The 71,079-nt window shown below is 49.1% G+C and overlaps 1 protein-coding gene across 2 annotated transcripts; it reads right to left on the bottom strand.

The window, feature by feature from the left end:
- Positions 1–17,727: 17,727 nt before the first annotated feature.
- ARFGAP3 (ADP ribosylation factor GTPase activating protein 3) lies at positions 17,728–67,166 on the bottom strand. Of its 2 annotated transcripts, none has more exons than XM_027592969.2 (16): positions 66,970–67,166; positions 61,235–61,353; positions 54,583–54,655; positions 53,190–53,321; positions 51,736–51,819; positions 49,326–49,413; positions 42,985–43,044; positions 41,612–41,658; positions 40,865–41,007; positions 38,577–38,705; positions 37,607–37,729; positions 32,374–32,505; positions 27,223–27,346; positions 26,485–26,575; positions 20,094–20,215; positions 17,728–18,764 (listed from the first exon to the last, which is right to left on the bottom strand). In XM_027592969.2, the coding sequence occupies exons 1-16, from the start codon at positions 67,036–67,038 to the stop codon at positions 18,696–18,698; spliced, it is 1,605 nt and encodes a 534-aa protein (XP_027448770.1). In that variant the 5' UTR covers positions 67,039–67,166; the 3' UTR covers positions 17,728–18,695. The 2 variants fall into 2 exon arrangements, with proteins under 2 accessions (XP_027448770.1, XP_027448769.1); XM_027592968.2 differs by having other exon boundaries at positions 17,728–18,791; positions 66,970–67,164.
- Between the last annotated feature and the right edge of the window lie 3,913 nt (positions 67,167–71,079).

The following is a 71,079-nucleotide window of genomic DNA, read 5'->3' as shown; positions in this document are numbered from 1 at the left end:
AGAACATAAAACAACCAAGTTCCGAATATTTAAAAATATAAAAGATGAGGGGCGCCTGGGTGGCTCAGTCGTTAAGCGTCTGCCTTCGGCTCAGGTCATGATCCCAGGGTCCTGGGATCGAGCCCCACATCGGGCTCCCTGCTCAGCAGGAAGCCTGCTTCTCCCTCTCCCACTCCCCCTGCTTGTGTTCCCTCTCTCGCTGTCTCTGTCTCTGTCAAAGGAGTAAATAAAATCTTTAAAATATATATATATAAAAGATGAAATTAAATAGTGATCGGGGGACAAGAGACTATCTGCAGTGGTCAGGGAGATTTAAAATTAAACCAAATGGAACATGAAGATATTAAAAACAATCTTAAAAATTAAATCCTCAGCAGAAAGGGGCTTCGTCAACCACTGGGACAAGACGAAGAAATGGCTGGGAGACAGGGATGAAGAAACACTGCTCGTTGGGCAGCTCAGAGAGGCAAGGAGATCAAACGTGTGAAGGAGGCTAAGGAACACCACATAGAATAAGAAGGAGTCCCAGAAGGCAGGCTTGGAGGACAGGTGGCAAATGAAGAGATCATGGCTGGGAATTTTCCAGAAATGGTGCAAGTCATGAATCTACAAATAGAGGATTCACAACATATACTGAGCAGAGTAACTAAAAATAATCTAAACCTAGATATGTTTTCACAAAGCTGTGAAGGTCGGACCCCTGCTCTGGGCTCCCATGGCCCATGCACCCCCATGAAGCTCCCTTGGTCACAGCCAGCTCCCCTGGCTTCAGAGACTGGCAGCGTGCAGGGGCAGGGACTTGCAGGGGCAGGGACTTGCAGGGGCCGCTCTGGGGCTATCCTGAGAGCTGCCCAGACACCCTCGCCAGCCTCATGGGCCCAGTGGCTGGCTCTTACTGTGCCCTGGACCAGGGAGGGAGACCCCTGCATCACTGCCCAGTCCCTGGCCTGGCTGGGCCCACTCTGTCCTCAACCTCAGGAGGCTTGGGTCCAAGTCCTGCCGCTGACGCTGTGTGGTTCTGGCCAAGCCCATTGCCCTCTCTGGACCAGAGTTTTCTCCTCTTGAAGATGGAATTTGGTTCCTTGCCCTGCCTGTTGGAAAGGCTGTGGGGAGAACAAGCCAGGGCAGCTGTGGGGTGCCAACTGCCCCAGACAATTGAATTCTTTGGTGGGGGGGAGGAGGGAGGGGTGGGGAGCGCTGACTCTGACCCTGAGCCTTCCCATGGAGTTTAAAGTGGCTCCTTCCACGGGCGCCTGGGTGGCTTAGTCATTAAGCGTCTGCCTTCGGCTCAGGCCCTGGGATCGAGCCCCACATCGAGGGAGCCCCACATCGGGCTCCCTGCTCAGCGGGAAGCCTGCTTCTCCCTCTCCCACTCCCCCTGCTTGTGTTCCCTCTCTCGCTGTGTCTCTCTCTCTCTCTCTCTCTGTCAAATAAATAAGTAAAGTATTTTTTAAAAAATAAATAAATAAAGTGGCTCTTTCCAGCCAACAGGTCTCAGGTCAGCTGGGGCGGGGCGCAGCGAGAAGAATGTTCGCTGGTTCTTCCCGAGCTCCTCTGCGGGACCTCGGCTATCACTTCACATCTCAAAGCAGAAATCAGCTCGGGGGCTGCCCCACGGCATGTTCTGGGTGTGCGGGAAGCTCCTGGCTTGGGCTAGCAACCGGGTACCTGGCAAAGCTCATATTGTTCCTCTGGTTCCTTACTGGGCGCCTCCTAGGGCTGCTCTCAAGATCGAATGGGAGCTCCTTGTAAAGCTCAGGTGCTGTCATAGATAGCACATGTCCGCACAGTCATGGTCTCGGGGTCCCCCAAGTGGAGGCTGGTGTGAGGCCGAGAGCAATGAGTCCTGGGTACCCCCGTTCCTGCCCGTGCACCACCCAGCCTGTCCTCTCTCTTTGGGATGACAGTGTCCCCAGCATGTCCTGTCATGCTGGGTGGTCTCTCCAGGTGCCCGGCTGCCTCTGCCGAGCGCTGGACACAGACCCAGCTGGGCCTCTTTGTGGGCTGGCGGGGGAAAGCCCGCAGCCGGCCAGGGACCGATGGCCTCAGCCTGGCGCCCGGAGAGCCGGTGCATCATCACTGTGAACTGTAATCTCATGAGTTCTGCTCTCCCACCGGCCAGAGTTCCTGCCATTCATATATGGCTCTTGGCCACAGAGCATCCACAGGAGGCTGGCTTGGCTCCAACGCCTTCTGGGCATCTGTTCATCAAACAGATGAGTCTCCAGGAGGGGAAACCATGAGCACACACAGGGAGGGAGCCTGACAGCCAGCTCGCTTTGCCTCTTGCCGCAGCCTTGAAAGCGGGACTGAATAGCGTGTTTTGCAGATGACGGACAGAGACCCAGGCTGCGGCCAAAGAGGGTCCCCAGGACCCCAGGGCTTAGTGAGAAAGCCGAGGGCCAGGCTCTTCTGGGTTTGTGCAGCTGCGCCCAGACCCAGCGGGAAGGAGCGAGACCAACCCCGCAATGTCCAACATTTTACTTTAAGAAATTCCTCCGATGAAGTAGAACCCCCCACCCCCAAAACAATAGGGCAAGGGCAGAGTGAGTGGAGAGTGGGGGGCCTGCCAGCCACACCCACCAACTGCCCCATTCCTGCTGTCTGGGGGCCCCATCAGTGTCCATGGGAGGCCTCAGCAGGGCTATTGCTGTCTCCCACCAAAGGGCAGAATGAAGCGGCCCCTGGGGCGTGTCTTTCTCCCTGACTGCCCCAGTCCAAGCTGCTTTGACCTTCTTTCGGAACAAAACAAAACAATCAGGAGATAGATATGTCCCCTAATCAACTTAAAAAATTGTTCCTCAGCAAAGCAGGACAAAGGACAGCACAGCCAAGGGTGCATCAGTCATTCGGGAACCAAGGGAAGACTTTAAGTTGTCCCCTGAGTCATGGACATACGTGGGAGGGGGTGACAGGCGCCCCCCATATACTCCCTCAGGCAGCTTTGAGAGGCCAACTCCCTGGACTTGAATCTATCCCTGGGTCTCCCTCTGGGGGGCAGTGGGAGAGAAGAGGGGCAGAAATGCCAGGGCCCTCCGGTCCCGCTAGGCCGGGGAAGGAGGGCGGGACAGGGCCTGGCGGCCAGTGCGGACTCCCCACCACCCACCCCCTGGTCTCCCCGCCTTGGGCATGCCCCAGCTCTTCATCCTCCAGGAGACTACGGGCCACTCAGAGCCTCCACCTCCTCATGGGGAAACTGGGAAGAATGCTCATCCTTCCCTCCCGGACTCAGGGTGCAGCGCTGGTTACCTGGGGGCCTGTCCAGGGAGGCACCATGGGGGCGGACGGGGCCACCCCGCCAGCCACAAGGGCTTGTGGTTCTGCAGCCCACAGCCTCCTTCCATCGGCCCTCCCAGGACTTGTCGGGCTCTCTGTCTGCACAGCTTTGGCCCTAACCAAATCATCTGGGCATCTGGCTCCAAATCTGGCAGATTCCCTCGCTGCTCCGCCCCTTTCCGGATGGATAAGACCAGCAGATTAAATACCAATTATGTCTCTGTGACCCAGGGCTGGGTTTTCCTGGCCTGAGGTGGGGTTTTTCCAAGTGAGAGGAAGAAATCAAAGAGGCAGACTCCTGTCATTTCCAAAGTGCCTTCAGTGTGCGGGGGATCACGTCCCAGGAAGACTCATCCCACAAGCCCTGTCCACGCCTCCTCCAGGAAACCCCGGGAATGTCTCCGCTTCAACCCCCGGGGGTATGTGCCCTGTTCTGCTGGCTCTGCCTCCCGCCGTGGGCTCTGAGCTCCATTCTCTTAGCCAGGGCCAGTGCCCTGGGGTCACCAGCCCCTTTCTTGATCCACAGTGCTCTGAGAACTGGAACCTCACCCCAGGTGCCCAGGCTCATCACCACCATTCTCCTTCACGACCGCCTTGGAGCTGCTGGGCACGTCCCCTGGCTCTTGAGCCTCAGTCTTCTCCCCTGCAGAATGGGGATGCAGCGGGCAGGGTGAGCTGTTACCTGGGAGGCAGCTGTATGGTCCCGGGCAGTACCAGCCACACAGCGCAGGCTCAGCAAAGGGGGCTGGTCTCCGTGGTACCAGCTGCCCAGCCCCTGCTTGTCACTGGGCGCCTTCAGTTTTAAGTAAATATTTAAGAGACACAAGAGTGTCTCTTGTGCTGAGTGTTGAGGTAAGAGTAAGAAAATGTAGGAGTTCAAAAACTAACAATAGCAACAGAAACACACACCTTTAATGAATGGTGTTGACTCGGGGCGCCTGGGTGGCTCAGCCGTTCAGCCTCTGCCTTCGGCTCAGGTCATGATCCCAGGGCCCTGGGATCGAGCCCCGCATCGGGCTCCCTGCTCCGCGGGAAGCCTGCTTCTCCCTCTCCCACTCCCCCTGCTTGTGTTCCGTCTCTCACTGTATCTCTATCTGTCAAATAAATAAATAAAATCTTGAAAAAAAAAAAAAACCTACTTCCCAGTGGATTGAGAACCAAACAACAAGAAACGTAAAACAACCTTCTAGGAGAAGACGTAAGTGAATATCGTCACTACTTGGGTTATACAAAGACATCTTAAAAGGACACAAAAAGCATTCATGCAAAGGAAATGATTGATAAATTGGGCTGCGTTAAATTTAAGAAATTCTGTTCGAGAAGAGAGAGAAAAAGGTCACCCACAGAGTGAGAAAGGACGTCTGCAGCAAAAATGTATGGCAAAGGTCTGCATCCCGAATCTATAGGGAAGTCCGACAAAGCAATGTGATGAAGCGGGGGTGGGGGGGTGGGGGGCGTGGGGATGAACCAATGACCTCACAGAAGGGGATCCAGATGTGGCCAGTAAACAGCGCAGGGATGCACAAATGTGTTAGTCGGCAAGGAAGTGAGAATTAAAAGCACACGGCTAGGTCATAGCACCGCACACCCACCAGCAGGGTTCTGGGGAAGAGACAGCCACCATGCACCACCCATGAGTGTGCATTGGCTGCTTTGGAACACATTTTTGGCAACATTCACCAAAGACACACGCCCACTGACCTAGCACATCCCACCCCCGGGTACGTGCAACAGAAATCACACCCAGGTTCCCCCCAGATCTGGGACCATAGTTCATGGCAGCTTCATTCATAATAACCCCAAATCAGAAGCACCCAAAAGTCTATCAACGAGAGAATGGGTCTCTACCATGAAAGAATGTGGTGTATTCACACCTTGGAACCACAGACAACACTGGGAAGGAGCAAGTCACAGTGACCCAGCACCAGCAAGGACAGAGTTTGCCGACATCAGAGTGAGTGAGTAAAGCCAGGCACACAGAAAGTGCAAAGCAGACAATGCTGATGGGGGTTCGAGAAGACCCCATGGGGGTGACTGGGGGGGGAACTCAGGGGGGTTTCTGCTGCTGCTCATAGAGGGCGTCGTTTGTGAAAATTCATCCTATGGTTATGTCCGTAGTCGTGGAATTCTTCAGTTCAAAAACTTCCTTGAAAAGAGTCACAGCAATAATTTGGAAAACAACTTCGCCTCATCTGGGAATCTGGGTAAAAGTACCTACCTCCAACACTCATTCACGGATTATATGAGTGTGGAAATATGAGGTGCTTCAAACCGTGCGTGACACGCAGGAAGGGCGTCTTTGCTAAATGCTAGCTAGAATTACTATTATTTTGGTTTTACTGGAGCGGACTGGGAAAGAGCGAAACTGTCAGCGACTGAGCTGTTTGCACCACCCTCCTATCTTCTAGAAGTGCCCACAGCTTATCTCCATGAAAATTGTGATATTTGCCCACGGAACACATTCGGGCACAACAAGATACTTCTAAGAAATGTCATGCTTGCAAATCATTTGAAATCAGGGAAATGGCTTTTACTGGAATTAACAGTGTCAGGAAGGAAAAAAAAAAACGATCACATCCGGTGTTTCCAGAGTTCCCTCGCAAGGCTTCCACGTGCATGTGGAAACCCAGTCCTGCGGGGGGGGGAGGCCGCATTTCAGCATGTGCTAAAAAGACATATCGTTGCCGGCTACAATTTGGTTTGCTTCTTATCCTTCCCCATCTCCCTCCCCACCAAAGCAAGGCAAGGAGGGCTCTGCGGAGCCCCCACAGGTCTCTGTGAGTAACGGAGAAATGGAAAGACCTTCGTGCACAACCTCTCATTCCAATTGTATTTGGTGCTCCCTCAAGACTGAGGTCCATGTGGCTTGTCTGTTGTTGAAACAAAAGGGGTGGTTAAGGGTGCCTGGGTGGCTCAGTTGGTTAGGCGACTGCCTTCGGCTCGGGTCATGATCCTGGAGTCCCGGGATCGAGTCCCGCATCGGGCTTCCTGCTCAGCAGGGAGTCTGCTTCTCCCTCTGACCCTCTTCCCTCTCATGCTTTCTATCTCTCATTCTCTCTCTCTCTCAAAGAAATAAATAAAATCTTAAAAAAAAAAAAAGGGGGTGGTTAATACCCACGTGTGCACACACGCGCACACACACACACACACACACACACACACCATCTCTTCTCCGGAGCCTGGGTTCTCGGTGACACACGGAAGCCAGCGAGCACTTTGTGCTCATCCACAAACTGTCAGAGGCCAAGAGGCCGAGACGCCAGTGGTTTCATCCAAAAGATAAAAATGTCTACTAGTCCCTCATGTGGTCTTCCTTGCCTTTCCACGCAGGGCGTAGCTGACACTCTGTGACCTCCAACCATGTCTTTGGGTTAAGGAATTCTGCCTGCAGCGTGTCATGCTTTCTGAATGTGATTTCTGGCCGTCCGTCTCGGGCAGTGTACTCGTGTCTTGGGGCCACCGTGACAAAATACCATGGGCTGGGCACTGAAGCAACAGAAATTTATGCTCCCCCAGTTTTGGAGGCCAGAAGTCCAAAACCAAGGTTGGCTTCTTCTGAGGCCTCCTCTCTCCTTGGCTTGTAGACGGCTGTCTTCTCCTTGACCTTTGGGTGTGTCTGTGTCCTAACCTCTTCTGGATTAAGGCACACCCCAGCAACCTTGGTTTAAGTCGACTGCCTCTCTGAAGACCCTCTATCCAAATACAAGCACGCTCGGAGGTACCAGTGGTTAGGAGTTCAACTTCCGAATTTGGGTGGGGTCACAATTGAGCCCCCAAATTTTTCTACCTTCTCAGATCAGTTTCTCTTTTCTTGCTAGAAGGAAGGGAGCGTTGCATGGTGTCTCTATAGTTTGGACATCTCCTCTGCCTTTGGCATCAAAATTAATCAGTTTTGCCTGCGTTCGCATCCTTCTGCTACCGTGTTCATGTTCACTCATTAGGAGTTCTAGAATTCATATGTCTCATTGCACCCTCACATTTATGCCTGAGGGAGCCACTTTGAGCCGTGGACTCCAGCTCTGAGTTGGAGGGATATAATGCAATACTATAGTGATAAAGAAAATGCAAATTTAACACATGTAAACTCCAACAGGCAAATAATATGCAAATGCATCCGGCTGAGGTGAACCGGCCAGGACAGTCCTTGTGGCTCACGTGCAACCTTTAGGACAATGATTATTAAGAGCACGGGGAGATTTCCAAGACTCATCATTCTCAGCCTTGCATCAGGCATTGGTGAATTTATGTCACAATATGTTTGTTGCTCTTTTCTCTACCAGTGCAGATTCCCTGGAGGGCCCCTGGATAGACAACCAGGGATCTGCCTAAGTTGGAGAAACGCCTGGCTCTGGGGATGGGAGAAGAGATCCACTGTGATCTCTCTCCTTTGGGGCCTTACAGTCTTTCAAGATGGCATGCGTTCTGCAAAAAAAAAAAAAAAAAAAAAAAGGGTTTGTGAGGATCAAGCAGTAGTGCATCGGGGTTGGCCAGGCCTTGACACCCCATCCCATTCTGTCCGAAAGCCTTGGTTCCTTCATCTGTGACTCGAGGGTGAGAATATCTTATGGGAGTTCAAAGTTCCTGCACAGAGTAGATGCTCAGGCAATGTGCCCCCACCCTCTGGAGGGCACCAGCCACTCTGCGGCCCTGACCCTCTCCCTTCTTCCCAGAGCGCACTTAGCCAGCTGTGTGGTTCCCATTAGAGCCCTAGTCCTGCTCCTCCTTCTACTTCTTTATTCTTTTTCCCTCTTCTTCTTTACTCTTCTTCCCTCTTCTTCTTTTCTTCTTCCTCTTCCACTTCCTCTTCCCCTTCTTCTTCTTTTTTGAGATTTTATTTATTTATATGACAGAGAGAGAAAGAGAGCATGGGGGGGAGGAAGAGGCAGAGGGAGAAGGAGGAGCAGACTCCCCGCTGAGCGCAGAACCCTACGCAGGCTCCATCCCAGGACCCCAAGATCACAAACTGAGCGGAAGTCAGACGCCTAACTGACTGAGCCACCCAGGTGCTCCGGGAGCCCGGTTCTTATAGGGCCCCACCTTCAGGCCACTCTTGATTGGTCAGGGGGCGGGTCCCGACCAGAGCAAAGCCAATCAGAGCCGTTTCCGGGGAGGCTGCGCCAGCCCAGAGCCAGCATGCCGGCGCAGAGGGTGGTGCTCGGTGGCGTGTGCGGGGAGCTGCTGTCCGCGGGCTCCTGCGGCTCCAGGAGCCAGTGTGCGGTGAAGGGATTGGGGGGAGGGAAGAGTCGGGGTGAAAGTGCCGCCCACGCGGCAGCGCCTGCCTCCGGCTGTTCCTGAGGCCCGCATCCCCATCCGTCGTCTCCCAGTGTTGGATTCACTCCCCGCCCCCCCCCCCCCCCCCCCCCCCCGCAGCCTCCGTTCTCATTCATCCCGCCCGGGAGGCCACCCTCGGCCTCTGTCACAATCTTCCTCCCCAGAGCTTTGGTGGATAAGGCCGGTTTTCCAGGAGATTCACCAGGTGACACGCCACTGTGCAGGGACTCCCATGTCGTCTTCCCTGTCGCTCCCTCACCTCTCCCGCCCCGCCCCCGCCAGCGCACACCCGCGTGCCAGGCTGTGCCCCCCACCAGCCCCCAGACCCTGCTCTGTGCGTCTCAGCCTGCTGCACAAAGCACTGAAGCAAGCCTGAGTCCCCCACCCGACGGCCTGTGGTTCTGCAAACAGGAACCTGGCTCCTCTATTCACCTGACGCCCAACCCTGAAGGAATTTGGGATTCTCCACCCAGAGAGGCTGGGCCGTGTTCCCACGGGCACCAGAAGCTTCTCTGATCTGTGGCCCAGCCTCCCCACCCCCCATAGCTGGGGCTGGGCTCTCTGCTGTGCCTGGCGGGGCAGGTGGTTGTGGCAGGAAGAAGCGCGGCCTGACAGCCCAGTCTCCAGGGAGCCCCTCGGGACTGTGGCATTTGTTTTTGTTGGGGCCAGTCTCACTGGAGTCTTGGACCCCATGCCCTGGTGGCTTGGGCCCTCCCTTGGCTCCTGAAAGCAAGTCACAGGGTGAGGCCTCTTGGGTAATGCCCAGCCTTGCACAATGAATGGAACAAGGTGGTGTGCCCTTCTCCCACCCCTGGGAAGCTCTCTTTGTCCCTGAATTTGTCTTCCGCCTGCCAGGGCCTTGGAGGACTCGGCAGGCGGTGCCTGGGCGGCCCGTGGCCAAGCCCGCTCGGCGGGAAGAGACTCGGGTTGAGATGTGTGACAGGCGGGGACTAGGCCGCAGCGCCCGCCCCGGGGCCGCCAGGGACCACTAACGCCTCAGCCCTGAAACGCGGCTTTGTTCTCACACAACAGCCCCTTGCCTCTTGCTCTTTTTCCTAAATGAACCTCATTGACAGGGGAAGTTGGGAGTTGGGTGGCCTCTGGGTCTCTGATAAAGTCCCCAGGTTCCTATGGACATGTCTCTCTAAACGGCTGTCCCCTGGCCACCTCCTGCCAGGCAGGCTTCCCCATCACACTTCGGGGCTAGCCATAGGTTTCTCTGGTCTGAGAGAAATTCAGGAATCTCAGCAACTATCCCAACACTAGCACGTCCCTGGCAAGAGCTGTTGGGTATTGGGCCCCTGGGACACGACTTCATGACTTTGTGACTCTGAGTCCCCAGTCCTTCCTGGTGGTCTGTCACTAGTGTAACCTCTGAGCCCTGTCCTGTGGGGACATTTCGGTGACTTAGTTCTAAAGGTGACCACAGCCTCCCCTCCTGGCCCTCAACTCCCTGCACACTGTTCTGCCTCTGAGACCCGCCCGAGGGCCAACAGAGGCTCCAAGGCTCAGCCAGTGGGGCTGACTCTGCAGGCAGCTTGACGAGGGCCTGAATCGTGGACCCAAGCATGGCTGCTGCCGACCTACCTACAATCTGCTAGAGTCTGACTTCAGACGCGGTGTTGGGCTGGCTTCCAGTCAGCCCACGACTTTACAGGAAAGTTTCTTGAACTTCCTTGACCAAGTGACTTCACACAGCACTGAGCCAGAGGGGCATTTATGCGAAACCCACAAAACTCGAACCTTGCAACACACTGTTGGGGGTGTCCTGAGAGTGCACGCACACGGGCATGTTCTTCTGTAAAATTTGAGGAAGTGAGAAGTTCCCACTGCAATCGGTGAAGACCACCATCTTTTCCCACGCCGACCCCACCTGCCTCTGCAGCTCTCCCTGGGTGTGGGCATCGGGCGAGCTTTGGTGTGGGCGAGCGTTTTGATAATGCAGCTACAGAGAAGTTGAGTCCGGGGTGTCTGTGGTTTGGGTTGAGTGGGATGCATTTTTGTGGTTTGTACTGACCACTCTGTCCCCCCCAAATACAACCACCCAAATAGTGTCCTATGGTGATAAAATGGTGTCCCCCAGGCCAGGCCCAGAGGATATGTGGGTAATGGGGGAGAAATGTACAACTCTCAATAGTGTGCAATGTACAACGTTCAACAAAGCTTGAAATGTACAGAGCCACAAGCCTAGTTGGCAGAATATTCTTCCAAACACCAGGCAGGTCAAAGTGTTTGCAGAGAACTAAAGTGTCACCAATGCCTGATCAAAACTATCTATAATAATGAAAAAACAAAAAAACAAAAACAAAAAAAACTTCAACCATGCTGGGATTAGGCCAAATTAGCATTCTGTTCTCTCAATAACAAGTGATATTACAAAATAGTCATTTTACAAAGAGGCAATCAGAGAGTATATAGGTTGGGGGAAAAAAAAGGGTGGAGGCCTGGGTGGCTCAGTCGTTAAGTGTCCACCTTCGGCTCAGGTCATGGTCCCGGGGTCCTGGGATCGAGCCCCGCATCGGGCTCCCTGCTCGGCGGGAAGCCTGCTTCTCCCTCTCCCACTCCCCCTGCTTGTGTTCCCTCTCTCGCTGTATCTCTGTCAAATAAATAAATAAAATCTTTTTAAAAAAGAAAAAAAATGGAAAAAAGTATTATAGAGGCACATTAAGCTCCTCTAATAAAACTATGTTAAGTTTTTGGCTCTTACTATTATTTCTTTACTCTTAATATTCACTTCAATACCTAATTTGGTATTCACAGTTTTGTATCTTTTTTTCTCAGAAAGAGACATCCAGATAGTCCATTTACTGTCAGGCTGTCCCCCCTCTGGCAGGGACACTCCCAGGCTGGAGTAGTCGCCATGGCTTCCTTAGGGATATCAGGGGACGTGGGGGCCCTCCTGGGTCAGGTGGGGTCTCCATCCATCTTGTCCAATGTCACAGGAAGGGTCTGCTTCCGGCTCACTGCCAAGGGGCTTGATTTAATCCAAGATCCAGCTGAGTCCTGCTCAGGAGTTAAAAAGCCCCAGGCAGCCCCTGAATGTCACCAGGCTTAGCTCCTTCTTGTTCTCCAATTGTTTTGCTTGATAGAATCCAGTGCTTAAGAGATGCAGTATCATTTCCTATCTCTCTGAGGATTCTAATTATAGTTAAAATTTTTTTGTCTCCTGCAGGATCACCTCCCTCCACATTGCCCTGTTTATATTTGGTGTTCATTCTTCACATTACATACTTTCCTGAAGTGTCTGGTGATCCCTAGCTGTCTGCTCGTACTTAAGGAAGGGGCACCAGAACATTGCTTTCACACTCTGGGCCCGTGCCTGGGGCGCATGAGTTGTGGGAGTCACTGTAAGGTAGACCAGCTGGACTGTTATTTTGGGAGAACTGCTGATGCCAGTATTTGGGAGTCTTTTCTCTTGGGTGGCTCAGATTACCAGAGAAGGATGTTATAATGTCTTGCCTAGAGGGCAGCAATCCTGGAGCCAAGGGGGAGGACCAGGGGTTTTATGGAAGGTAAAATGGATCTCGCAGATGTCCATGCCCAAATCCCTGGAATTTGTAAATCTGTTTTGTTTTGTTTTGTTTTAGATTTTATTTGAGAGAGAGCGAGAGAGAGAGCATGCGGGCACACATGAGTTGGGGAGGGGGAGGCAGAGGGAGAAGCAGACTCCCTGCTCAGCAGGGAGCCCGATGCAGGGCTCGATCCCAGGACCCCGTGATCGTGACCCTAGCCAAAGGCAGATGCTTAACTGACTGAGCCATCCAGGCGTCCCCAGAATTTGTGAATATGTAGTAAAAACAAAAGGAACTTTGCAGGTGTAATTAAGGTTATGAGCCTGAAAATAGGGAGGGCAATTTTTCTACATTATCCAGGTAGGCTTAGGGGCCCTTCACAGCACAGAACTTTCTTTGGAGGGGGAGTCAGAAAGATTCCAAGCATGAGGATTCTGCACTGCTGCTGGAGATGGGAAGGCTCTGGCTGAGGAGGGCAGCCTTCCAGCAGGGGCCCGCAGGAAAGCAGGGACTTTGGTCCCCTAGCTGCAGTGAGCTTCAGGAAGGGGACTCCCCCCTACCCCCCAGCCTGCAGCCAGGAACGCAGCCCCACGTGTCAGGCCCCCTCCCACCTCCCTCCGACTTTTCTGCAGGGGACCAGAAGATACCACTTGGGCATAAGGATTATTTTGAGCCCGAGGCACATGAGAATCGACAGATGCAGGAAGATGCCTCCCTGGAGCTTCCCTTATCTGCCTAAAAGCAGAAACTTCGGAAACAGGGACTGCCAGGAGTCCCCTCCCAGGGGATGTTTTACAGCCATGAAGGAGACAGAAAGTCAGCTCCCAGATGCACCTGCAGAAACAGACCTTCCTCCAGGAGCTTCCCCTAGACATTCACCGTTCCACGGTCTGTGGCCCTTGAAAGCCCAAATCCCTGTTCCTTTGTCTTGCCACTTCTCCAGGGATGTGCTAATCTCTGGTTAAAGTGCTTGGGGAGCCCAAGGCCCACCCGCTCCTCGGAGCTGCTCATCTGCGATGCCTGCCACGTGCACATCACGCACACACGAATACACTTCTGTTTGGTTTCCTCCTGGCGGTCTGACTTCCGTCTACTTTTACAGCGTCCCAGCCAGAGAGCCTAGGAGAATAGAAGGAAAAAGAACTTCCTTCCCTACACTAATTACTCTGATGCCAGAGAGGGGGCCGCCGGGCCGTGCTTGGGCCTCTCAGACCCTCCCCTCCAAAGCCTGAGGGACACCAGGGGTGAGCAGGACAGACGTCCGCACGGCGCACGCATTCGGGGGGGCAGGACCGGGCACGGGGAGCCCACTGGGCGCTGCGTGACAGTGACCTGGGGTGTGCACGAGGGCACGCAGGAGGCACTCAGGGAGTGAGGCTGCCGGAGCCCCTGTAACGGGAGGCCCCAGGCCGCCGCCCCTCAGCCCCACTCATGAGCTGAGCATGCTGTGGGCCCCTCTGTGCCTCAGCCGCTTCCTCCGGAGGGGGTGCTGATGCCTTCCCTGCCTGCAGGGGCCTCCCGCACCCCCGAGGGCCTCCTGTGCCCCGGGGACCCCGCGAGGGGAGTGCATGCATTTCCCGTGGTTCCTGGGGACACCAAGGACGTGGTGGGCGCCGCTCTCCTCCGCGTTTGAAAAACAAAGTGATGAGATCATCATCACCCGTCACAGCCTCGGCACCTCCAGGACCGGCTCTGGGGCACACGCTCTTTGGGCTCCTTCCTCGCACAGGTGGCCCCGGGGGAAAGGCCTGGAGGAGAGCCAGAGCCTGCCACCCCAGGGCTGTGAGGGGCGCAGGGTCTGAGACCCTTGGTCCTTGGGCCACGCTGAGGAGTAGGGGACTCTGAGCCGAAAGGAGCCAGGAGGGTCTCGGCTGGCAAGACAGGAGCCATGTGAGGTTCCAAGGCCTCTCTCAGGGGCCTGGGTGGCTGGGGCCGGGCTGGAGGAAGGGCCCGCGCTGCAGAGGCCTCCGGGCCAGCTGGGGGCCCTGGGGCAGGGGACGCTCCGGAAGGAGGCTCTACAGACCCACTGGCTGTTTGCACGGAGCAGCTGGGAGCAGCGACAGGAGGCCTGAGCAGCCGGTGGGTGCTGGCGGGTGCTGGTGGAGGCTGCCTGCATTCAAAGGGTTCCAGGGAGGGGTGTCCGGGGGTTCCACAAGAACATCCAGAGCCAAACTTGAACGCCTGGCAGTACTGGCCTAAACTCAGGCGGAGCCCCGGGTGCCGAGCAAACCCACGGCTTCCCTAAGCAGAGCCCTGGGCTGTGTGCATCTGCTGGGGGCACAGCCCTGAGGGACACTGCCCCCCCCCACCTGTGGTGTGTGGTACAGACGAGGGTGCAGCTAACTGGGCCACAGGAGAGTCGGGGGTGCCAGGGAGGAACTGGGCTGTAGGACACTGAGGTCATGTCTGGTGCAGGCGGTGGGGCAGAGAGAATCAGGGCTCCAGGGCACAGCTGGGATACTCACCTGGGCCGCCCCAGAAAAATCCAGGCTGCGGGGGCGTGTGGTCAGGTCCAGGCAAGGGACCAGCACAGCGGGAGGGAGGGAGATCGGTGGCCGGAAGCCTGTTTGCAAAACCAGCCTGTGTGGCCGGAGTGCCCTCCTGTCTGCTCCCGCGTCATCCCTGTCTCCACCCGCCTGTCCATCCATCCGTCTACGCCAGGCTGCTCTTATTTTAGGTGAGACGAATGAGCTGGGCAAGTAGAATGATAGGAGCTACAGAGGACAAAGGACTGAGATTGGAAGGAAGGGAGAAAGCGCGTGTGCCTTCCTTTTTTTTTTTTTTTTTAAGATTTTATTTATTTATTTGACAGAGACACAGCGAGAGAGGGAACACAAGCAGGGGGAGTGGCAGAGGGAGAAGCAGGCTTCCCGCGGAGCAGGGAGCCCGATGCGGGGCTTGATGCCAGGACCCTGGGATCATGACCTGAGCCGAAGGCAGATGCTTAACGACTGAGCCACCCAGGCGCCGCAGCGCTTGTGCCTTCCTTAGCCACAGGACAGGCTAACACGGGCAGCTGAGCTGGCGACCACAGAGCAGAAGTGCGGCTGGGAGAGGGGGGCCAGTGGCCTCACGTCCACGTCCCAAGTGCTGGAGCAGCTGGGGTGGGTCCTCATCTGACGCTGGGAGGTCACAGTCACCCCGGGTCCCACACCCGATGCCAAGGTGCCCATGTCTTCATGTTGCCCCAATGCCATGGCCCACCATGTGTCCTGGGCCTTGGGAGCTGCGTGGGGGCAGGGAAAGGCTGGGAACACACCAGAATGGGAGGTGGTGGCAGAAATGGCCTAAAACAGTACCAACAGGAGTTAACACGGGCAGCCTGTCTTCTGTCATCCTGCACATCATCCTCTGGGGGTGGGGGGCGGTTGGCAGAACAAAATTCCTCCATTCAAAATATGTGCCAGGCTCTGTTCTAGGCACCGGGAAACCAGTGACCCGGATGGTGCAGCAACCTGCCCTCAGGATGCCTATGTTCTAAGGGAGCTAGGAAGACAAGGCCAATGTGCTGGAACCGCACAGGAGGGAGCGAGGTCTGGGAAAGGGCAGAAATAGTGCAGGACGGGGATCAGAAGTGCCCCAGGTTGGGCGGCAGTTTTTAAAATGGGAGATCAGGGTCATGGAGAAGGTGACTTTAGAGCAAAGACTGCCCTTGGGGAAGGAGACCGGAGGATAAGGCCCTGGGGCAGGAGAAAGGGGCACAGTGAGCTAGTAGGGGGTGCGCAGGGGGTCTTGGGAAGGGGGAGCAGGCGTGAGCACCTCGGCTTGTGCTCTGGGACAGGCTGCCGGGACCCCAGGCTGCGGTGCGTCAGACTCCGGGTGCGCCTTGGGGGTGGTGCCGCCGGACTCTTGGCGGGGCAGGGGTCACATCTGATGGCGGGGTTTTCAGGCTGAGCACCAGGAAGGTCAGGAAGGGCATGGTGGGCAGGGCAGGGGTGCAGGGCTCACTTGTGTGAGCCAGTGGGGGTTTGGGGGGAGGCCTCGAGCTCAGCTGGGGGCCTGGGTCTCCACTCCACCGGGGCGGTAGATGCCTCATCCCGGGGAGCAAGCCCTCTCTCGAGCTCTGTTCACCTCTGTGTACCTCTGTTACCTGTTCACCCCCCACCCCCAGAGGATGATGTGCAGGATGACAGAAGACAACCGCTCTTCGAGGTGATCAAAAAATTCTGCATTTCCAAGGAGAACTTGTTCTGCTAAAGGCTGTGAAAACAAGCCCCGCCCCCTGGCTTTCTCCATTTCTCAGAAATATCATCTGGTCCTTCCTGGCCGCGCTCCCAAGAACTACAGCACAATAAACACCTTTCTCAAAGCAGTCCCCGCTTCACCCTTCAGCCCAGTCTGGGCCGGTTTCCACCAGATGCGCCGAGCGGGGTAGCACCGTTTCCTTCAATCCATAGATCCAAAACATGTTTTGTTAGAACAATTATTAACTAATATCCTTACTATATATGAAGCATTCACACGGATACTGAAAGCAAACAAACACCAAGGCCCAAGGACAAATGGGCCAGGAACACAAATCCTAGTCACACGTGTGCGCGCGCACGCACCTCACTTGCACACCCACATATGCTGGGGGTGGGGGGTGAGCCCCACAGCCAAAGGCACTGAGATGCCTCCTCTGAATACCCTTGACAGTTGGGCCGTCAAACCGGGTAAGGAAAGCTCGGAGAGGGTGCACGAGCCAGGCTGGGGGTGCGGGGGGGAGGGAAAACTCGGGCCCTTCCTTGTGGGGACGGTCCGGGGTGGGGGAACAGCTCGGCCACTTGCGCAGGGCACTCACCCCGCCCTCTGTAAAACGGGACTGTCACCTACTGGGAGGGTTCCCTGGAGATGGAATGACCTGGGCTCCCGCCTGGAGCAGGGCTAACCCAGTGTGGGGATTTCTTACAGACACTGTTAGGGACTGAACCGTGTCCCCTTAAGGTTCCTATGTCCGAGCCTTAATTCCCAACGTGACTGTATCTGGAGATGGGCCCTAAGGAGGTCATTAGGGTTAAGTGAGGTGGGGCCCAGATCCCAGAGGCCTGGTGCCCTTACAAGGAGAGGAAAGGCTGCGTGAGGACAAGAGGGTGTGGCCTCCCACAAGCCACAGGGGGCGGGTCCTCTCCAGAACCCATCCCTGCCGGCACCTTGATCTTGGGAATTCTGGCCTCCAGCCGCGCCCCGTGGCATCTCACCAGAGCAGCACGTGGGTGTGCAAGACACCACTGTGCATGCCCTCCCTTCAATAAGGATACCCCGCCTGCCACTGCCCTGGGGACAACACCTCAGTCAATGACAGCTGCAGAGCAGGCCCCAACATCCATTAAAAACAGATCCATCTTGGGCGCCTGGGTGGCTCAGTTGGTTAAGCGACTGCCTTCGGCTCAGGTCACGATCCTGTCCCGGGATCGAGTCCCACATCGGGCTCCCTGCTCGGCAGGGAGTCTGCTTCTCCCTCTGACCCTCTTCCCTTTTGTGCTCTCTCTTTCTCTCTCTCTCTCAAATAAATGAATAAATAAAATCTTAAAAAAAAACACCAAAAAACCCCCCAAAAAGATCCATCTGTACTTACATCCCGATTCAAATGTGCACCCACGTTACACCAGAGCCCTGATTTACCAGATTCATCACAAAAGTTTTTGTAAAAAAAACAAAACAAAGCAAAACAAAAAAACAGCCGACACAATCTGCTGCAAGGGTTTATTATGTTTAGTCTACAAATTTGATCTTTTAAGAAAAATTCACAAAATATTCAGTTGAAACCACATTTCTGGTTCATCAAATTTCAAATATATTTTACCGTGCTGAACAATATATTCTAATGCTGTCTAAAACACAGCCAAATTATTTGTCTTTATTCATTTATACACATTCTGTAATTTTTTGAAAACCAAGATTAAGATAAAAAATATCGACAAAACTACCCATTTACACTACTCTCCTCCCATACACTGAAATCTTTTCCATGGGTCTATCTTCTTCCCTTCATTTTAGATTCTGTACGCTCTGTTTGTAAACGCACTCAGGGAGTTCTCACCTCACATTTCCCACCAATTCAAACACCTTGTGGAAAGATTAATTCCCTTGGCAATGCAGAAGCTTAGGTTTGTTAAAAGTACTCACTGAAAATTATTTTTTAATTTATAGATCATATAAAATAAGCATTTACAAAGGGACAGACGACTTTCAACATTATTTTGAAATCCCCTTAATATGTGGAAATATAAATGAAGCAATCTGTCAAATTAGACATTTTTGGTCTTTTGTTTTTATTCTGTGCTCCCTTTTGAATGAAATGTGTGCTGTGGATTTTGTTTCTCCAGGTCCCTGTAGCATTGGCTGCTCGTGGGGCCCTTAGCCCCTAGGTCACACAGCACGGGGACCCCCCTCCCCGCAGAGGAAGGCTCTCAGTCCTCAGAGCGGGGAGAAGCCCTGCTCGCCAGGCCCCCAGCTGCTGGAGCTAGATTCCACGAAAATCAAGCAAGGATATGCACGGCTCTGCCTAAGGGGGGGGTGTGCAGGAAGGAATGCACAACAGAAATTACAATAAAGCTTCTACTACATCAAGAATGAGAATTTCTCCAAAGAAATGCTAAAAATCAGTAATGCGGATATACCATGTGACAAAGCGGCACAACACATCTGCTGGTCTCAGCGGCAGCCCGCGATGTGCTCACCGGTCCGCGGAGGCAGCCGGCTCTCCCAGAAACAGGAACCAGCCTGCGGGTGTTAGGAGCCGTAACGACCCTGCCGAGGGGGCACCGAGAGGACAGCTTACTCACACTCGGCGTCGGTTCCTCCTTCTCGCGCACACGGAATGCCGGCCCTTACCGAAAGTGACCTCGCGGCGAGCGTACAACACCGCCTGGCTGGCTGACATGCCGCCCCCCACCCCCAGCCCAGACACAGGAACCGGAAGGGGCGCGACCCCGGCTTCTCGAGCCGCCCCCGAGGCCTGCGTGCACCTCGGACGCAGAGCATCCTGCCTCCCGGGCCTCTGCGGTGCGTCTGCAGCTCCGGGGGTCGGGAGAAGGGGGGCAAACTATCAGGGTGAGAGCCCGTGCTGGGCCCCTGGGAGGCAGGTGTCATGGGAAGGTGGGGCGCACTTGTGGAGTCTGAACCCTGAAATTCTGGCTCTGCTGAGCGATCTCGTGTTGAAGCAACTTGGCCTCTGCAGCCAGAAAATGAAGATATAGAAGGGGGGAGAACCTATAAAATGGGGATCACCTCCCACACGCCATGGATGCCACCTGCCCGGAAGGGCTGACGAGGGCTCAGCTGAGCTCGGGCACACCAAAGCTCCTTTGAATTCTAACCAAAGGTTAAGCGGCCCGGAGAAGAGCAGGAGCCTCAGGGCTGAGGGGACGCTCCATGGTGCGGGCAACCCCACCGCCTCCCTAGCCTGGGAAGCCCCTCCGGAGGCACCAGAGCCAACATCCATTAGGTGCCACTGCCCGTGGCCATGTTTTTACATTAATAATGGCATCCTGGGGCGCCCGGGTGGCTCAGTCGGTTAAGCGACCGCCTTCGGCTCAGGTCATGATCCTGGAGTCCCGGGATCGAGCCCCACATCGGGCTCCCTGCTCGGCGGGGAGTCTGCTTCTCCCTCTGACCCTCTTCCCTCTCGTGCTCTCTATCTCTCATTCTCTCCCTCTCAAATAAATAAATAAAATCTTTAAAAAAAAAAAAGATATGCATAGGAATCTAGAATTAAAAATATACCAAAGCATTAACAGAAGTTTTCCTCATGACAGGGGATAATGGGTCATTTTTATTTCCTTCTTACTATTTCTCTGTCCCGATATAGGAAAGAAGTAGATCAGGATCATGACAATCCCTGTAACAGTTCCCCTAGAGTCATCAACTAGAAAATGTAAGCAAAAATAAAATCACAATTTCTGGTGTTCACGACATCCTGGGTTACACTGTAGTGAACATATCAGTACCATGAAATCGAATTTGTCAGCAGCTGAAGAGTGGTCCAAATTTCATTTTCAAAGCTTTGAGCCACCACCCCGCTCCGTTCCCGTCATCCCCAGTATCACTGACCTGAATGGAAGTCATGACTCCATTAGCAAAGACTGAGAGCTTTCCAGCAACGGATCTCACGCCCTGCTTAAACTGGGCCATGTCGGGCGCCGTGGGCAGCACGCTTGTGAGGTTGTAGCTTCCTGCACACAGAGCAGACCCCCACTGTCACTCCACAGCTCCAAAAGACGGCACAGCCAGGGCCCAGAGCCCTCGATGACCTCAGGGGACATGCGGTGCCCTCCCCTCCCACTGCCCACAAGCAGCAGCCGTGGTTAAGGGAAAAGAACCTTGCAGTGGGGTCAGGACTCAGCTTCAGGGCCGGCCCTACCATGAACCAGCTGCAAGTCCCCACATGAGAGAAGATGTAGTATCGGGTGTTGGGACCAGCAGGGGTTCAAATACTGGCACTGCCACTTTTAAGTTGTGCGTCTTTGGAGAGCTTCCTCACCCTCCCTGGGCTGCTGGCTCCCCCCCAGGTGCTCAACACGAGATCTGACAGGTAAGTACCCGGTGAACGGCAGATTGGCAGACATCTCTACTTCTCCTGTGCTCAGCATCCATCCCCCCCTCTTTTGGTACAAGCCCTCCTCCCTTCCTCTGGGGAGCCCCCTGGACTCCAGCCAGAGGGGCGGGCACAGGACCCAGGCCTGGCCGATCAGAGCCTTCCTGGACCCGTGTATCTTCAAGAGAGAGGAGCCGACGGCTTGCTCCAGGCTTACTGCTGGGGCTAAGGCACCGCTGCGGCTGGCCGGCCCCCTCACTGCCATGCAGGGAAGGCAGAGGACGCCTGCTGCAGTTCGAGAGAAAGGTAGGTTCCCCAAGGAGGTGAGTCGGACGCTAGGTGTCTCTCTGAGGCTGTTTTCAGACTCTGAGCTGGAGCCCCTCACTGGGTAGCGCCAGACCCCCCACCTTCCTTCCTGAGGCCAGCCTTGGTTGGGTTTCCCTGCTTCCACGTTGGTTGTCCAATCCAAACAGTAGCGTATTTCCACCAACACGGGTGAAGAGCATCAGTGTTATCACAATAAGGGGTGATAACCCCAGAGCTGACAACCAGGCTCTAGTGGTTGGAGGGGCTCGGGGACCTTGAGTGGGCCCAAACCCTGCAGATCCTCTGGGGAGCCAACCCCAGCTCCTCCCACACAATCCACGTGTACCCACCTGCCCCTTCAGCAACAGAAGCCAGTTCCCTTCCCAAGAACACACAGAATGGACGTGTTTATCCTTCCGCACAGACGCTGCCCAGAAGGGGCACTGTGTTTACCCACAGCACTGTTCCCATGTCCACCATGCAGGGAGGGGGCCTGAGGTGCGGGTTCTGACCCTCCCTGGCTCCAGCTGAGGTTTTAAAGGTTTGTGGGCCTTTGCCAATAACAGAGCGGAAGCCCAGCCCAGCCCAGTTGGGTTCAAATCCCAGCATAGCCACTCCCCAGGCGGTGCTACCAGCCTAAAAGATGGGTCTTTACAGCAAACAAGGAGCCAGTGTCAGGTCCTGAGCGCGCAGAGCCCGGGTCCCAGCGGCGCCATCACCTGGCAAGGCCCACAGGGGCTGGGTGGGTCCAGACCAGAGGTCGGCAGGGGGGCAGCAGAAGCACCTCCACCTATGAGTTTCTAACTGGAGAAATGTGTAAAGAGGTGAGCACCGCAAAGGCAGGACAGCTGTGCGACCGTGGTCCCTCACTGACTACGTTCAGTCCGCAGGTGCCCTGACATGACAGCCAGTTTCCCAGCGTCTTCCCCTCCTCCCCTTCCTCTGTACACAACTCCCCAGTTCTAACCCTTGCAACAAGGTGTGTCCAGGTGACATTCTGGTCAATGGGTGTGTGCCTTCCAGGGCTGGGGCCTGCCCTTTTCCAGCCCTCTTCCTCCTTCTGGCTGGCTGGGATGCAGGTGTGATGCCTAGGGCTCGAGCAGCCATAATTGGCGTGAGGTGAAGTACAAAGTAGAGGTCATAAGCAGTAAGGAGGAAAAGGGCCTGGCTCCTTGGCATCTGGGAACACAGTGCATGTCCCAAACTGCCCCCCAGAATCACATGTGAGAGAGAACAAACTCAGGTCTGATTTAGCCTCTGCTAACATGCATCTTCCTTACTTAATCCTCACTAACGATCTAAGCTCCCAGGAGTGTAAGCAGCCTAACTCCCAGAGCAGGGGTCAGGTCTCCGGCAAGGAGGCCCCTTCCCACCTTCCGCCTGCAGGTCTGCGGCCGTGTGCTCGACGGGCTCCAGACTGCTGAGAACAGACGGACGGTCTCCTGTGGCTGTGAGGTCTCCTTGCTCCGCAGGTGTCTGGCTGCTGCGTCCCCTCGGAGGGCTGCCCAGGACAACAGTACCTGGGTGCACTCGGCCGCACAACGGGCTCCAGGAAACGACAACTCAAGCTGTTTCCTCAGGAAGAGGTTCCAACCCGGGGTCTAGGTCAGGTGCCCCATTTCCCTGCTATCTGTTCCCATAACACCCCCAGGTGGCTTCTTGCTAAGGATGTCAACACAGACCCGCTTTTCCAGAGCTCGCTGCCTCCTGGAGGGCAATCAGCCGACAACAATAGGAAGAGAGCTCGGCCACAGTGAGAGGCAGTCCTGGCACCGGGGGCTGTGGCTGAGCCTGAGCTGGTGGAAGTGGCGGGGATGCGTCTGAGTGTCCCAAGGAGGCTTATGGACCAACTGGCTTGGCGGGGGGGGCGGGGGGGGGGGCGTTGCTGGGAAAGAGAGAAATGAAGGATGACTCCCAGGTTTCTGGCTCGAGCAGCTGGGAAGATGGCAAGCCAGAGGCAGAGGCCCTGCAGGGTCCAGGCCGGGGCAGAGGGCCAGCTGAACTGGGCCAGGTTAAGTGATCAGTGTGGATGCCCCGCATCGGTCAGGAAGGCCAGGGGACACGGAGCAAACACCTCCTCCCCGCGCCCACTGCGGGTCGGCAGGGGGTCTGCTCCACACAGCCGCTCGAGACGCAGGCCCACGGGGCTGCCCCTCAACGCAAGCTCCTAGAGCCCCTGCAGAGTACGCGCCGCACACCGGCTCTCCCAGCTCGGCGGGAAGAGCGCCACATCGCTGCTGCCCCCCAACACCGGCCGCGCAACGTCACACTCAGCACACTGTATGTTCCTAGCTGTGCTGGAAGGGGCGCTAGCACAGTGGGGGCCCTGGTTCCTGCGCCCCGTGGCCCAAGGGACCCACTGATTGCTCCCCCCCACCCCAGAGCTCCCTCACTGCCGACCACTCACTCCACAGACACCGAGGGCTTTCTCTGTGCTAGGCGTGCCGAGATGAGAATGGACAGGTCCTGTCCCGGGAGGGCTCCTGGTCCCGTCGGGGGAGATGGTCCTCGGAGGGCCCGGCGAGAGCACAGGGCAGCGGGGGCCGAAGCGGGAAAGGAGCGCGGGAGCCAAGCACCGCCCGGCAGAGGCTGGGTAGCAGGGCTGCACTCCAACCAAGGACGGGACCGGGAACCCGGGCAACCAGGGCGCACTCGAACTCAGCCGGAGGCGGGAGAGGAGGGGTGGGGGGGCGCAGGGCAGTTCTCGGGCTCCTCAAACAATGAAGTTTGAGTAGAATATCATGTACCCATTTCCCCGAAATGGAGACGAATGGAGAGGAAAAGGAGGCCCCCGATGACGCGAGTGCCCAGTTTCAGAAGGACCAGAAGTGCCGCAGGGGCGCCTCTCGTGACCAGCACAGCAGCCCCGCACTGATGTCAAGGACACTCCAGTCTGCGAGCGAATCTGGGTCGGCAAGGCCACCGCACGGCCGCGACACAGGACAAACACGGCCGCCCGTGGACCGGACAGAACCACCAGTGCTCGGAGATCTGCAGGCCCCGAAGAGGCCGCGTGCCCGGGCTCCGGGCCTGAGTGAGGAGGAAAGCGGAGGGTGGCCAAGGCACCCTGAGGGGACAGAAGCAAACGCGCAGGAACCCGAAGGGCGCACGGAGCCGAGGGGAGAGGGGTCTACAGCGTCCCTGGCTCTCGCAGGTAGACAGGCTCAGAGGCAAGTCATCAGCATCGTTTTCTTGAAAGAAATACCCCAAGGGGGCAGGCGAGGTTTGGAGCTTCTTCTGCTCCATGCTGCCCCCAAGGCTGCCTCTGCTCTGTCGTTCCACGTCCCAAGTGGCTGCCTTGCAAGCTGGTGCCGTTGATGGCAGTCCCACGTCCCCCAGCTGACCCTGCTCTGACCACGGGGACCGACGCTGTGCCAGGCTGGAGGTGGGTGCTCACGCGTTTCTCATCTGGCCCTTTCAATACCCTGGAAGGGAAGCGCCCTCGACAAATGTTGGCGCTCCTGGGTTAACCACACCCTCAGGAAGCATTTTACTTCACCAGGAGGTCTTTCAAATCTGGAACTATCCCCCCCCCCAACAAAGAAATTATAAAGGTATACCGTGCTCTATTCAACGACACTGATATTTCACAGATGGGAAAGCTCCTAACATAAGGAACACAGAAGAGTCTCTTAAACCAGCTTTTGCTGTTTGCTGAAATGCACTCTAAACAAAAAGTAAATATTTAATAAGAGTTGTTCAATGCACTTGCATTTAGGGCAGTTACTGAAAGCAACTTTTATGATGGGCTTGATGGAAGAAGCAGAGTGAGGGTGACCAGCGTCTGAGCCATGGGCTTGGACGGAGGAGAGAGGGCGGGAGGTCGGGGAGACGAGGGGGCACCCTGACCGTGACCGTGAGCTCCCATGGACAGAGTTTGTCTGGGACCCACACAAGGCCCAAACAATTAAAGGACTTTTGTTCTCTGAAAGGGGACAGAAAAGTAAACATAGGCTGGCCACAATTTTCCTTCAACAATTGGAAAGGCTGCTTTCATTTGATCTCCAAATATTTTTTTTTTTTAACAATGTTTTCAGAGTGAAACTTCCAACAACTTGAATTACAAAAACACACACAGCTGGGTGGGGGCGATTTTCAATAGTCGGGTTCTCTGGGCTGACCTCACCCCTGCCAGGGCTGTGAGGTGACCCAGCACTGGCCCATGGCGGTGGGCCCCCCCTCCGAAGGGTGCAGGGCCAGCACCCCTCTGCCAGGGCAGGCCCAAGAGGAAGCTGCCCTAACAAGAGGCCAGGACACTTAGAGCCTTGAAGTGAGAACACAAGTCCAGGAGCCACCCTGCCCCACCCGGACTCAGTGCAGAAAACAGCTCGGAGAGTGGCCTGACAAAGAGCCCCAGCCTCACGGCCCCACTGTGTGAGGCTGGAGCACAGCACCAAGCACCCCTACCTGTCTCTGGGGTCAGTGGACCCCCCTGGGCTGGGACGCTCCCTCCCACAGCAACCAGCAGCCTGGCTGCTCACTACACCCCAAGGGCCACGGTGGATCTTCTAGCATCCCCACATCCCATCACGGAAGGTTCCAGGCACTCGGGTCTGCCCTATGACCATCTCTCTTGAGGCTACTTCTCGCTGGACACAGGAAACAGCTGTTCTTGGTGGCTATCCATGCTGGTCAACTATGCCCACGCCCAGCTCCTCCAGGGCCGGCAATGAGGGCGTGGAGGTGGTCCTGGGCCTGGAACACTTGGCTCTGGAGATCCCCTCCCTTTGGGTTCCCCTGCTGAGTGAGTTCCTGAAATGACCTCAGAGGACACTGCTCCTTGAATGTTAGCTGTGACATAGGAGGGACACATAGCCTTCCCTTAGCCCTGTGGCCTGGCGGAGGCCTGGGTGGGATCCAACACGGCTCAGGGACCCAGAGGTACAAGCGGAGAGTGGCATGGCTCTGGATATCCATGATGGGCCCAGGCTCTGAGGTGCACTCCCCGGGGCTCCCAGACTCTCTACAATGGGGTCTGGACCCAAAGAGGTATGGGGGAGACAGGGAATTCCTCTCCACCTGCCTGTTCCCAAGGCCACATTCTGCCTTCCCTGGAAGACGGAGCCTGGTGGATTCTCCTGTTCTATCTGTTTCTGCCTCCCCTGGGGTCTATGCCAGACGCCCAGGTGACACTTTACACACAGCACCTCACTGAAGCCTCAGTGCAACCTTGTTAGGGACGTACTATCCACCCACTTTGGAGAGGAGAAGCTGAGGCTAAAAGTGCCATGAAATGCTCAAGGTCTCAGGCACGGAGTGGGCAGTGACGCTAGGAGCCCAGGGCTGACCCCTGCAAGGCTGCCGGTACCACACAGATCACATACCATGTTCCCACTGGACTAGGAGATACTGTTTCGGGAAGATGACTTGCCGGGCAACCTAGGTCCCAGGACGCTGGTGAAATGTCATGACCTGGTGTCCTGACATGCAAAGCCTGGAATAATAGTAATTTCTGCTCTGACTCACGGAGGAGGAAGAGCATCACATAATGGTTGCTGATAATCTTGGAAAAGTACAAAGTTCCGTGCAGAGAAAATGAATTCGTGCTGCAGACACAGAGGACAGCAAGCTTGTGAGCCGCCCCGCCCCTGCCCCCAGTACCTGCTGTCTGCTTCCTCTGCTCATCAAACAGATCGGCTGAGCTAATGGAGGAACTTGCCGAGAGCCTCTCCAGCCGAGCCCTGGCTTCATACTAGAGAAGACAAGGAAGAGGAAACATTAGGCTCCAAATACCGTGAGCAATTGTGCAAAAAGCATCAGCCCGGAGCTGACACGTGACTGCTGCTGAGCGCAAGGGAAGGCGGAGAGAATGACCCGTCAGTCCGTGACGCGGACCTCCAAGGCTTTGCGCCAGCCTGCCAGCGCTCCGACGGTAGAACAAAACCTTAGGCCCCCTCATTGCCATAAGACCCTTCTGCTTAGCAAGACTCCACTAAGAGGCAACAACCTGTAGATAAATATACCTACCCTCCAAAAACATGTCTACTTCATTTAATTTCATTAATAATAATTTAAAAATTAAGTAAATTACATCTGTATTGAAAATTACCTGAAGTTTATTCCAAAGATATGAAATGGATGTCCGTTCAAAATACCGTGAAAGGAATCAGAGAAACATGAGACCTGGTGCCTACCTTCCAGCTGCTCGTCCAGCTGGAGCCGCGAGGGGGAGCGGGAAGGAAGACCCGGGTTCGAGTCCTGACGCCAGCACCCCAGGGCAGAGGCCTCTCGCAGCCTGAGTCCATCTCGCTCTGTGCCTATCACATCCTCCTGTGGCCCTCATGTCCCCGCTCGCTTCCTGCTCTACGGGGCCCACACACAAACTCTCTGGACACTTACATCAGCTTGGGTTTGTCTTCCAAAGTACATATCTGATGAAATGGCTTTTACGTTCCCAAACTTCTTCTGGGCCTCATCTGTGTTTTCAACTGGCTCATAGTCTGGCTTACGGCGAGCAGTAGATCTACAATTAAAAACAGCCCCAAACAGGAATGACATCAGCAAGACAGTGGAATAGAAGCTTCCTACCATCATCCCCCTACAGAGCACCGATTCTGACAATCGTCTACAGGCAAAAATGCCTTTATGGGAGCGTAGAAGTGTAGCAGAGAGGTTCCAGCACACTGTCGGAGCAAACAATCCAAGACCGGACACATTGAAGAGGGTAAGAGGAACAGTTTCACTTTGCCTGGGCCACCTCTCCCCCAAAGTGGCATAGCTCAGCCTTGGCCCATGATATCTCCCACAGGGGAAGGTGAGAGGGTGGTGAGTGGGTGCCTGATTTCCCAGCTGTGTGGAACACTGCAGAGGATGCCTCTTCTTTCCCACCCCATCTGGAATACTGAGGTGATCCGCATGGCTTAGGGGCTGGGAGATGCTGGAAGCTCAGCAGCCAGGGCTCAGAACTTATCAAAGGCTTGCAGGTCCTGCTAACCACTTTGTGGACGCCATGAGGAAGCACACTCACAAGCTGCCGGGTATGCTTTGCCTGTGGGGCCCCCAACTGGCCCATGGGTGCCTTCCGGTGCTCTGTGCACCTCACCCCCGCACACACCCCCACCCCCCATTGCCGGCTCCCTGCATAGGCCCCCAGAGACGGCAGTACAAGCCTTTTGGGCATGTGCAGAAAGTCAGCCCAACTCTGTGGGACTGGGACAAAGTATACAAACTTGAGCATTTCAGAGTACCAAGGGAAAGCAAACAGGAGGCTCAGGCACCTGGCCTGGCCTTGTAGGATTGAGAAAAGGCATACCATCTTAAGAATTCAGCCCCCAAAAGGAGTAAGTAGTGTGGAGTGGGCACACAAGGAAGTCTGAGGAAGCTTCAGAATCCCTAGCAGGTCTGCTGCTGAAGGCATTTCTCACCTCAGGCCAGTCCGTAGAGACAGAAAGAGGTGACTGCTTCTTCAAGTGCAAAGACAGCAACCCAAGACCCCAAGGAACATGAAAAATCAAGGAAACATGATGCCACTAAGGGAACGCAATAGTTCTCTAAGAACTGACCCCAAGGAATTGCCCGACACATTTCAAAATAATTATTTTAAGGAAGCTCAGCAACCTACAAGTACACACACGACTCAATGAAATCAGGGAAACAATACACAAACAACACTAGCAGTTCAACGTGGAGATAGAAATCATAAAAAAGAACTAAACAGAAACTCTGGAGCTGAGGAATACAACAGAGGACATCAGCGGCAGATGTAATCAATCTGTGAACTTGAAGACAAGTCATTTAAAATTATCCAGTCAGAAGAGAAAAAGAAACCAAGAACGAAAAAGGGAAGAAAGCCTAGGTGAATTATGGGATGCCATAAGAAAAAAATTTATGCATTATGGGAAAAGAGATAATACAATACGGGAGAATCAACTCCATCAAGAGAAGAGAGGGAGAAAGGGGCAAAAAGCTTATTTAAAGAATGACTAAATACTTTCCAAATCCGTAGATGTGGACATTCAGGTACATGAAGCTCAAAAGTCCCCAAAGAGATTCAACCCAAAGAGATCTTCACCAAGACACATTATAATAAAACTGTCAAAAATCAAAGAAGAGGGGCGCCTGGGTGGCTCAGTTGGTTAAGCGACTGCCTTCGGCTCAGGTCATGATCCTGGAGTCCTGGGATCGAGTCCCGCATCGGGCTCCCTGCTCAGCAGGGAGTCTGCTTCTCCCTCTGACCCTCCCCCATCTCATGCTCTCTCTCTCTATCTCATTCTCTCTGTCAAATAAATAAATAAAATAAAATAAAAATAAATAAATAAACACTCCCACACTTTAAAAAAAAAAAAAAAAAAATCAAAGAAGAGAGAAAGATCATATGATTCCACTCATAAAGGGAATCTAAAAACAAAAAGAATAAACAAAAAGCAGAATCAGAACCAAAACTATGAAAAAGAACCAGAACCACCGAGAACAAACAATGGTTACCAGAGTAGTAAGAGGGATGAGCAAAATGGGTGAAAGGGAGAGGGCGATGCAGGCCTCCAGTTTCGAAATGAGTTAAGTCATGGGGATAAAAAGCAGAGCATAAGGAAAAAAACAAAGAATTTTGAAAGTTGCGAGAGAAAAGAAACTCTTCACATAAAATGGAATCCCTGTAAGGCCATCCGCAGACTTCTCTGCAGAAACCTAGCAGGCCAGGAGATAGGGGGATGACATAGCCAAAGTGCTGAAACAAAAACAAAAACAGAAGCCCTGCCAACCACCAGACTGGTGCCACAGAAATGCTAAAAGGAGTTGCGCAAGCTGAATTGATGAATGGTAATTAATAACATAAAAACATGAACGTAGGGGCGCCTGGGTGGCGCAGTGGGTTGAGTGTCTGACTCATGATTTCAGTTCAGGTCATGATCTTGGGATCCTGGGGTCAAGCCCCAAGTCAGGCTCCACACTCGGCGGGGTGTCTGCTGGAGATTCCCTCCCTCTGCTCCTCCCCGCCTCTAAATAAATAAATAAAATTCAAAATAAATAAAAACTGTAACAAGAGACAAAGGTTATCATATAACAAAAAAGAGGTCAATTCTTCAGGAGGATATAACAATTGTAAATATACATGCACCCAACATTGGAGCACCTGAACATACGAAGCAGATATTAACAGATCTGAAGGGAGAATGAGACAGTACTGAAACCACAATAGAAGACTTCAGTCCCCCATTTTCAATAATGGACAGTTCACCCAGACAGAAAATCAAGAAAAATTGGACTTGAACAATACCTTAGACCAAAAGGACAAACAGACACATTCAGGACATTCCATCCAATAGCAGTAGGACACACATTCTCAAGCACACACAGAACATTCTGCAGGACAAATCATATGTTAAGTCACAAAACACATTTAAAGATTTTTATTTATTTATTGAGAGAGAGAATGATAGAGAGCCTGAGAGGGTGGAGGGTCAGAGGGAGAAGCAGGCTCCCCGCTGAGCAGGGAGCCTGATGCGGGACTCAATCCCGGGACTCCAGGATCATGACCTGAGCCGAAGGCAGTCGCCTAACCAACTGAGCCACCCAGGCGCCCCACAAAACACATTTAAATCATACCTTAGATCTTAATAAGTTAAGAAGACAAATCATATTAAGTGTCTTTTGCAACCATAATGGTTGAAAGTAGAAATCAACAACCAGAGGAAGAAACTGGAAAATTCACAAATTCACAACACACTCCTGAACAACCAATGGATCAAAGAAGAAATCAAAAGGGCAGTAAGAAAATATCTTGAAACAAATGACAATGGAAACACAACATACCAAAACTTATGAACTACAGGAAAAGCAGTTCTAAGAAGGAAGTTTATGGTCAATGAGTATCTGAAAAAAATGTTCCACATCACTCATCATCAGGGAATGCAAATCAAAACCACAATGAGACACCCCCTCACACTTGTTCGGATGGCAGTTCCCCAAAAAGATGCATACTGACGGGACCTGGAGAAAAGGGAAGCCCCGAATGTAAATTAGCACGGCTGCAGAGAAAACAGCACGGAGGTCCTTCAGAACATTAAAAATAGAACTACCACTTAATCCAGCAATCCCACTTCCGGGTATGTGTGTGAAGCAAACAACATCAGTATCTTGAGATCTCTGCACTCCTATGTTCACTGCAGCATTATTCACAGTAGCCAAGACACAGAAACAATCTAAGTGTCTACTGACGGATGAATGGATAAAGAAAACATACATACGATGGAACATTACTCAGCCATAAAAAAAAAAAAAAGGAAATCCTGCCATTTGTGGCAACATGGATGAACCTGGAGGACACTATGCTAAGTGAAATAAACCAGACAGAGAAAGAAAAATACTGTACAATTTCATTTATATGTGGAATCCAGAATTTAAAAGAAAAAGTTGGGGCACCTGGATGGCTCAGTTGGTTAAATGTCTGCCTTCGGCTCAGGTCATGATCTTGGGGTCCTGGGACTGAGTCCTGCGCTGGGCTCCCTACTCAGTGGGGAGTCTGCTTCTCCCTCTGCCCCCCAGGCTTGTGCTCTCTCTCTCAAATAAAATCTTTAAAAACAAAAAAGTCAAACTCACAGAAACAGAGAGTAGAATAGTGATTCCCATGGGCTTGGAGGTAGGGGAAATGGGCAGATATTCAAAGGGCACAAACTTCCACTTACAAGATGAGTAAGTTCTGGGGATGGAAGTACAGTACGGTGATTATAGTAAATAATACTGCGCTGTATATTGAAATTTGCTACAAGTATGGATCTTAAGTGTTCTCAGCACACAAAATGAAAACAAACAAAAAAATCCAGACCAAATAGGTTAAACTAATTTGAGGTGAGGCAAATGCATTTCTCATTTATAATGTATACCAATGCCATTTTACTCTTTAAAAAGCTGACAGTGGTAATTTTGTAAAAGGATTTCAGGCCACATTAAAAAGCCTGAAAATTCGAATACAAACATGAATAAATATCTAAACCACCCAACATTCGAAGGAATTTTCTTATTTAAATAGACCAGTCATTTCACTCTTCAGTGCCACAGATCCATTAGTAAATACTGAGTACACTGTAATACACGTAAGAAGCCGCTTCACATCATGTGGGACACAGAATGAGAATACTCCCGTCACCTAGCACAGTCCCAGGCTGCACCGCTTGTCTCCACGTATTCACCATGTCTCCCTGCGCTCTCAACAGCTCCCTGGTTTGGACAGGAGGCTATAAAGTCTTTCATTCATAATCACCAACAACTGGAGATAGTCCTTCGACAGGTGAACGGACAAACGACTCAACAATAAAGAGGAAGGAACACAATGTCATGATGAGTCTCAAATGCACCATGAAAAGTCAAAAAAGCCAGTCTAAAAGGCCAATTACTGTATGAATCTGGGAAAGGTAGATTGCAAGGTCAGAAAACAGACAAGGATGCAAAGAATATTCTTGAAATAGTTGAATAAAATCATTTACTAGTCTTAAGAGAATTTCCCTAGAGATGCGTGGCCTCACTATTTACAATCTCACCGCTTTGTGTTCATACCTGTCTGAACAGCCTGTGGTTTTCAGGATAGCGTCAGTATCTTTGATGGTCTCTTTTTTCCAGTAGGAATCTGAACTGTCATCCCAGCTGGAAAAAGAACTGCTCCTGAACTCCATCGGCTCGTCCAAGTACCTGTACGAAAGAGAGTGACAATGACTTGGGAGACCTTACTGATGTCCTCCACACCGTACTCCCTGGCCCTTGAGGGTGGGAGCAGCCATGTGACTACAGCTGACCAATGAGACAGGAGCAGGCATGAAGAGGGTCATTTCCAAGGCCTCCAAAGTGCCCGTGCTCAACTCGCCCAATCCCCCCTTCCCACGCCACATGGAAGACAAGGTGGTGTTTTCCAGGTGCTATGGCCTCAGGCAGGAGAAGACTCCATCCATCAGGAAAATCAAGGTGCCACCCAAAGGCCAGGTAATCTAATCTGGACAATCACCTGTAGCCTCAGCTGAACAAGTATACCATCATTGTGTTAAGCTTCAGGATGGGGGGATAGTTGTCATTGCAGCATAAGCTAGCCCATCTGGTAGCACATGATATCTTTGGAGTGTCTTTACTTACATATTTTCCTTTCTTTGCGTCTAGTTCTGCCTAATTAGGTAGTCACAACAAAAACCCCATCCAAAACACCATCACCTTGTTGGCAGTCCCTGCCATGTTAGCCCCAGCATAAGCCATCAACCCTAACAATAAATCCCAATTCCCACTTCATGTAAATGATGCTAATTAGCCTCCTCCTTGAGTCAGATGCACAGCTATGGATGGCTGATCACTGGACCACTCTGCAGATGATCTTGCAGCCTGAAGCTTGGAGTGAACTTGATCTGTAAGCATCTCTGAGGAGATGCTGGCCTTCTAGATCGGTTTACCTTTTCATTAGCCAAGCATCACCGAGCAGAGCCTTGCTCAGAGAGCAAAACTCAATGGCAGCTTTTGGTCCTGTGTGGTGACAGAGCAATCTTTGACCACGAGCAGCAGGGTTTTTCTGGAACACGACAGAGACTGATGGGTGAGGGGGTGTGCCATGGCTTCTCAGCATTCACAACAGCCTAGGATGGAAAACAGCCCTGCCAGATATGCACTCCTTTTAAAGGTGGGGTTCAAGACGTTCAGAAGTGGCAGACTCCAAGGCTTGGTCCTGAGAAAGGAAGGATGATGCAAGAGGACGTAGAGGCTTTCAAAAAAAGTCACCCAGGCTTTCTGCAGAGTAAGAAAAGCAGCACATGGGATACGTGGTGAGCACCAAGCTCCCATGTCGTAAGAAGTCCTACAAAGATGGAAAGCTTGGGCAGTCAGAGGGGCCTGTAATCAAAGACAAATACAAGGGGGCAGCAGGAACCTTCGAGAACAAATAGGCCAAGGGCCCAGATGAACTAAGACGTGGGGGATGGAAATGTTAATAATAAACATATTCTTTTTCCTGGTTTTAAAAAAGAAAGTGAGACGGGATAAACTTGCTATTTGAAGCAGATGGTGTGACTTTACACAGATAATAGAAAGAAAGCAGAATTTCCAAAAGTGGCTTCTGCCTTCTCTGGCAAGGTCGTTATTAAGAGCAAATCTCGTCACCCTGGTCCTCTCTCCTCAGGAAGGAAGACGCAGGTTCAGAGTGCATCTGTGTGTCAGTGAGGAATGGGCCAGGCTCTCTCCGTGGCTGATGGGGGAGTGAGCCTGGAGCCCTGGGCTCTCCCCTCTTGAGAGGAGACTTGGACAAGGAGACTTCAAGTGGTTCAGAGAAAGAGGGCTTCCAAAATGTGGGAGGCCCATTGGCCTGGAAAGTTACCTTTAATTATTTGAGAGACTTATTTGTAAGGGCCCAAGCAAAAGAATTAAGACCAGGTCAATGAGAAATTTAAAAAAATACTTAGTAAGCATCTATGAGGAGGTGGTACTCTGCTAGATGAGGATACAGGGCAAGGAGACATGTTCAGTCCTTGCCGTCATGGGGTTGGCTGATTTGAGCTCAGAAACCCAGTGAGGTGTGTAAGTTGAGGCATCATTCCTCATGGAGCTGCCCCTGGACCGAATGGCCATCTTGAGGAGGAGAGGGAGTGGAGTGTGGGTGGGGGGCCACACCGTCCCCTGGAGGATGCTGGGGGCAGGGCAGGAAGCACTGGACAGGAGGTGGTTGGAACTTCCAGACTCCTCACAACTCTGAGCTGTTGGGATTTAGGATTTTACAGATTTAGTTGTCACTCCAAGGAAATAGTCTTCATCCGTATAAGCCAAAATGCTTATCTTGGAATATAAGGGCATTGGAGGTTTTTTTTTTTTTTTAAGATTTTATTTATTTATTTGACAGAGACACAGCGAGAGAGGGAACACAAGTAAGGGGAGCGGGAGAGGGAGAAGCAGGCTTCCCGCGGAGCAGGGAGCCCGATGCGGGGCTCGATCCCAGGACCCTGGAATTATGACCTGAGCCGAAGGCAGACGCTTTAACGACTGAGCCACCCAGGCGTCCCTCTACTGACTTTCTAATGCTCTCATTTCTAGATCCTGGTTCTAAGTGCTTGTCACTTGTATTTTTGCTCTTGTACTCTGTGCATCCAACTCTGAAGGTGTTCCTTACAACCCCTTAATAGAAGTGCCCTAACAGCATGTACGAATGTGATTCATAGCTGTAGACAACTGTCTATCTCAGTGAAGGCCATGCTGGCTGCACGAGGCTGAGCAAATTGTTCTAGTGTCATTATTCTGTACTCTGTATATAATTACAGTGTTTATATCCTGAATATAATGGAACTCAATTAAAAAAAAAGCCCAAAGACATGGTGGATCTTATTTTTAATAGAAACAGCACTCTTTCATAATTCATGATGTTCAAGTTCTAATGGGCTAATGAATAATTTGGAAGCAGTGCAAGCTCTTCATGGAGCCAATACGCTGGCTCTCCCAGAGGCTGTGTTTCCTTTCCCTCAGCTGCCAGAGAACTAACAGTGTCCTTGCTGTACTAGCAGTGGTTACAACCCGAGCAGGGCTAGAAAAGGCACTCGTGCTCCTGATTCACAACCTGCAGGAGACAAGGACATGCCACGGTCTCTGGCGGGAGCCCACTGAGTGTGTGTGGTCTGTATAAAAACACCTGCTCCCATGTTTCAAACCATAAATAATTGTTTCATAGCAAGAAAGGCCTTAGGACTAACTCTTCTGACTAAGCTTCTGGAGAAAGAGAAACCTACAGGAATCCTGAGGCTCCTGACAAAGGCAGATAAAGCCCCCCGGGAGCTGATCAGGGACCTGGAGCCAGTGATGTTCTCCAGAAGTTTCTCAGGGCCCATCCCATGGATCACTTCACTTGAATCCGTATCTTTGCAACTTGGCTGCCAAGCAGCAGTGCTGATTTAACTTGAAATTTCTTTACTTTTCTATGCTTTCATGTGCAGGAGGTGCTAATGAGCAGTGAAATGATAAAAGAGGTGTGGAGAAGCCAAATGGGCCAGGGTGGAACCCGTGTCACCTAGAGTCTCCTCTGACCAAGACCCACTTGCTCATTGAAGAGTGAATCTGAAATGTCTGACGTGCACGCAGCTCTCAAATCAAGTTAGAAATTTAATTTTATCCCATAGAAAATATATTTAAATACGTTTAAAAGGCATGCTTTGGTAGTGACCTCTAAGGACACTGAAACCTGGGGTGTTATACAGGTTACTGACAGCAGGCAAAAAGAAACCCCCCTCTGTCTCTGACAGCACTGACAGGGAACACCACTACACTACTCACTTTTTTTGGTAAAATATCTGGACTTGAAATAATGGGAAGCTATGCGAGAAGAATTTTCTTTTTTAAAGATTTTATTTATTTATTTGAGAGAGAGAGAATGAGAGATAGAGAGCACGAGAGGGAAGAGGGTCAGAGGGAGAAGCAGACTCCCCGCTGAGCAGGGAGCCCGATGCGGGACTCGATCCCGGGACTCCAGGATCATGACCTGATCCGAAGGCAGTCGCTTAACCAACTGAGCCACCCAGGCGCCCGCGAGAAGAATTTTTTAAGGATAGTACTAACCTATTAACTTTGAAGAATATATCTCACGACCGGCTTCTAGTTAATATTAACATGTTTTTGTACTGGCTATATATGTGATGTGTATGTCCACTTTATATATATGAAAACACTTGAAGGCTATGTAACTGCCAGACAACAGTAATGCCCTTCTAGACGTGAGCGATGGAGCCCGTTACTGATAGGCACACATTCGGTTTTCCCAAACTGCAAACCTGAAGGTGGCCCTCAATGTGGTTAAGTATCTAACAACAGTAATTAAACATTTTGCCTGGGTCACATGTCTCTTGAACTGAATTTCTATACCATAATAGCAGCTAAACATAACACGAATAATAGTCAGGCCCTATTCCAAACACTCCATTTGCATGAACTCTTGTACCCACCCCCACAACACTGTGAGGTAGATACTAGGATACCTAACGTACAGATGAGGAAGCCGCAGCACAGAGAGGCTGAGTAACTTGGCCAAGGTCACACAGTCATTAAGCGGCCCAGTCAGGATTCGAACCCAGGCCGTCTGCACTGGGGCCTACACTCTTACCGCTGTGCTCTCGGCTGGCGTTAACAACCTCTCCAGTTAACAACCAAGGTGTTACGTGGTGCCTTTTTAGCAGTCTCTCCCTGTGCTGGTCAGGTTCTCAGAAGAACCTCACAAAGGGAGTCGGTTCAGGTTTAAACTTGTTCTCCCTGCCCCTCAGGCCCCTGAACCTGAACCACGGCACTCAACCATGGTTGGCTTCACACTGGAGTCAGGCAACTCGTCCCCACCTGATGGTGAACACTGCCGCGCCGGAAGTCAGCTTGCCCTGGGAGCCTTCAGAGCACACTAGCGTTTTCCATGAATCGATACGCACACACAGTAGTGTTTACTTAATATTCCGTCCTGCCAGCTGGAGACTCCAGAAGCGGGTATTCTGAAACAAAAGGATCTGGACCTCTGGGATCTTGCTTTATTTCTCCAATTTCACATTTGGTTAAACATAAATTCCTACCTCTCATTTTAACTCTTGGTTGATGATTTTTATTCTCAAACATCTTAGTATTAGCAAGCATGGTCCACTTGTGACCCAATTTTTTTCCAAAGGACACCCTTGACTCCAGCTAAAGTTTTTAAAAGCAATGAAATAAATGCATTTGTATTTGCTCCTAATGCAAATAAGTGAGTAAGTCCACACTAATCACTGCTTTCAAGACAACACTTTAAGGTAGATTTTTAGCAGATTACCTTGAGCTGGAAGTAAAATAGGAATCATCATTGTCATCGCTGTACTTCTTTCTGGGTTTTGCTATGATTGGTGTTTCCTGTTCAATGGTCTGCATATCTGAAGTCACGGAATGTGAAATACCACTTGAGGAAACAGAGAATAAAATGGGAAAAAATTACATTCGTTTATGAAGACACCTGTGTTCACCGAAGAATGAACCATTTATTTATTTACTTAAAAGATTTTATTCATTTGAGAGAGAGAGACACAGCGAGAGAGGGCACACAAGCAGGGGGAGTGGGAGAGGGAGAAGCAGATTTCCCGCTGAGCAGGGAGCCCGACATGGGGCTTGATCCCAAGACCCTGGGATCATGACCTGAGCCAAAGGCAGACGCTTAAAAGACTGAGCCACCCAGGCGCCCCTATTTTTTATTTTTTTTAAAGATTTTATTTATTTATTTGACAGAGAGAGAGCACAAGCAGGGGGCGTGGCGGAGGGAGTGGGAGAGGGAGAAGCAGGCTCCCCACTGAGCAGGGAGCCCGATGTGGGGCTCGACCCCAGGACCCTGGGATCATGACCTGAGCTGAAGGCAGACGCTTAACGACTGAACCACCCAGATGCCCTTGAACATTTTAATCTATACTCTCAGCAACAACAAAATGTATTAGTGGGGTTAAAAACATGAGCAATAGAAACAGTACATATATTTTTTGGCATCAGCATTGAAAAGCCTTAGTGAACACTGGAACGAATTACACAAAATACAGTCACACATATCAGTTCTGTCTGTGGCATCTGCTTAGCGACAAGTCAGGCCTATTTCCTTTTTTTTTTGAGACTCAAATTTGGAATTTTTCATGTTATGTTGATTATGAAAGGAAAAAATTGAAGAAAGGAAGGAATCAAGAAAAAATACTTTTCAAGCTGACGTTAGTAAGGAAAAGCCATTCACGATCAGCAACCCGGTTTAAATCCTGGAAGCCACATACCTTCTGCAGTTTCCAAATCCCATGCCAAGTCTCTCTGATTCTATCTTTTTTTTGCCACTCATGTTCACCTTCTCGTCCTTTTTCATTTGAATTTCAAGATCCTTATAGGCTAATCGCAGTGATGAAACGCTGCCAGAAAAACCAAATGCTCCTTAATTTAGCTTTAATTCTGTGTTCTCAAGTTAAAACACTAAGCAAAATTAAACATGTCGCTTATAATGTGAGCTTCGTGCTTCTTTCCATAACTGATAATTAGGAAGGCAAATGCGCTTTCCCCCCCACCAAAGGTCTTTTTTGAGTAGATGCTGAAGAAAATTTGAATGAATTTACAGCCACTTTTTGTTGCTGCTGATCCTACCTTACTGTTCTAGTTCATATCAGGCTATCATCATATGATAATGGTTTATACCACCTGCTACATAATAACATAATATATATGGAAATTATGTTATATAGGATAGTAAAAAGCAGAATTCCTTACCTGGATTAATATTTTATTTATACTTCCACATTACAAAGCAAAAGTATAAGGTTAGTCTCACTGGTTTGCTTGGTTTAAGTATATGCATGCACACACACGCGCGCGCGCGCGCACACACACACACACACTTAAATATATTTGACTTTACAAATAGATAAATTAAGGAGTTACTTAATTGCGGGACTCGATCCCGGGACTCCAGGATCATGACCTGAGCCGAAGGCAGTTGCTTAACCAACTGAGCCACCCAGGCGCCCCTCTATATGAGGCTTCTGAGAGCATTTAAAACTGTGCTTCAAGTCAGACCCTAATGATCTGTTTATCAAACGCCTGTTACAAATGATGCACCAAAGGGGTAAAAAGAGGTATACAACACTGTCCCTGACTCCCAGATTTCTAGCAATGTTATAAATAATTAATTTTTTATAAAGAAAACTGTGCCTGTATCAGCAATAACAAGAGTATTTTATATTAGTAAGAAGATAGCAACAAAATGTCAGGGTCCTGAGAAGTGCTGTACCTATTTTATCAGGAACTGTAAGCTATTATCCAATTTATAAAATTGTGTAAAGTGTCATGAATTCCTCGTAAGGCACAGTGTAAATTCCATAATAATATAAATACATTTCTCTGTATTAACAGGGAATGACAACGATATTTCTAACTAGAAAAACATAGTCAATAGAAAATAGAAAAAAAAATGCTTGTCTGCTCTTTTCTTCCTTCATAAGCAGGATTTGTTTTGTTTTGATCTGGCAGTTTGCTCTCTTTACTATTATTCCTACAGAACAGATTCTAGCAATGTACTCAATTTTATCACTCAGAAAATACATAACAGCTTTGAGTATACTTTTTGGAGGAAGTCTAGAGCCTCATATTTGACCTTCCGCCCCATTTCCCAGGGTCAAGAACCTAGCTTAGAGAAATTAAAAGTGAGGTCTGTGACCGCTGGAAGTACATTTTACAGAAAGCGTTTCAAACCAGATCTAGCCTAACTACAATTTAGTGCTGCCCCCTATGTTCTTTGAATTAAATGACAAGGAGAAATAATTTCAAATTCTCGGGGCTTAGCAACTAGAAAGCCCCTTGGCAAACTGTTAGTATGAATAGTAAGAAAGCACACTGACTGAGCACTTACTCTGCATCAGGCACTGTCTGATGCACTTTGATAAGCATTAACTAAGTTAATCTTCAAAGCATTAAGCTTCATAAAATAAGCATTATTTTCTTCATGATGCAGTCTATAGTAATTCAAGTCAAAACTGATAGAATACACATGGGAAGGTGAGAAAATACCATAGAAGTAAAATAAACCCGCATAAGAACTAGGAACCCAAGCCGCCTCTCCTGTGTTGTGCTCACCCTGCTTTCTTCTCTCCCAGCAATCTTTTATACCCAGCACATGCACTCTCCAGACAGCCATACTGCTCTCCTGTTTCCAGCACAAACAAAGCCTCTCAAGAGCCTTCAGTGTATACTTACAGCCATTCTCTTGACTGGCCTCCTGGCTTCCAGTTTCTGCCCCATTCTGTGTCTGATCTCACTACCAAACTCACTTTCCAAAATATGCCCCCCTCATTCCAGTGCTCCTCTCAGATAAAGTGTAAATGACTGGCCTGACTTAAAGGGACTCCACATTATCATTCCAATTTCTCCAATCCAGGCAGCCCCCCTCCCCAGCACCAAAAATAAATAAATAAATAAATAAAACAAAAAATTAAATGGCATCTGGAAAGCAAACCTCAGAATTGTTTGATTAACAGTTTTATTCACTAAAAACACGCTACTAGAACTAAGTTAAACTTACATTGATTCTTCCTTAGGTGCCGCCCTGGCCAGAAGGTCTTCCTGTTCCTTCATCTTATCTACAGCTTGGGCTTGTTTTTCAATTTCGTTAAAGCATGTATTCGCCACTTTCTGGGCCCCCAAACTTCCTTTTTTGGCCCCAAGCTAGAAGATATATAAAATTAGATTCCACCCAAACTGTTTGAAAGCTTTTGCAGCAACAGCTAACATGACTAAGGTTTGTTACCTGCCAGGCACTGTGACCTACACTTTACATTCATTCTCTCACTTAGTCCTCATGACCCTGTCAAGCTGGCATTGCTATTAGCCCCAGTTCATAGGGGAGCTGCTCAAGCTGAGGCAAGTTAAGTGACTTGACCAAGATCACACAGCCACGAGGTGACAAAGTGGCTGCCTTGGTGCCTGCCTCCAGAACAGGGGCTCTACAGGGAATCGTGTTCTCCGTAAGCTCAGCGGACGACAACCCTCCAAACCTCGAGTGAAGGCATCGCTTACAGAAATGCACACACGTCAGGAATTTCCATGGAGCCTCCACTGATTTTTTTTTTAATTCTGTTAACAGAAAAATGTCGAATACTCGTTCTAGAAAATCTTCACTACGTCTAACATTCACCTCATTGCACAAAGCAAAGGTTCTTTATCAAAGCCACATGTATTATACACAATATGGGAAGTGACAAAGGTGGCTTTCTTGAGAGCGTGAGCTGTTTTAGAGCCGAGCCACCAGGTATTTATACACGATACTCACTCCTCTTTTAGCTTGATTTGGTTTCTTTTTTATGATAGAGGACACCTCTGCCAAAAAATAAAAAATAGAAAGTCAGACCAATAGAAATACATAATTTTTCTATTTTTAGTGTATCTTTTAAAAAATCTTAAGATGCACATATCATTATTTAAGAGACTGTAACATTTGCCACATGGGTTTGTCACCCAGAAGACTCAGGCATATGAGTGTATTTTACATTAAGAGCTTGGTTAAATGGAGTTTCCTGGTATTTCCAAGTAGTATCCAAACTCAGAGAAAACGTCTTCTGCATACCACAGTGAAGAGAAATAAAGAGCCTGGCCTGAACCCATACACTGCTTTCTTCAGGAGCACTTTTTATGTATATTAGAACACACTCTCTTATTAAGATCTGCTCGTCAAAAACTTTTAGAATTACTTTAAAATATTAAGTTAGTCAGGTATTATGTATACAACTAAAGCAGTGATGTGCTTTTTCACCTTGACTTACAGATTTTATCATATTAACCAATAAGAATTATAAAGCATTCCATTATTTTAGTAGCAGTACTTTATAAATTGTACAAATATATGACGCTTTAAGACAGAGCTCCTTAAACATTGTTTTCTGGGTAAACTTTAATCATAGATTATATAGTCTATGTTTAAGAGACTCAGTAAGAATAAAATTTTAACTTTTTTCTTACAAAGATGAGAATGTGCTTTAATAGGAAAAGGCAGCATAAAACCACAAACAACAGAAGATTCAAATTTAGCCCTAATGAGAATATAACATCATTACATTTCAAGTATGAAAAAGATATCTAGGCAAGTTTTTCTTTCCATCACCTCCTTTTGGACCTGTGTGGCAGTAGTCACATAATCGGCCCCCAACCTCCTACAAGGCTATTAACACAGGATGAAAATATCCAGAACATTTCTAATAGCTTAACTGTTTTTCACCAAAGTACTTGCTTTCCAATTAATGCCATGTAATATGCACTAATTTCAGAATGTAATTCCCTAATAATGAAACATTAAAGATCACTGTAAAATCAGAAAGAAGAAAATACTAGGAGTTCTTGAGTCAATGGAAATGACAGGGCTGCTCTGCCCTCTGCTCATGCTGGGAACATAAACCAGCACAACGCAAATGAGCAAACCAACAGCCTCAGCAGCAACCTAAACCAGGTACACCAGCTGCTGCAATTCACGGGCCTCAAGCTGGCTAAAATGGAAAACATTTTTTTGCTCAATAAAATCTTATTAACAGATTACCAGTCATGATGCTGTATTAGTCCACAAAATCTAGGCAGAATGTAAAGATGGGATTCATTTTTTGTCTTAATGAATCTCACTCTTTAAATCAGAATATAGAGTCGTAGGCCTATTACCTAAAGCCCCCTTCGTTGGTGCATTAAGACCTTCCACGCTCGGTCCTTGTTCTGGTCCACCTGCAAGTTAAATATATGATATTAATGCAGAAAATATACTCATTAAATGCGCTTTTGAATATGTAATAAATTCTACTTTCTTGGTCCACATTATCTTACCCAATTTTGCCAAAGACTGTTTTTCTGTCTAGCTCCATATTCTATTTTATCATTGTAAGAATTTTGATTTAAAAGTCCACTGAAATAGAAGTAGACTTTTTATCCAGTTGCTTTATAGGATAAAAATGTTCGTGGTCTAATTAATATCATTCAAAAGTCTACCTTATGATCTGTTGTTTTAAAATAAACTATTCTGAGATACCTAGTACGTATGTGGATTAAACACCCAATATATGTTAACATTTGTAAATTCTAATACCAATCATATCAGTGATAGAAACCTAAATTTGCAGGTGCCAGAAAAATCTGCCCTGTTTTCTAGTTTGCCTAAAAAACGATTCTGGTTAGGAAACTCTATTATGTCTTCATTAAAAAAATCGTTTGTTATCTTAATTTTATTCCTTATTTTATTACTTTAAAAATGAATAAACAAGGGGCATCTGGGTGGCTCCGTCGGTTGAGCATCTGCCTTCAGCTCAGGTCAGGATCCCGGGGTCCTGGGATCGAGTCCCACTGAGCAGGGAGCCTGCTTCTCCCTCTCCCTGACGCTCTGCCTACTTGTGCTCTCTCTGTCTCTCGTCAAGTAAATAAATAAAATCTTTAACAAAAAATGAATAAACAAAATGTAGTCTATCCAGGCAATGGGATATTACTTGGTCAGAAAACGGAATGATGTGCTGACACCTGCTACGACATGGATGGACCTGGAAAACATGATGCTAAGCTCAAGAAGCTGGTCACAGAAGACCCTATATCGTAGGATTCCACTGATATGAAATGTTTAGAACAGGCAAATCCTTAAGAGACAGAAGCAGACTGGCGGTTGCCAGAGGCTGGAGGCAGGGCAGAATGGGGGCTGTTCATGGGTACCAGGCTTTCTCTGGGGGCTGCTGAAAATGTTCTGAAGTAAACAGTGATGGCGGCACAACCTCGTGAATATACAAAAACCACTGAATTCAACAGTTAATTTTTTTATTTTTTTAATAGTTTTTTTTAAAGATTTTTATTTATTTATTGAGAGAGAGAGAGAGAGAGAATGGTAGAAGAGAGCATGTGAGGGAAGAGGGTCAAGACGGAGAAAGAGACTCCCCGCTGAGCAGGGAGCCCCACGCGGGACTCGATCCCGGGACTCCAGGATCATGACCTGAGCCGAAGGCAGTCGCCCAACCTACTGAGCCACCCAGGCGCCCTGAATTCAACAGTTTTAAAAAGGGTAAATTTTATGATGTGTGAATTATATGTCAATAAAGCTGTTATTTAAAACAGGGCAGGCCTGGGGCGCCTGGATGGCTCAGTTGGTTAAGCGCTGCCTTCGACTCAGGTCATGATCCAGGGGTTCTGCGATTGAGCCCCACGTCCGGCTCCCTGCTCGCCGGAGAGCCTGCTTCTCCCCCTCCCTCTGCCTGCCGCTCTGCCTACTTGTGCTCTCTATGTGTCAAATAAATAAATAAAATATTTTTAAAAATAAATAAATAAATAATAAAACAGGGCAGGCCTCACAGAGTTTTGAAGAAAACATATTGGTCTCACTTTTTAGATATATATATATATGTGTATGTGTGTATATATGTATTTATTTATTTATTTTTAAAGATTTATTTATTTGGGGCGCCTGGGTGGCTCAGTGGGTTAAGTGTCCGACTCTTGATTTTGGCTCAGGTCATGATCTCAGGGTCGTGAGATCAAGCCCCATGTTGGGCTCCATGCTGAGTGTGGAGCCTGCTTAAGATTCTTTCTCACCTTCTCCCTCTGCCCCTCCCCACTCGCGTGCTCTCTCTCTCTTTCTCTCAAAAAAAGATTTATTTGAGAGTGAGAGCACGCGAGCGGGGGGCGGGGCGGAAAGAGAGAATCCTCAAGCAGACTTCCTGCTGAGCAAGGAGCTGGACGTGGGGCTCAATCCCAGGACCCCAAGATCACAACCTGAGCCAAAATCAAGAGTCGGCCACTTAACTGACTCAGCCACCCAGGAGCCCCTATAAAAAAGGTAGACTCTAGTTAAGGCATTTAAGAAGGCAAAGCAGGATGAGTGAGAACAATGGCATTTTGTGGAAAAAGGACTGACTACACATTTCTTGATTACCTACCACGGGCCAGGAACTGCTGGGCACTGGAGGAACGCCAGGGAATAAGGACACTTAAGCAGAGGATGTCAGGACCCACATTCCATTGGTCAAAATTCTTTTGCTTTTCCTTTTCATGATGTAATCCTTAAGTTGACTCAAGACTGCTCCCTGTCCCCCCCGGAGGGCTGAGAGCTGCTGCTGAGAGACTCTGGTGGGGAGGGAAGGAGAAGTTCCACTGCAGGGGCAAGCAGACGTGGAATTTCTAAACAATAAAACCTTCAGGAGGAACTCTCCAGCTAGGAATAATGGGGGCTCAGTTGGCTGAGCATCCAGCTCTTGGCTTGGGCTCAGATCATGATCTCAGGGTTGTGAGATGGAGCGCCACACCGCATCGGGCTCCACACTCAGTGGGGAGCCTGCTTGAGGATCCTCCCTCTCCCCGCCCCTCCCCCCACATGCATGCAAGTGCACACGTGTTCTAATAAATAAATAAATCTTAAAAAAATAAAATATGTACAAGAACAAAATCTTGTTCTGTATTTAGTTACCTTAGTTTCCTTTCAGTAAAACAAACGAGACACCTGGACTCCAGAGGGCGCATGGGCCTCCGTGGCATGTGAGCTTCAACCTCAAAAGGCCTTTTAGGCTAATTAGTTGTAATAATAACAATATTCTAATTGTCATCTGTACTGTTGGAAGGTACAAAGGCCACCTTTTCTCTGTTAGTCAGGAGAGTGTTGGGATTATTTTATTTCTTCTGTCCTTACGGATAATGACAAACCGATCAATGGTGCAGGCAGATTCCTTATCTTAAGAAACCACCTCTCCGTGGAGTTGCTCACAGCCCAATGAGCTAATGGGGCACAGTCATTCCCAGAACCAAGGTGTGCTGCCCTACGAGGGAGACCAGACACATGAATGTGGTAGGGACCTGGAGTGCCCATAGGATGGATGTGGTCTCTCTGAGGAGAGGCCCTCGAGCAGGACAGAGGTAGCCACGTGGCAACGAGGGGAGACAGTGCAAGCAAAACAAAGCAAACAGAGGAAAGAACCAAAGGACCAGTGTGGCCGCAGTGTGGTGCAGGTCTAAGAAACTGAAAAGTGAAACGCCACTTTGAGGTGTGTTCTTAGCAAACATTTAGGGTGATATGCACAAAAAATGAAATGCAACCACAGGTTGCAAATCATACAAAACCCAGCCATGCCAGAGTCCTTTGCATATTAAGGAAACAAGTTTTTTGCCTATATACGAATTGCAAGCGTTTATCACTTGTCTTTAAAGCATTTCTTCAGAACTAAAATGCTATATTTGTAATAGATTCATTAATCTCTTCTTCTCATGAGGCTTGAATATGCATAGAAGGGCTTCCCCATTCCAGGATGACAGAAAAGCTTCACCCATGTTTCTTCTAGTAACCTCACATTTTCATGATATATATTTAGATCTTTGATCTAACTGAATTTAGGTTGATGTAAAGAGTAAAGAAGGAATTCTGCTTTATTTTATTTTTTCCAAAATGCTAGACACTTGTCCCAACTCCATTCACTATTCCCCAGGATGCAAAATGTTCCCATCCTGGTTTGCTGATAGGTCAACTCCTAAGACCAGTAATATTAAAAACAGGCATCCTAAAATCTGCTGTTTGATGGAATCTCAGACATTCCTACCCTTATACCTAGAATTCAGTACAAATGAAGTGACTTTTCCTTCCAGCATGCTCCCTGACCCCACTACTCTCACAGAGACCAGAATAATCACTTTCCTAGGACTGTCTTCTCAATAAATACCAGTCACTCCCCAACCTTCCAGCAAAACCCTTGCCAGAAAGTTTCTCAAGTAAGAATCTTAGTTATAAAGTTGGTTGAGTGTTTGGTCCTTCCTATTACACGAAGTTCCCAAAAGTAGTTCCAGGCTCAGTTTATACTAGCCCACACCTCCGGCACCACACCCCAGGGGTTCCCTGCACACTTGTCAAACGGTGCTGTTAATTTACACAACCTTTCTGGCTGACAAAAAATGTTCAATCTTGGGGCGCCTGGGTGGCTCAGGCAGTTAAAGTGACTGCCTTCGGCTCAGGTCATGGTCCCAGGGTCCTGGGATCGAGCCCCACATTGGGCTCCCTGCTCAGTGGGGAGTCTGCTTCTCCTCCTCCCTCTGCCTGCTGCTCACCCTGCTTGTGCTCTCTCTCTCTCTGTCAAATAAATAAATAAAATACTTAAAAAAAATTTTTAAAAAATCAATCCTAAAAACAAAAAAATGTTGAGGTCTAATCCTTGTATCACATAAGCGACTTTTTAAAATGCAAGCAATTGGGGCGCCTGGGTGGCTCAGTCCTTAAGCGTCTGCCTTCGGCTCTGGTCATGGTCCCAGGGTCCTGGGATCGAGCCCCGCGTCGGGCTCCCTGCTCTGCGGGGAGCCTGCTCCTCCCTCTCCCACTCCCCCTGCTTGTGTTCCCTCTCTTGCTGTGTCTCTCTCTCAAATAAATAAAAAATCTTAAAAAAAACAAAATAAATAAAATAAAATAAAATAGAATCCAAGCAACTTATATAAGTATATTTACAATAAATATAATCCTGGGGCATGTGCTTGGCTCAGTCGGTTAAGCATTCAACTCTTGGTTTTGGCTCAGGTCATGATCTCAGGGTCCTGGGATCAAGCCCTGCATCTGGCTCTGCTTGAGATTCTCTCTCCCCTTCTCCCTCTACTCCTCCTGCTCATGCTCTCTCTCTCTCTCAAATAATAAATAAAAATCTTTTAACTAACTAAATAAATAAATAAAGTCCTATAATAAAATCACCGAACGCAAATCATTAGATATCAACTATTTAGGGGATCATTTTTATTTTTATTTATTTATTTTTAAGATTTTATTTATTCATTTGAGACAGAGAGATACAGAGAGAGAGAGAGAGAGAGAGAGAGAGAGCACAAGCAGGGGGAGCAGCAGAGGGAGAGGGAGAAGCAGGCTCCCCGCTGAGCAAGGAGCCCGATGCGGGGCTCGATCCCAGGACCCTGGGATCATGACCTGAGCCAAAGGCAGACGCTTAACCGACTGAGACACCCAGGCGTCCCTACAGGATCACTTTTAAAATTGAAATCCTGCTTTCTGAGTATGGAAGTCACATATATTCATTACAGAAGTTCACTCACTTCACAACTATATCAAGTTGAAGGTAAAAGTAATTCATTCAGTAATTTCATTCTCCAGTTAACAATTTGATATGTACCTTCCAGAATGTTTTTTTTTAAATATAAACAGGAATTTTCTGTGTCTTACATAGGAATCATTCTTATGTCTTATATGTATCTTTTTTAAGATTTTATTTATTTGAGAGAAAGAGAGAGCGAGCTGGAGGAGAGGCAGAGGGACAGGGAGAAGCAGACTCCGCGCTGAGCAGGGAGCCCGATGTGGGGCTTGATCCCAGGACCCTGAGATCATGACCTGAGCCAAAGGCAGACGCTTAACCAACTGAGCAACCCAGGCGCCCCACCAGATGTTTTCTGTGTGTATATGTTTTTGTTCCAGTTTTTTATAAAAATGAGATCATATTCCCTGTTCAGTAATATTTTTTCCCTACTATATAATCTATAAGGGGCATGTTTCCTTTTAAATACAAGGATCTTATTTTCTTTCTTAGACTTATTTATTTATTTTAGAGAGAGAAAGAACATGAGTGGGAAGGGCAGAGGGAGAGGGAGAGAGATTCTTAAGCAGATTCCACACCGAACACGGAGCCCAACATGGGGCTCGATCTCACAACCCTGAGATCATGACCTAAGCTGCAATCAAGAGTCAGATGCTCAGGTGCCTGGGTGGCTCAGTTGGTTAGGCGACTGCCTTCGGCTCAGGTCATGATCCTGGAGTCCCGGGATCGAGTCCCACATCGGGCTCTGCTCAGCGGGGAGCCTGCTTCTCCCTCTCCCGCTCTCCCCTCTTGTGCTCTCTCTCTCTCAAATAAATAAATAAAATCTTAAAAAAAAAAAAAAAGAGTCAACTGACTCTTTTTAACGCTCAACTGACTGCACCACCCAGGAGCCTGAAGGATCTTACTTTCTAATAGTTTTGTAGTGTGCCACTGAACGAAAGGAGAGCATTACAGGACAGTTCTGAAGACTACCTTCATTATTAGATGGAGTGGTTTCCACATTCCTTGGTGACAAAGAAGATGCTTCTGGTTGTGCTGATGCCCATCCTGTGCTGCTCACCTGCAGCAAGGTGAAAAAAGTCATCAGTAAGCAAAGCAAGAAAAGTCACAAAAAAGTTCAAAGCAGGGGAAAAGCTAATAATTTAATAGTCACCTTCTAAGTACCTGGATTAACGGGAACAAAAGATAGTATTAAAACATGCCTATTTTTTTTTAAGATTTATGTATTTATTTTAGAGAGAGAGAGAGAGAGAGAGAGAGAGTGCACATGCGGAGGGAGGGGCAGAGGGGGAGAGACAGACAGACAGGCCTCAAGCAGCCTCCCTGCTGAGTGCAGAGCCTGATGCAGGGCTCAGTCTCCCGACACATGAGATCGTGACCCGAGCCGAAATTAAGAGTCGGACACTTAATTGACTGAATCACCCAGGTGCCCCAGGAGCACACTTATCTTGATGAGCACTGGGTATTGTACAGAGTTGTTGAATCTTTATATTGTATACCTGAAACTAATATAACACTGTGTGTTAATTACACTTCAATTACGGTCACCAAATCATTAATAAATCAGGTAGTGCCTACCAGGCTTTTCTCCAGTAAAATTACCATTTTCCCCTTCTCATCCCCTAGTCTTGGGAAATGAGTCACCAAGTTTGGTTGCCCTCAAGGGGAGGGGGTGAAGCTCCACCTCCTGAAGGGCAGTTATCTCTATATATACATGACTGAATTTCTCTCTAAGGAAGATCGTCCCTTCTCTTCATTTATTTATTCAATCATCTATTTATATTAGTGTAGACTTGTGGATATTTATTTTATTCTTTGGATTATAATCCAAATGGTCATTATTTTGCTGTTGACATTGTTCCAGCTCTGCCTCGCTAAAACAACCTGAGTTCATGTTAATGCTAATTCTAACACTCGTCCACATCAAACTGTTTCTCTCTCTCTCCTCCTTTTAGCCTGTTGTTTGTATTCCGAATACTTCCCAGCTACTACCTGTGGATATTCTATACCTTGTTCCTTATCAAACAAGATGTGCAGACTGTGACAGAATACCTCATCTTTTCTTTTTTCTGTTCCCTTCTTTGTTGATAACTACTTCTAATAAGTACTATGTAAATGAACATGTATGTGCACATTATAATAACAAAAAAAATCAAGGGACAGCAATTTCATGTCTGTACTTGAAAATTGGTTAAAGAATGGGTTGTACAGCAGTTAAGCAAACGTGCCCCCTCCCCAGTGGGACTGGGAGGAGGGAGGGCAGTGAACAGACACCTGAGGCTCTAAGCCAGGGGTCTGCACACATTTCCCTAAAGGACCACTCAGGAAATATTTTAGGCTGTGGAGGGCTTATGTTTCCCAGTCTTAGTGATTTGGGGATGATTACTGTTGCTCCTATCAGACCACAATAATGAAGACAATGGTTCTGGTCGCTTTTACTGGAGGCTCACTCGGTGCCAGCTCCTAATTCCTTGCATCAGTACTGACTTCATTCTTTTATTTAAGTAGGGAGCCCAACGCAGGGATTGAACTCACAGCCCTGAGACCAAGACCTGAGCTGAGATCAAGACTCAGATACTTAACTGACCGAGCCGCTCAGGCGCCCCCTGACTTCATTCTTACAATAGCCTTGAGATACCTTCTATGTACACAGCTAAACTGGGACAATGAGATTCAAACCCCTATTAAAATTTAGGTTTAGGGGCACCTGGCTGGCTCAGTCAGTTAAGCGTCCGACTCTTGATTTTGGCTCAGGTCACGATCCGAGTGGTGTGGGACTGAGCCCTGCATCCAGCTCCACGCTCAGTGGGGAGTCTGCTTGAGGTTCTCTCTCTCCCTCTGCCCCCCACCTCTGCTGGCATGTTCTTAATTAAATATTAAAAAAAAAAAAAGTCTTCATTCTTTGTCAGTTCCAGAGTTCTCAGATAAACTGTGGCAGACTACGAATAATAACTTCTCAGCCTCCCTGGCAGCTAGGTATCTATGTACAACTAAATTCTGGCTACTAGGATGTGAGCACAAGTGATGTGCACTACCTCTACATTTTTTTTTAGTAAAAGGATGGGGCACTTGCTTTCCTAGATGCTTGTCCCCTTTCCATTGCGGTGAAAGGTCATGAGCTGGAGCAGACACTTTGGACCATGAGATGGAAGCCGACATGTGGAGAAGAGCTAAATAAATCCCTCCCTCGTTCAACCCTGGACGTTAAAGCCAACTTCAGAACCGCTGATGGAAATTCATTTCTATCTTGATTAAGAGACTGTATTTCAGGGTTGTTTGTTACAGAAGCTTAGCCTGTCTCCTAAGTGAAACATTTAAATATACGCCCTTTAGGAATGTAAGAGTAAGCATACTTTAAAATTGTATAAAGCATAATACATACCTCAGGAGAAGCATGAGAGGCAAAAAAATCTTCCTCTTTCGGTGGAGGGGTCAAAGGTGGAACCACACAGCTATCCAGCCAGAGCTAGAACAAAAACATAAAGCTCTGCTTAGCCCTTCACCTGGCTTTAACAGGTTTTATTTAATAGTCTCACTCCCTTTCTAGAGATCTGTTTGCTAAAGATCGGTTCTTTCCACTATTATACAGTCAGTAACAGGCCTATGCAGGGCCCCTGAGCACATTTTAGTAATGTATCAATCCAGTCACTTTTGCGTCCAAACCTTAAGGATGTCAAGTACCAGATTCACAAGCTGTTTCTGAAAAGGAAAGATCAAGGACTTAATTTCTAAGAGCAGGTTCCAAAGTACGCTCAATCCTCATTAACAGTGGTTTCCATATTTGCAAATCCACCTACTTGCCACAATTTACTCGTGACCCCCAAATCAGTACTTGAGACACGTCTGCAGTCCTTCACAGACGTGTGCAGATCAGCAAAGAATTTGAGCCACCCAAGGTACACGTTCCCAGCTGAGATCGAACAAGGTGATGCTCTGCCTTCTCACATTAGCTCTCACACTGTAAACAAGTGTCCTTTTCGTGGCCTATTTAGTGCCACATTTTTCACATTTTTGTGCTTTGTTGGTGTTTTCACTGTTTAAAAGGGGCCGTAAGCCTAGTGCTGAAGTCCTACCTAGGGCTCCTAAGCACACAGAGGCTGTGATGTGCCTTGTAGAAAAAATACAGTGTTAGGTAAGCTTCATTCAGGTATGAGTCATATATAGTGCTGTGGGCAGTGAGTTCAATGTCAATGAGTCAATAATTATATATTAATAATATATTAAATTGGGGCGCCTGGGTGGCTCAGTCGTTAAGCGTCTGCCTTCGGCTCGGATCGTGGTCTCAGGGTCCTGGGATCGAGCCCCACATCGGGCTCCCTGCTCTGCGGGGAGCCTGCTTCTCCCTCTCCCACTCCCCCTGCTTGTGTTCCCTCTCTCGCTGTGTCTCCCTCTGTCAAATAAATAAATAAAATCTTAAAAAAAAGTAACATATTAAACTGTGTCTGTTATCTATTAAATGTTATCGTATCAATATGCTATTAAGTATTATATACTTAATCATATAATATATTCAATAAGGTGTCCTTAAGCAGAAGCACATGTAAAATAAGGTTATGTATTGCTGTGTTGATGGAAATGTCGTGACCAGAAGCTCGTAGGAACCTAGCCCTCTATTTCCCCTAGGAGTGACGCTTCAGCATTTCCAAATTCAGGGCTCACAGCAACCTCACAGAGCGTAACTTCCACGAACAATGAGAAGCAGCTACAGGTTGTTTCCTTGCAAGAGAATCCTGTTAGAAGGTTTTACTGTCCGAAATGGTTCAAACCACTTTTTCTACTGAAACAAATGTTCATCTGTTCATCTGAAGGAGACAATCCAACCCGCCAGTGCCTTACGTCAGTGCCGTGCTTCCGTGTTGCCTGGGAGGCCAGCGACCTGATTCTCTCCCGATAGAGCTGAGCAGCACGACTGTTGTACTTGGCCTTGGTGTCATTGGTGGCACAGCCGTGTTGATGGAAAAAAGAAGACTACAGAGGAAAACACACGAATTAATAGCAATACTGCATTAAATCTAACACGACCGAAAACACTGCTTCATGTTGTGAAGGAAAATACTATTATATCAATATGCTAGAAATATGCTAGAAAATACTAATGAAAACAAAATTAAACTACACTATTTTACAAAAATAATTTAAACCACACAATTTAGGGATGCCTGGTGGCTCAGTTGTTAAGCGTCTGCCTTCAGCTCAGGTCATGATCCCAGGGTCCTGGGATCGAGCCCCGCATCAGGCTCCCTGCTCAGCAGGAAGCCTGCTTCTCCCTCTCCCACTCCCCCTGTTTGTGTTCCCTCTCTCGCTGTGTCTCTCTCTGTCAAATAAATAAAATCTTTAAAAAAAAATACAGTAAAATAAAACCACACAATTCAATATAAACCTCTTCTTGTAAAAGGAATGCCTTCCACACATGCAACATTAGTATTTCGGTAAAACTGGGCATGAGACTAGCGTTACAAAATAAAATTGCTGGCCCTTCATTCCTCCATTAAAGCACCTCTGTCATTCCGGTTTATTTTGTTACTTTAGGGGACACTTTCCACTCTGGACTACTTTTAGTTCATGAGAAATTCATTTCAATTGGAATTCCACTAATTGGAATTGGTTATTCCAATTAGTGGAGCTATGCTGACCCTCACCTTGCCCAAAACTATCTCTTCATGAACAGAGACTGCAGCATAAGCAAGGCAGTAAAACAAATGCTTAAACAATTAGAGGAAACTGTTCAAGCACCTCTTAAGGGTCCATATACACAGACATCAATTACAGAACTCATATTTTAATTCAGCTAGGTGTTCTAAAAACCTGTATGAGCAACCCAATTTGATTAATCAGATATACTGAAATTTGTAAATGAAGTTTTACACATTTGAGGATCCTTATTTAGGTTTGTAAGAGGGGTTAAGGAAATCTGCTCTTGTAAAACTAAGCTAATTGGACACTTAAAAAGTTATTTTTTTAACCAGAAATTACTAAGTTAAGGATGGGGATCTTGTTTGTCTTGTTCATCACTATATCCCCACACCTAGCCCAGAGCTCTGTGTGGACAGGGTATTTCACAGATTTGAGGATAAGCAAGTCACCAGGGCCATCCACTGCCAACCCCTTCCAGCCTTTGCTATCGGATAGGGCCCCCCCACCAAGCTCATACATGCACACACCGAGCTTCTTTCCTAGCCTAACACACACTTATTCAAGAAGGGAAACAGCACATCTGAGATGAACTTACTGCGTTAGCATTTCCTCCAATCTGCATGCATCGCAGCTGAAACCAAGACCAGTTAGAGTCCAGCTCTGTAGATCTAAATGGAAAGAATATTCGCAAACGTTAACACATCTCTCCCCCAGAATCAAGCCACTACACTTTGGAAGACAAGAGTTCCGTGATTTTCCGGATCCTGAAGACTTCTAGGTTCGTGTTAACAGCGACATGGGACGCTGGGCCTGCAGCTCCAGCCCCCCTCGTCCTTCCTAGTGGCCAAGTGTCCAGTGGGCCGGCTGCCCGCAACCCTCCACACCTGACCACAGGTGGGTCAGGCCAGGCCAGCAGCACCTTGTGCTGCCCGGACTCCAGCCAGCTTCTCTTCTAGGGCGCAGGGACATGACAAGCTCCCTGGGGCTGCCAGAACCACTCTGACTCCTGGCCTCGCATCCTCAGTGGCTTCCGATCTAAACATCGGTAACGTGTCTCTGCTTGAATTTTTCACATCAGCTATCCATTTCTCCAGCGTGACCCCTAACGGGAGCCTTCGGGATGCTCACAGCCTTATCATCGGGTGGAAGGGAACTACCCAACGTCACCACCATCAGGGAGGGGAGAAAACTCAGGATTTAGTACTCTTAAAGGGAAAACTCCAAGTGTCTTCTCCCCGACCACACCTTATGCCCTACTTATCTGTAATCTGAGACCAGATCAGGGCAAGGGAAAGGCAATAACTGTATTTCTCAACAATGGAAGTTCTCCGAGTGATCACTGTAAAGCAAGAAATGACAGTACAACTGCGTTAGAAGTCTTTATATCAAATCCATAGTATAAGCAAAAAGCAAGGCTGTCCCGTATTCAACAACAGCTTGTCCCACACTAACTGTAAAAGAGTGTGGACATTTTTTTTTTAAGATTTTATTTATTTATTTGACAGAGAGAGAGAGAGAGAGAGAAAGAGAACAAGCAGGGGGAATGGCAGGCAGAGGTAGAGGGAGAAGCAGGCTCCCCGCAGAGCAGGGGGAGCCTGATGTGGGACTCGATCCCAGGACCCTGGGATCATAACCTGAGCCGAAGGCAGTTGCTTAACCAACTGAGCCACCCAGGCGCCCAGAATGTGGACATTTTTTAACGGGTATAGGTAGAGTACCCTGTACAAAATAGGAAGGTAGAAAGAGGTTTCAGATTCACGAAAGTTCTCCTTTTATGCTGCGCCTCCGAGTACTAATTTCTATGCTTCTTTGTATTGCTTAACCTTTGTAAATGTTACAATGTTATTTTGAAGCCAATAGCTACCTTAAGGTTAATAATAATACTAATACATATTATTATCACACATCCATAGGACACATCCACTTCACAGCAATACATAAAAAGTAAAATTTAATCCACCCTTCATAAGCAACAGATTTCCCAAAGACAAGAATAAAATCTTGAAGAACTTGAGGACCAAGCAATGTGACTAAACTATATACCCTGTTCTGAAATCCTTTTTCTGATTGATATATCTTGCTCAGTCCCGTTTCCATGGCTCTCCCTCAGTCCAAGTCAGACACCAGCCCCATCCCACTCTGTCATAGGGTGGCAGTTACCAGCACAGTCTCTGGAGACCGACTGAGAGAGAACAAATCTTACCTCTGCCATGACTCGCTGTATGACTTTGGAGAACTTACTGAACTTCTCTGTGCCTACTTTCCTCATGTGCAAAGCAGTGATCATTATAATATGATCTATTTCATTCTTGTAGGAATCAAATGAGCTTATATCTAGAAAGTGCCTGGCTCACGGGAAATCCCATATGGCTAAAATTCTCCGCATCACGATCACCATGACCATGTTAACCCCATCACACTGTGTCAGAAGCAGCAAGCTCCAGAGGACAGGGATGTCCCGTATTTTTTTTTGCCACACTCCTACCACAAGCATGTAACGGGTATCTGAATTTGGGCTGCCTTAATTATGTCCTAAAATTGGGGCTGCAAGTCCTCAGGTTGGCTATTCAGCCTTAAAACTTTTGGTCTTAAACAATCTTTAAAAAAAAAAAAATAAAGCCAAATATTTCTCTACATTCTCCTTAGAAATGAAGATTACAACTAACTGTTCCTGACCTGGCCTTCCAGGGATTCTCTCTCATTACATCGGACTTTCAAAAGAAAAGGTTTTGATGCTAGTGGACTGTGACAAGTCAGTCTTAAGAGGAAGCTTCATTACTCATGAGTGCCCGATACGAGGAGGTGACTTACTGCAGGTTATTTCTTACCTTTAATTTAGACTAAGACATGTGTGAAAGGTAATAAATAGTCTGTGACAATGCTAAGAAAAACGTAAGGCAGAGGAAGTTAAGAAAATTTGAAGAATTAGTGCCCTTTTAACGAAGTAGCTCTAGTTAACCAACGTGGTAAATGAGAAAACAGGTTTCTCCCGACCTCTACAATTCTTATGGTCAAGACAGGACCTCCTTAATGCTGCGTGAATTAGGGACACCTGCGTGGCTCAGGGCACGATCTCAGGGTCCTAGGATCGAGCCCCACATGGGGCTCCCTGCTCTCACTCTGCTTCTCCCTCTGCCCCTCCCCACCTCGTGCTCACTTGCTGTCTCAAATAAATAAATAAATAAATAAATCTTAAAAAAAAAAAACAAACCTGCATGAACTAGCTTCACTAGTGGCTGCCAAAGTCAGTATTTTTTCGTTAAGTAGAACATTTAGATTTTAGAAATCAGAAGGAATCTCACCAAATAATCATGACAAAGTTATCATGTAATGAAAAGTTTTAAGGGCACCTGGGTGGCTCAGTTGGTTAAGCATCTGCCTTCAGCTCAGGTCATGATCCCGGGGTCCTGCAATCGAGTCCCGCATCGGGCTCCTTGCTCTGTGGGGAGCCTGCTTCTCCCTCTCCTCCCCACTCATGCTCTCTCGCACTACCTCTGTCTCTCCCTCTCTCAAATAAATAAATAAAATCTAATAAAAAAATTTAAAAAAAAAGTTTTAAATGGAATTTTACCCTGTTATCACAGTTAATCTAGATGTTTCCTCGCAGACAAACCCGGGAACAGCTTCCAGGCAGGCAGCTGTTTAACTGTCCTGACTGCTCAATAGAAGGCCATGGGAGATGTCGCCTTCCTACACTCACATCACAAGACCTTGTCCTCGCGCATCCACTGGGCAGGCACCCAGACGACTTGGCCCTTCCTTCAAGGGAAGGAAACGGTGACAAGGAGAGGGAAGGAGCACAGCCAGGCCAGTGTCTGTGGGCACCTGCTGCGCCTGGGGCCCAGTCCAGACTGCCCGTGTTCACCCTTCAATGCCTCGGGAGTTAAGGACAGGCTCCGGCCTGGCAGTCAAGACCCTTCAAATGTCAGCCAAATCTTCGCCCTTGGAATCCTTTATCACCTCATTTTCCTATGCATATAAAAATTAGCTACTACACATGTCCCTTTTTCCAGTCTCTATACCTTTCCTTAAAGTCTGAGTGCTGACCTCCTTTCCCCTGCCTTGTTTTCATTATCAAAATCTCACCGAAATTTTGAAGTTGATTCCAAGTGTTACCTCCTCCTTCAATTTGGACTAACCTTCCTCAGAAGTAGATGCAGTACTGTTTCCATGTCCTGGGTGGCACTTGACAGTCTGTCCTCTTGTTCATGCTCTATTTAAGCCTGTCCCTGCCCCCCCCCCCCCCAGCCCACTGCAGGGAGGACTAGATTCCATTCACCTTTCATTAAGCTCATGAAATACTTAACAGTGAACTTGAGAAGAAACAGAGCTGGAGGGAGAGGAGCATGGTGCAGAGGGCAAGCCCCAGGCGGCGGTGGGCTGGGGCCAGTCCGGTTACGTCCACTCTGCTCCAAGTGGTGGTTGGCCATTTCTGTGGATGCCTAACCCACCTTTCCCTTGTTGGTTGGCAAAAGCAACAGTTCATACATTTTTTCCTTTGTAAAACCGTTGACTTGAAAAAACCCAAATCTCCATTTAAATAAACATTCCACCCAAGCCAAAATGTTCATCTGTTCATGCCTGGGGAGCACAACAGTGAGCGTGGGGGTGTGTGTGGGTGTGTATGTGTGTGTCTGGTCGCGGGGAGAGAGGAAGAAGAAGAGAAAGGGATTTGAGAGGAAGGACTTTTCACTTCTTACTTTATGAGCTTTGGGACTGCTTGGATTTTTTTTCCCACTGAGCTAATGTTTGTAATTGTTTTAACCAATAAGAAATGTCTCAACAGCAAACCTCCACCTCTTAAAAACAAAAATCCTACCCTTATCATCCTTGACGTACTCTTGCCCAACTCCTAGACTGCTGCCCTCCAGTTACACAGGATTTTTTAACAACCGTTTCTGAATCACTTATAAACATTGTGATTCATGGTTATATTTATCTGACTTTTTAAAGGCTAGTCATTAAAACTACAGCAGCCCAAGCAGGCTCTGCTGTCTAGCCTCATTAGGTTTCCGGTCGGTCCTTCCCTCACCCGGGAACACGTCAGATTTCCTGGAATGGTTTAAACTGGAGGTGTGCTTTGGTGGTGAGGCAAAGGGAAGGCCAGATTATAATGGGCGGGATTCAGCTGAGAGGAAGAGAGGAAGAACACAGGAAGGCAGCCAGTTATAAACTGTCATATGTTCACTGGTAACAACCGATCGGGGGCTGGTCAGGGGCCGGGGGGTGGGGGAGGACATTAAAAAGAAACTTGCCTTGGCAAGTCAATACCTCAACATTTAAAAAAAAAAGACAAGAACAGGAGAGTGTATTCAAAATGTTCTGGGACCAGCGTCTCTACGAGAAAAGGAAAGACGGGGCGCCTGCGTGGCTCAATCAAGCGTCTGCCTTCGGCTCAGGTCATGGTCCCGGGGCCCCGGGATGGAACGCTGCATCGGGCTCCCTGCTCCGCGGGCAGCCTGCTTCTCCCGCTCCCCCTCCCCCTCCCCCTGCTTGTGGTCCCTCTCTCGCTGTCTCTCTCTCTGTCAAATAAATAAAAAAATTTAAAAATCTTTAAAAAAGAAAAAAGAAAAGACAAGAAATGGATAGATACTCTGAAACCAGGAAGAACATGCAAAAGAACTCCCTTTTCTAATTACTTACTTATGCAGTTATACAGCTATAAATATTTAGCCCATCATGCCTCTATGGACTGATTTCTGAAAAAAGAACTCATGAAAGTACAACAGGAAAGGTTTTTTTAAGTTAATATATTAAAAAAGAAAATTAAGCTATTACTTTTACTACAGTTTTTATGCCATCATCTGAAATATCTCATCAAAATTATAATTGATTTTAGGGCACCTGGGTGGCTCAGGTGGTTAAGCGACTGCCTTCGCCTCAGGTCATGATCCTGGAGTCCCGGGATCGAGTCCCGCATCGGGCTCCCTGCTCGGCGGGGAGTCTGCTTCTCCCTCTGACCTTCTTCCCTCTCGTGCTCTCACTCTACCATTCTCGCTCTCAATAAATAAATAAAAAATCTTTAAAAAAAATTATAACTGATTTTATCTTAGAGGAATTAATGCCTTTTTTAAAAGATTTTATTTATTTATTTGACAGAGAGAGAGAGAAAGCACAAGCAAGGGGAGTGGCAGGCAGAGGGAGAAGCAGACTCCCCAATGAGCAGGGAGCCCGATGTGGGGGCTTGATCCCAGGACCCTAGGATGATGACCTGAGCTGAGCCACCCAGGCATCCCCGGAACTAATGCTCTTCAGAGTAACCACATTGTATCAATATTCCTTAAGTCATAATACAAAATAAAACTGCTCGCCACAATTCCAAAGAGCCTGCCTGCCTCTGTTGGTTCCTTCCCTGGAAAAAGAAGCGGCAGGGGAACAGATGAACTGGTTAGAGGGGTGAGCAGTAATGGAGACCTGAGCCAGGGCTGCTCAGGGGTGCCCTGCAGAACATGGTCTGGCCAAGGCCCATGGGGGCTCAAGTGCAGGCCTTGCTCAGCTTCCAAGTCCTGAGCCTTCCTAGGGAACCTTTTATTATTTCCATTTATATTACTTTACACAAGGGCACTTCGGCCCCCCGACTGGACGGTAGGGTGTGTTCAAGGGGGTACACACCAAAGCCCCATCAAGGCTACTACCAGACTGTTTGAGTAGAAGATATGTACTTGCCAGAAGAAGCCAATGCAGCCCACGTCTGCAGATAAAAAAAGAAAGACTTTCTTTCTACAAGCATTTGAAATTGCCACTAAAATTCATACAAAAGTCACCCACTCAGGCTTTGTGAGATCAGTGACCCTGGGAGCCAGGGCTGCAGGAATGTGCTGGACGCATACCCATGCTATAATGAGGGCATCTCGCTCTTTACATCAGCTCTCCTCCTGATGGGGCGTGTGATGGACCCACAGCACCCCAATCCCCTTCTATCATGAGCGTGTCACAGTAAGATTCCTCTGAGCTGCTGGTTATTAGAAGGTGATAAAGGGAGAAGAAGAATGTCTCAAATCCTCCATTCTAGACTCCGTCGTCAGCACTGTGGCCTCAGGTCCCTGACACCGAGCTCTACAGAATAGTAACTGAAGAGAAAATAATTCATTTTCCCTGTTCACCTAATTATAAAGATTTAAATCTCTATAACTCATCGCCAGCCTCTCCTTCTACTTGATGTCAAAGCAAACATGAAGGAAAAAGGGGGGAAAGACCTGTGAAACAACAGGATCACTCCCACCCGCGGTAAGAGAAGACACACTTACCGAATAAAACTCAAGTGAACGCCGAGTGACCGGTGTGACCCTGAGCAGTCGATGCAAAGAAACACCCCATAGGTTACACTTGCCCAGCTGGGATTCTTGGCACCACAATCAAAACACACCTGAAAGAAAATGTCAAAATTCAGTTATTAATTAATTCATATTAGCCGAAAGGGGCATTTCACAGGATACAATATAGAGTTTAGCTTGAAAGGGACTTCACCTTTACACTTTTAAACTGGTTATTACAAAATCGCTCACCTAGGGGCGCCTGGGTGGCTCAGGTGGTTAAGCGTCTGCCTTCGGCTCAGGTCATGATCTCAGGGTCCTGGGACTGAGCCCCACATCAGGCTCCCTGCTCAGTGGGGAGTCTGCTTCTCCCTCTCCCTCTGCCCCTCCTCCCTGCCCATGCTCTCTTTCTCTCTCTCAAATAGAATCTTAAAAAAAAAACTCAGCTAGATTTTTTTTTTAAACCTTAACTTTCTTTTATTATTGTATTATGCATAATTATATCATATTCATTAAGCATCAACAGGGCTCTTACCAGGCCCGCGCACACCAGCCAGGATGTCCCTCTGCTGGGAACACTCAAGGCCTTGCGGCCCTCTGACCAGTGGCAGCCCTCACACATACTCCTTCTGCCCCCAGCCAGACGCGACAGCTGGTGCGGGAGCCACCCTCGCTTGTGCGGGGTGGTCTGTGACCAATAATGAGACAGAAGTGCCAGTAGGTCATTTCCGAGATTAGGTTACAAAAGACGCTGTGGCACCCTTTCTGTCTCTTGCTCTCTCTCTCCCTTGGATCACCAGCTCTGGGGGAAGCTAGCCGCCATGTCTGGAGGACTCACGAGCAGCCCAGTAGAGAGCCTCAAGTGGTGAGGAACTGAGGCCAGGGGTCCAACAGCCAAGTGAAGGGGAGTGGAGGCCGGCTGAGCTCCACATAAGCGAGCTTGGGAGCGGGAGCCCCAGGCTTCAGAGAGGGCAGCCCCAGCTGACAGCGTTGACAGCAACCTCGTGAGACCCAGGGCCTTCCTCCCTCAACACTGACTGAAGCCACACGTTCTTCATCTGATAGCATCTGGCAACAGGAGCATAAAATGACTTTAAGATCTACAGAGTTTGTCATGGAAATCACCATTTATAATTAATAAAGTCAGAAAATTCCACTAATAAGAGAATATTTCATTTTTTTCCAGAAAAAGAGCCCCTTATTTTAGATACACTTTATAGACAGAGCCACCTATGTGAAGGCTGTTCCAACTCTAGTCATCGAGAAAGATCTGGCTTCTGGCCTTTTGAGGGCAACACCAAAGTGAAAACATGAGCAGATTGTCCAAAGCCCCTCACTGTGACAGGCTCACATTAAGCATGCATGAACAGTGGGGTTGGAGAGACAACTGACATGGAAGGTGCCAGTCCATTCACTTCCATCCAATTCAATTCAGTGTTTTTTGATTGCCTGCTGTATACCAGACACTATGGCAGGCACTGAGCTATTCAGAACTATCTGGCCTCACAGATTCCACAAACACTTGCCGAGTCCCTACCCCCTGCCAGGCCATGTGCTGGCTTTTCTGGAGCTCACTGAGCAGTGGGAGAGAAGGACAGAGAAATGAAGATGCCCTATGCACGTAAAGCAAGGAATCCCCTTCCAAGGGACACCAGACAGTGTGACCAACCCTGCCCATGTGCTGTCCCTCGGCAAGAAGCCATCTGTAACCCCCCACTCTGTCAACTAATAGTTGTGCACTTACTACCAAGTAAGTATCTGGCATGCACAAAAGTGGTTCGGGAAGGGTCAGCCTGCGTAGAGCCCATGTATGGAGCCCACAGTCTAGCAGGCAAGACAATTAGTTGTAAGTTGACAGGATACAAAAGGTTTTCCCAAAAAAAGGGTCCAAGAGGCAACTGAAATCTCAGGAACTGCATCTTAAAGATTTTATTTATTTATTCATGAGAGACAGAGAGAGAGAGAGGCAGAGGGAGAAGCAGGCTCCCCGCGGAGCAGGGAGCCCGATGCGGGGCTCGATCCCGGGACCCCGGGATCATGACCTGAGCTGAAGGCGGACGCTTAACCAACTGAGCCACCCAGGTGCCCAGGAACTGCATCTTCAATGGCAATTAGTGGCAAAAGGCTGTGTAGGAAATGGCCCTGTGGAGAGGGGTGACAACAGAGATGGTGCACAGCCCAGAACAGGCAAGACTTGAGCATCCCTCCTGAGGTGGTCTGGTGGCAAGGCTGAGAAGAGAGCAGAGAGCCTTCTAAACCTGCTGGCCTCAGCACCCTCCTGATCCACAGCTAAGGTGAGGGATTGCCAGAATGCAGCTCCACAAGGCCAGGGGCCCTCTCCTGCGCGCCTGAGCTGAGCGCTGAGCACTGAGCCCGGCCCAAGCAAGCACCCACTACACCCAAGTACAGGTACTGGGGCAGTCCGCAGGGGTGGCGGAAATCGGCAACTGTGGGGTCTGAGCTCAGGAGGCAATAGGAAATACAAGTCTGGCTCTCACAAATGCTGGAGTAGGAGACTGTGCTTTAAGAGTGGGGACTGCACTTTGTTTTGATATACAACCCCAAACTGAAGCTGAGATATGGTTTTCTAAGCAGAATATCACTTCCTATGGTGATGAAAAATAAATGCCTTTGGGCACCTGGGTGGCTCAGTCAGTTGAGCGCCTGACTGTTGATTTTGGCTCAGGTCATGGTCTCAGGGTCCTGGGATCAAGCCCCACCGTCGGGTTCCACGCTGCTTAAGATTCTCTCTCTCCCTCTGCCCCTCCCCCCGCCAAAAAAAAAAAAAAAAGGAAAGAAAAGAAAAGGAAATGCCTCTGCTTAACAATTTGCTTTGCCTAATGATGAGAATAAGTACTAGAGAAACAACAGCTAATGTTGAGTGTTTATTCCCTGTCAGGCATTGCTACTGACCAACTGGACCATCAGAACATCCCTATAAGGAGGTATTCTTATTGCCCCCATCTAGGCCAGCTGTTGGGCATGTGTGCCAACTGTGCGGCTGCCCGGGGCCCCACACTTAGAAAAGCCCCTGGTTGCTTAATGCTCTGCTGTCTCATCTTGACATTCTCAACACTTTTTAAACAAGGGCCCCCGCATTTTCATCTCACACATTTTGTATTCTCTGCAAATTATGTAGTGCAGTTCTCATCCCCATTTTATATTTAAACAATTTTTTAAAGATCTTATTTATTTGTCAGAGAGAGAGCGAGCGAGCACTAGCAGGCGGAGCGGCAGTCTAAGGGAAAAGCAGGCTCCCCACAGAGCAAGGAGCCTGATGCGGGACTCGATCCCAGCATCCTGGGATCACGACCTGAGCAGAAGGCAGACGCTCAACTGACTGAGCCACCCAGGCGTCCCTCTCATCTTTATTTTAGAGAAAACTAAGGACTTACGAAGTTAAGCATCACCACTGAGGAGTGGTATCTTGGGGACTGGACCCCAGGCAGTATGCCCCAGAGCTCACTCTTCACCTCTCGCCACACTGCCTCTCACATGGCTTGGCTGGCCGAGTTGGCCGTCATCCGTCTTCCGCCCACTAGACTCGCAGCTCCCCGAGGTGTCCCTCTCCATCGGAGTGCCCCACTGCTCTGAGTGCCCAGCTGACTACAGCTGCTCAACGGATACTTGTTGACAGAGTAACTCAAGCAATCAAGCGATAAAACTAAGGAACATATAGAGAGAAGGAAGGATTTCTGAAACTAGAACACTGACGCTTCTGGGTTAAAACCTTGATCCAAGTAAATATTCATCACCTTTGAGATGAAGAAACCAGATAACATAGTCTAAAAGTAAACCCAGTTGTTCCTCTTGAAGTACCTTCCCTGTGTATCTTACAGCTCTTTTTATAGCCCCTTCTGAAAAATGCTTCCTGTTCCCCAAGAGTTTCCCAAACTCTTCCATATTATTAAAACTAGATTCATCTTTACTTAGGTAATGGTTTCTTACTAACAATCAAATGAAAATTCTTAATCAAGAAATGTAGCACGAGACTGTGGAACATTACTGGAAAAGTATTTTTGCCACATGCTTTTACAGAGTATAAAATTTTCCACAGGGGCGTTGTTCGTAGTAAAGATCATAACAAAAAATGGCTGACGTCATTGACGACTAGCACGTGCAGGAACTGCTCTGAAGTGCTTCTCTTGGATTTTTCATTTAATCCTCCCAATAACACTCTGAGTTAGAGCCTGCTCAAGCCTCCATTTGCAGAGGAGGAAAGAACGTACAAAGTGGTCAAGTGAACTGCCCAAGGTAACAGAGTCACCAGCAAGCCCACACAAGTCCCTCAGAAGTGTCATAAAGACAATGACTTCTTATTTAAAAGAGGGCAACTTTCCTTTGATGAATTCAAAGAGAATACACATTGGTTTTGAGATAAAGCAGACAAAAAAGTACAACTTCTACACTGCTAACTGCAGATCCTAATCTTGTCTAGCTACGCAGCAACCACTCCCTACAAGCAGGTTAATCTTAACTTGAAAATCAAGAAAACAGCAAAGAAATTAGCATTAGAGAATTCCTGAAGCCTTTCTCCTCCTGACTTTCCTCCACTCATCAGACATCACCTCCAATAAACTCTTTCCTTTCTCACTCCTCTTATAGTCTGTAAAAATATGGGCTCCCTTCCACCAAGACTTAAAGGCATCTAATTTTATAAAACTCAGGATCTTTCTATGCCATGACATCATGACTCATGACCATGACCATTAACAGCTGTTCACTTTGGAGGTGACGGTGGGGACCAGACAAACTCCTGTCACAAGAAGGGAAGGGAGAGTCCACGCTGACACACTGACAGCCCTTTGCACTCTCCAGGTTCCAGCCTGACCTGTGATCCTCAGTGGGGTGTCACTTTAGCCCGATGTGTCATCACAACATCTCCAGCCAGTTGCGAAAGTTGTAAAAGTCACAGAGGAGAACCACCTCTGGAGACAAAAAAAAAAAAAAAAAAAAAGGAAAACCCCAACCTCCAAAAGAGACCCAAAGGGAAGACGGAGAAAGGGTCTGTGGTGGGCCTTCTTAGCAAGAGAAAAGAGCTGGAAGCCATTGCAGAGACCACTTAGTCGCCTTATCAGACAGGGAAACTGAGGCTGCCATCAAAGGGCACAGGGGACCAAGCAGGCTCCCACAGGCACCCCACGGGAACTTCGGAGGTCAGCTCCAGGGTGTCGAGGGGGCCAGTCGAGCTTTCCCAAGCGCCCAGCGCTGCCAGCCGGAGTCTCTGGGCCGGTGCGTGCTTCCCAGCTGGGTCACAGGTGGCCTGCGGTGTCGGCCCCGCTCACAGGAGCCCCTGTGGGTGCACCCCAGTCCTCTCTCGGGGGGGGGTCCCCGAGCTCGCCTCCAGCTGTCTGAGGAACTCACGGGGTCCACTCCGCCACCCCCAAAAGCAGCCCCCGTGTGTGCTCCCCCGCCCGGTGTCAGGAACCACAAGTGTGTGCCCCCGGCCCCCGGGACCCCCCGAGGCTGCCGCCTCCCGCCCCCGGGACCCCCAGGTGCCCGCCCCGCCCAGGACCCCGGTGTGCGCCCCCTCCCCTCCTCCTTGCTGAGGCTGGGGGCGGCGCGCGGCCCAGACCCAGACGAGGCCCAGGCGCCGCGGCCGCAAGTGCGACGTGTCACAGGCTGGGCCGGCTCCTCCTCCCGCGGCCGCGGCCACTGCCGCAGCGGGGGCCGCCCGCGGGGTTCGGCACGGATGCCCAGCAAGGCTGAACACGCCCGAAGGCCGTTACCTTGTTGGTGGGCACCGAGCGGAGACGCTTGAAGATGGTCAGGATGTCCTGCTTGCTGGGGTCCCCCATGGCCACCAGAGAAACGAGGCGCAGCCGGCCCGGCCAACCGGGAAAGTCGGAACAGGAGCGGTTGCCGCCTCCCGGAGAGAGACGGCGGCCGAGGGGGCGGGGCTGCGCGCGACGGCCAGGCCCCGCCCCTCCCGGTCCCGCCCCGGACCCGCCCACAACCGGAACTCACGCGCCCCTCTCTTCTCGCGGCCCTCGCTCCGCTGCACGGCTGGCTCCGCCCGCTCGAGCCCCGCCCTGGCGCTGCCCGCGCGTGCGCAGAAGCCTCTCGTTCCTTCTTCCCGCAGTGTCCGGAGATTCGATCGGGGCTGTGGAGGGCTGAAGCTGGGGTTGGGTAGGCTTGGCTCCTGCGCGCTCGGCCGTGGGACCCGCCACCACTTGGACTGGTCGATCGCCACTTGGACCGACGGACTGCTTGCTTGGCCGAGGTCTTCTCACCCCGTCCTCGTGAGGGCACAGAACCAGTGCCTCCAGGTGGCAGAGTAGGAAACGTGAGGGGAAGGACCTACCCGCCACCCCCGGGCACCCGCTTTTCGCAAGTGCCCACCCCACCTTTTTTTTTTTTTTTTTTTTTGCATTAAGCTAAAGCCGAGCCCTGGGTGGGAAGCTCTCATCGCTCGAAAATTGGTTTTCTTTTTAAAGTACCTGTTTGGGGATCAGGTCAGAGAGAGCAGTTGTCGTGAGGCTCAGTCCGAACTGGTGAATACAGACCAGAAAAGCCGCGGGACTTTTCCCAGCGGGGCCCCGGGCTGCGGCCCGCCCTGTGGCTGACATTACAGAAGGGTTCGAACTCGTGGAGAAAGGTGCCTCTTTTACTGTCGAGGGTGTGGAGCCGCTGGAAAATTGTCCCCTGAGGTTCGGTGGCGCAATGCAAGGAAAACAGGTTTACCCTGGTTGCAAGCCTGATTCAGCCCGCTCCTTCCTAGCTCGGTGACCTTGGTCGAGTCCTTTCTCCAAAACCGGGCTTGCTCATCTGTACAATGGGGCTAGAGATAAAGAATCCGTGCTGAGCAACGGGGGGGAGAGCAGCTTCCCCGGGGGAGCTCCGGAAAAGCCTTTGGCAGTGCTTTTCTGCTTTTAGGAGCTAGGAATGCTCTTTTGGGGCGCCTCGGTGGCTCAGTCGTTAAGCGTCCGCCTTCGCCTCAGGTCATGATCTCGGGGTCTTGGGATCGAGCGTCGCATCGGGCTCCCTGCTCCACGGGAAGCCTGCTTCTCCCTCTCCCACTCCCCCTGCTGTGTTCCCTCTCTTGCTGTGACTCTGTCAAATAAATCAATAAAATCTATTTATCTATATATATATAAAAAAGAAGCTAGGAATGCTCTTTCAACCTGTTTGATTAGATGCCCTCAGGGGAAGTTGGAAGTTTGCAAGGAGGTGGACTCAGATAAACCCAGGGTTGGAACTTTTCCAAGGAAGGGAAATGTATTGCCTAACGAAACAGTAAGCTACTTTTGCAGATAGCTGTGACTGAAAGTTCTTCCTTCTATCAAGTCAAAGTATATACTCTTGTATTCTGTGTCCTGTCATAGTGATGCAGGCTGGCCTGTCCGAGGACCCAGAGGGAGTCCCGCGGGACCAGCCAAGAGGGTCCATGGTTTTGTGCAGGACAGAGATCAAATGTGAACTGAGAGGAAGTAAGAGCAAAGTTTATTAAATAGTGTAAGTGATAAAGCATATGAGACAGAGTGTCTGGGAGACTCAGAAAGGAAAGAAGAGACCCCCCCCCCCCCCTTTGCTTGGGGTTGGGGTTTTTATTGAGGATCATGGTCTCTGGTGTACCTGTCTTAGGCATCCCAGCACCGGTCAATCAAAACGAGGACAAAGGCTCAGGTGTCCTGTTAAGTCACTTATGCCCTGGAGACAGGGATCTTGGCATCAAGGTATCTGGAGTCGGGTCTTGGAAAGCCTACATGATGACCCCTCCCAGTCACTCCTTGGATGATGTTATCTATCGTACTGGAAGACTCCAAAGAAATCATTAACTCCTTGACCATTACAAAGAGGACATATATTAAGGCATGTAGAAGGCGGAGGTGCACGTCCCAGCAAGAGCAGAAGCAGGAAAAGGAACAAAAAAGCAGTTTTTCTCTTGGGGTCCCTTCAGTTTCCCTGTCTTGATACTGGTTTGGCCCTACACAGAACACCGGGCATTTTTATGAGGAACAGCCATGTCATTTCTGATGGGAATGATGATTACTATTTGGAGCTGAAATCTAACTGCCCTCGGCTCAGGTCATGATCTCGGGGTCCTGGGATCGAGCCCCGCATCAGGCTCCCTGCTCCACGTGATGAGCAGAGGGCAAGCTGAGGACAAAACACAAGCTGACACCCCACAACCCCTTCCAACCCCCACCCCCCACCGTGAGATACGGGTGGCATTCCTCAGGCACTCCTAGCTGCCCCAAAACTAAGGGGAGGGAAAAAAACAAATGGTTAACTGATAAAGCTCACAGTCCTGCAGGACTGGAGTTTCCATCTGTTTACCAATGTCTTAGTGATATACAGGGAAAAGGCATTCTTATCAATAGCCTAACTTACAGAGACCCATAACTCAATTTCCTGGAGCCCTAACCTCACCGTCCGTGAGTGATGCGGGAAACAAAGGCAGAAGGAAATATAAACAAAGTTAAGTTTCTTTAAGACCTGCAGCCTATTGACAAGGACTTGTAATAGGAAGAGTGTAACATTTCTCCAGGAAGCTCCCAACTGTCTTCATGTTAATGCCTTACTGGAAGGAAAAGCAACCTTAACTCAGCAATCGCCAGGCCTCCATTATCATGTAAATCTCCTTTAGTATATCAAAGTCCTTTTGGATACCTCCCTTTTCCTTATGTCCCCCCAACTCCCAAGTATATAATCAGCCACCCCTCACAACCCTGGTGCAGCAGCTCTTTCTGCCCATGGGTCCTGCCCCCGTGCTTTAATAAAATCATCTTTTTCCCCCAAGATGTCTCAAGAACTCTTCCTTGGCCGTCGGCTCCGGTCCTCACCAACATTCCAAACATCACAAGGAGAAGGAAAAAAGTGCCATGAAGTACAGAGTCTATGGGAGTAAAAATGCTGTTTGTGTATGCACATGACTGGCTCATCTCTCATCTGCTTAAGTGTTCTTTGTAAAACTTATTACCGGCTAATACAGTATGTAATACTATATATTTCCTCCCTTCAGCTGAATATAAATGTATTGAGATCAGGTCTGTCTTGTCTACCTCTGTCCCCAGCACCTAGAACATGCCTGGCACATAGTGTGCATTCAAAAAAGATGTTTGGAATAGGCTTAGAATGTAGAAAGCTACAAAAGAGTGTCACTCCCCACATGATGAGAACAGACTGGATTATCCACAAAATCAAAGCTTTTCTTAAGCCTGTCAGATGGTTAAGGTTGCAAATCATCCAAGTAAACTGAATTCCGAAGAGAAACTGATGAAGTTTTAGAATATAAGTGAGGTCCGGAGCCGACGACCAAGAAAGAATTAAGATGTCTCTGGTGCAAAAAGTGGTTTTATTAAAGCGCGGGGGCAGGACCCTTGGGCAGAAAGGGCTGCTGCCCTGTGGTTTTGAGGAGTGCCTGATTATATACTCAGGAGTTGGGGAGGTGAGGACAAAGGGGGTGTCCAGAAGGACTGTCATATGCTAAAGACTCTCAGGATACTGGAGGCCTGGTTATTGTCAAGCCAAGGCTATTTCCCTCTCTAATGGGGCACTAACATGAAGACAGTTGGGAGTTTCCTGGAGGAATGTTACGTTCCTCCTATCACATGTCCTTGTCAATGGGCTTCAGGTTCAAAAGAAATCCAATTTTATTTACATTTCCTTCCGCCTCAGCCTCCCTTAATTTTATGGAGGGGAGGGTGATGGTTAGGGCTTCAGGAAACTGAGTTATGGGTCTCCTGGAAGTTAGGCTATTGATGAGAAAGCTTCTTCCTCGTAAATCACTAGGACATTTGTAAACTGAGGGAGACTCCTGTCCTGCAAGACTGTGATCTCTTATCAGTTAACCGTTTGTTTTTCTTTTAGGGCAGCCAGGAGTGCCTGAGGAATGT

The sequence above is a fragment of the Zalophus californianus genome, chromosome 9 (genome assembly GCF_009762305.2).
Source record: "Zalophus californianus isolate mZalCal1 chromosome 9, mZalCal1.pri.v2, whole genome shotgun sequence".
Lineage (NCBI taxonomy): Eukaryota > Metazoa > Chordata > Mammalia > Carnivora > Otariidae > Zalophus > Zalophus californianus.
This window is presented reverse-complemented; position numbering and strand designations above follow the sequence as displayed.

Coding starts and splice junctions, on each gene's coding strand:
- ARFGAP3 (XM_027592969.2), bottom strand. CDS start 67,038: ATGGGGGACCCCAGCAAGCAGGACATCCTGACCATCTTCAAGCGTCTC. Junction 43,045..49,325: donor CACTCCATCTAATAATGAAG/GTAGTCTTCAGA, acceptor TTTAACTTGCAG/GTGGACCAGAACAAGGACCG. Junction 26,576..27,222: donor GAAGACAAACCCAAGCTGAT/GTAAGTGTCCAG, acceptor TGTCTTCTCTAG/TATGAAGCCAGGGCTCGGCT.